The sequence below is a fragment of the Acomys minous genome, assembly GCF_964271855.1.
Source record: "Acomys minous genome assembly, chromosome: 14".
NCBI classification, from domain to species: Eukaryota; Metazoa; Chordata; class Mammalia; order Rodentia; family Muridae; genus Acomys; species Acomys minous.
Window position 1 is genome coordinate 73,202,065 of NC_140496.1, and position 72,089 is coordinate 73,274,153.

The window sequence follows — 72,089 nt, forward strand, 5'->3', positions numbered from 1 at the left end:
AGTGACTTTTCACAATTAGTGAAAACGAAGTCATGGATTTGAAGAAGAGTGGGAGGGGCGTTTGGTAGGGTTTGAAGAGGAAAAGGGGAAGGAAGAAATAAAATTATACGGAAATCTCAAAAGCATACAACAATAACATTGTACAGGGAGAAAAAAAAGAGTAGTGATTCAGAAAGAGGTATACTATGTTTGGGAAAGAGACTTACACATACCCCTGCTTTGAGTCACATACTTTAAAGCTACATTTCATTGTGGTTAACATTCTTACTCAATTTCTTCAAAATAACAACACTACCTTCTCCAGGAGAAGGACTGAATGTTTGTGTACCAAGAAAAGTGGTGAGGGCTATAAGGTAATAGCATACACAATTTCTTTCTTTCTTTTTATTGATTTAATCACTTTACTTCCTGATCCTAGCCGCTCCTCCTCCCTCCTTTCCTCCTGGTCCCACCCTCTCTCCCTCTTCTGCCCATCTCAGTCCCCTAGTCCTCAGAAGGCGGGAGCCCTCCTCCCTTACCAACTGAGGCCAGACTCTTCCTCCATGGCCTAGGAAGGCCGTCTTGCTCGGGAGAAATGATTGAAGAGCAGGCAACAGAATTCATATTGGAGAAAGTTCCTGGTCCCTTTACTAGGTGACCTACATGGAGCCTGAGCTGCCTATAGGCTACATCTGAGCAGGAGGCCTGGGACCTCTCCACGCCTGGTCCTTGGTTGGTGGATCGGTCTCTGCAGGCCCCTCAGGCCCAGATTTTTTGGCTAGCTTGGTTGACTTGTGAATCTCCTGTCCTCTCTGGGCCCTTCTATCTTAAAACTCTTCCAAAAGAAACCCTGCGCTTTGCCTGAAATTTGGCTGTGAGTCTCAGGATCTGCTTTGACCTCCACTGGATGGAGCATTTCAGAGGACATCTATGGTAGGCTCCTTTCCTGTTCCCTCTCTTCAACTGCTTCCAGTGTCAATTCTATTTGCCCTTCTGAATGATAATTAAGCATCCTCCCTAGGGTCCTCCTTGTTACTTAGCTTCTTTCGGCCTGCAAATTTCATGATGTTCTTATTTTTAACAGTTGAATAGTATTCCATTGTGTAAATGTACCACAGTTTCTTTATCCATAGTCCAGTTTCTGCATATTAAAAATAAAGCTGCTATGAACATAGTTGAGCAAATGTTCTTGTTGTATGGCGGAGCATCCTTTGGGCATATACCCAGAAGTGGTATAGCTGGGTCTTAAGGTAGAGCTGTTCCCAAGTTTTTGAGAAAGCACCAGACTGATTTCTGAAGTGGTTGTGCAGGATTGCACTCTGACCAACAATAATGGAGTGTTCACTTATCTCCACATCCTCACCAGCAAGTGCTGTCATGTGAGTTTTTGACCTTAGCCACCGGAAGGGTGTAAGATGGAATCTCAGAGTCGTTTTGATTTACATTTCCCTGATGATGAAGGGCGTTGAACATCTCTTTAAGTGCTTTTTGGCCATTTGATATTTCTCACTTGAGAACTCTCTGTTTAGCTCTGTACCCCATTGTTAAATAATACTGTTTGGCTTGGTGGTATTTAGTTTCTTGTGTTCTTTAAATATTCTGCATATTGACCCTTTGTTGAATGTAGGGTTGGTGAAGATCTTTTCCCTGCCTATAGGCTGCCATTTTGTTCTTTTGAAAGTGTTCTTTACTTTACAGAAGCTTTTCAGTTTTAGGCCATTGAGTCACTGTGTGACTCACAGCTGTTGTCAAAGTACATAGACAGAATTTAAGATATTTCTCTCTCAGGCCTCTCTTTATTTTTAGGGTTATAGTTCTGTGGGTATCTGGGTTTCTTTATCTTGTAAGCTAATATTATTGCCATTTTAGTCTATCCTTTCTTATAAAAATAATTTAAAACAATAACCATCTTCTGTTAGCTTTCCCCATTTCCCATGACTTTATATGTAAATGGAACTTTTAAAAATATTCTACATTAATGCCAGTGTTATCCTACGGAACTCATCGCCTGCTTACATCATCTGTCCATGCTGTTATATGTTGTTTGAAAGATATATGTATGATTCACATGTTTGTATTGTACTCTGAAATGTTATGTCACAATCATGCATAGGCTAAATAAATATGCCTATTTCCCACGGGGGGGGGGGGAAGAGTTTGGGAAGGGAGAGGAGTTACACACAGGGTCTATGGGTGTGAAGAACTAGATATTTTCCTATTCGGTTTCAAATGAAGACACTGAAATAAGAAGCCATCAGCACATATGAACACCTGCTATGTAGTGGATGGTGGAGTGTGACTGTTACAATCAGGGATCTATGTCACTGTGCACTGCGTGACTCACAGGTGCAGCGGTGGGCAGATGGATGTTCCTATGATGAAGAAAAGCAAGAGAGGCGCACATGATATGCGAGTCACACATGACATGCTCTGAGTATTTGCAGGCTAGAATAACTTGCCAATGATTTGACATTATGGGTGGTTTTTTTTTCTCTCAAGACACCACCTTTAAATGATTGCTATGATTCATAAAGCACTGAAAAGTTTAGAGATGAACTATGATGAAATGCCAAAGAAAACTTGAAAAATTCAAATTGATTTCTGCTAGCTATTTTTAATATATTTTAGAGTCTCTGTAATATGAACAGCTATTTTAGGGAAAATACAGTATTACTTAGTTTGGTGTACATTTTAGAATATAGACCAAGGGCAACATTGCATAGGCTAAAGAAAGAAGGGATGTTTTGACATGCACACCATACCCCAGAACTTGGGCTGTAGAGGTGGAAGGGTCAGAGATTCAAGGCCAACTACAACCACAGGGAATTTGAAACAGCCAAAGGCCACATGAGACCCTGTCTCAATAGTATCCTCCCTTCACCAAGAAAAGTGGCTACATAATTTACAAGCAAAACATAAGTTAACTATATATTTCTATAAGAGAAGTGATTTCTGATAGTATCGGTTTACATATGTTGTTGTTATGTTTTTGTGGGGAATTGGGGTTGTTTCTAGAATTCTATCAAGTAATGTAATTAGTTATAAAGATTAATTAATTAGTTAATTAATTCACTTTACATCCCAATTGTAGCTCCTTTCCTCTTCTCCTCTCAGTCTCACCCTCCCTTTCCTTTACCCCTCCCCTACTCCTAAGAAAAGGGGACCCCCCCCCACCAACTCACTCCAGCACATCAAGTGCATCCTCTTCCCTTGTGGCCTAGGATGGCAGCCCCAGAGTGGCAGGGAGTGATCAAAAAGCAGACAACAGAGTTCATGTCAGAGACAGTCCCTGCTCCACTTGGTAGGGGACCCATATGGAGCTGGAGCTGCCTGTAGGTAACATCTGTGTAGGAGGCCTATGTCCAGTCCATGCATGGTCCACAAAGATTAATATTTCTTAATTGAATAAGTAAAAATACAAAGAAATCACATTACTAACCACACAGTTTCACTTATTTTCCTATATCATATTATACAGACCTTTTTATAGATTTAATACTTTAAATTATTATACTTAATGCTTATTATTTAATCATAATTATGATTAATTTTTAAATAAACAAAAGCAACTCTTGCTTTAGCTATATTCTGTAAGAGTGTGTTTTATATGTGTGCATTTCCTAAGTGTCTAAACTATTTTGTCTATATTATCATATCTATATCATAAATATCCAAACAATGTCTGTAGTGTTTTCATATGGAGGTTAAAATCAAAACTTTTGATTTCTTCTGAGTTCTGAAACAGGAAGACTTACCTTACATCTTTCTCTTTGGATTAGAAATGGACATTTTCTTTCTGTGTTTTTCACATTCCCCTGTATAAATCTGTGTCCAAAATTTCCACCATTATATTGCATTAGGGTTCACTCAAACCCTTGTAAATTTACTACGTTTGCAAAGACTCTGCCTCCATGTACTGTCATCTTCTGAAAGTCAGGGGATAGGTCTTCAGCACGTGAACTTTGAAGACAGAATTCTCATTTTGTAAGAGCTGTTAACAAAACAGCAAACTACACAGGGTACAGTCAGGCTGCTGTGGTTAAAACAAATGTTTGGGTTAAAGCAGCAAGATTGGTAACACATAGGGGCTTGAAGCTGGGTATGAATTAGTCAAACAAAGGAAGAGGAGGGACGGAACTCTGAACAAAACACAGCAGGTCTTGTCAATCTCCAGCCTGCTCAGGGCGGGGTTACTGCAACCCACGAGCATGTGCGAGGCTCTGTTGCCCATTCCCCTGGTAAATCATCCCCATGTATTATATCCCAAGTGAATCTTGAGACTAACACACCGAATGGGCTTTTAAATTTTTCTTATCCATTCTTTCTCTACCCCTTCATGAACTCTGAGATGTGAAATGGTATCTTATTTATGGTTACAAACTATCGGTAGAATAGTTGGTTGAAAATTGATGATTGCAAGACTAAAAGAGAAGGCTCGGCAACATGCCCGATGAGGTGCTCCTTTGCCATGTGATGGCAGTAGACTTTTCTGAATGTTTCCCGTAGAAATGCAGAATTCAGTTGGGATGGGAGCTGGAGACTGTCTTGGGGCATCTATAAAGAGCATTGTGTGAGGCGAACGCCTATCGTATAGCCTCACTTGGAATAAACAGAGCACGTGGCTGAGGGGTGGAGAATGTGGAATTCCAGCACACAGAGAGGCGGGCCCATGGCAATGAGAAACAACAAGGCTCAACATGCTCTAGCACCAGGCTTCAGGATGTCCTGTGTACCCACTGAAGCAGCAGGTGTTGGCCTTTCAAAAGGTGTCGTGAGAGTTCAAAAGAAGAGCGAGTTTCCCCGTGCCTTCCAGATTCAACAGGATGTCAGGATGGACACGTGTGTGAATTCATAGAGACGGTGAGAGCATGCACACAGCCAGGCTTAAGCTAGATGGGGTCCCAGGCCTGAGAGTGGGAAGTAGACACAGACTCCCAGCCCTAACAAAGAAGCTATCTGCAGTTAGTACCTACTGTTAAAGAAAAAGAATTATTTTCTCCAGTGGAGTCTCATTGGATACACCAACCACACCTCAGGTCAGGCCCCATAGTCAGGAGTAGTTCACCCAACAAACTCACTCATATATTGTTTCATTTTGCGGTTTTGGCCATTTTTTTTGTTGTTGTTTTATCAGTCTTTTGCTTATTTTGAATTTTGTTTCTGTGAGTATTTTTGTTTATGTTTCTTGGTTTTTGTTTATGGGGGCGGTTTAAACATAGAGTTAGGTTGGTGGAATCCAGGGATAAGGAAGACATGATCAAAATATGATTTAAAAAACTAATAAAATAAAATTAAAATTAAGAAAGCCAAAGAACATCACTAGGTAACCCATACCTTCTTACTTTAGCCTCCACAAAAAGAGACCTGAGACTGCAGCTTAGGGCCCCGCAGTCCTCTCACTCATGTGAATTGCAGTATACATTTATTGTTATCTGACTGTGTTGTTTGCCCTGTTCCCACAGCCTCTCTCCAAGGATGATAATTCTGTAGCAAAAGTGACCGAAAACAAGCAATTTTTATATCTACCACCTTGACATTCTCTTAGAGATAATGGGCTCAAAGCCTAGTGGGAAGGAAGTTGATTCTTGTCCTGTACAAGTATGCGAGGTTCGATTTGGACCTTGTATACGCATTTAGAAGAATTTAATATTGGCAACCCTATAACTTGTTCACAGGTCAGAAGGTGCTTAATTTGTAGGAAAATGGGTAGCAGCCGGGTGTGGTGGTGCACACCTTTAATCCCAGCACTCAGAGAGGCAAAGGCAGAAAGGTCACTATGAATTGGAGGCCAACCTGGTATACAAAGTAAGTCCAGGACATCCAAGGCTACACAGAGAAACCATGTCTCAGAAAACAAAAAACAAAAAAGAAAGAGAGAGAGAGAGAGGGAATGAGACCCACTTGTTAGAAGTGTCCTCTCCGAGGGACTGTGGTTCTAACACACACAGTTTGGTGGCTTCCTCAATAAAATAGCTGAAGGCTTTGCAAGATCAGAAAATGGCACTTCTTATCCCCGTGATGAGATACTGAAGTCCTTAACACTAGGAACTTACTTATACTATGAGCCTGGTAAAAAGGCGGTAGTGTATATTAGTTAATTATTTAGCCAAACTTGTTCTGGGGTGAAAGAAGGCACCACTGGGATGTAGCTGAGAGTAAATAGGATTTAGTCAGGGAAAGGATGGTCATAGGAACTTTTTTCAGCAGCTATGGTGGGTGTGGGATGTTGCCATGACTATGAGGGAAAAACAAATTTGAGCATAGAAATCAGACCCAAGAAGTCTGTGTGTAATCTGAGATAATTATAGATGTTTAAGCAGAGATACAATTCAACAAGGCAGTCATATTTTTGAGCCCAGGCATCTAGGAGAGGAGAGAACTAAAGATTTGAGAATCATAAATGATTAAGATAGGCAGGAGAGATGGCTCAGACTTTTAGAGCACTCGATTCTATTTCAGAGGACCCAAGTTAGATTCCCAGTGCCCATGTGGCATCTCATGGCTCTCTGTAACTTCAGTTCCCACACCTTGTTCTGATCTCCACACTCACCAGGAATACACACGTTGCACATCCATACATGTAGGCAAATGCTCATACAATTAAAAATAAATGAATCTATATTAAAAAGAATCATATAAGGATGGGATTTGGGAGAGGATTCAGTCAAAAAAGTGTTTACTTTACAAGCATGAGAACATGAGTTCACACACACACACACACACACACACACACACACACACACACACACACACATTTAAGTGCAGAGAGCTTTTGCTGGTAATTCAAAGATTCAAAGACTGGGGGGTGGGGAGGTGGAGACAGTAGGATCTGCGGGGCTTACAGGGAAGATAATCTAACTACATCAGTGGCTTCCAAGTTTAGCAAGGAACTCTCTTTTTAAAAATAAGGTGGGCAGGCTGGTGGAGGAGCATGCCTTTAATCTCAGCACTTGGGAGGCAGAGGCTGGTAGATCTCTGTGAGTTTGAGCCTAGCCTGGTCTACAAAGAGACTCCAGATAGCCAGGACTCTGTTACACAGAGAAACACTGTCTCAAAGCAAACAAAAATAAACAAAAGTAAGGTGGACAGTGGACATCAACCTTGGTCTGCTATACACATCATACATGCATGCACACCTGTGCACACACATGTACCATGCACACACATCTATGCCTAATAATCCATATTAGTATAAACACTAACACTTATGTTGTGTGTAGTAAAAGCCATGAAGCATTGAAAATGTTTCACCCACAGTTTTTCATTCCAGTCTCATAACTACCTTGAGTGTAGGTATTCTGAGACAAGCTAGATGATCCAATATTTAAGAAATATTAAAGTCTAGTGTGGTTTCATAGGAGAGTAAGTGAGCTGCACCCAACAGACATCCAAACTATAGAGAAATCAGTAGTTTATGCACTTGGCTGTCCAATTTTGAGGTTAAAGGATAATCTTAGCTTCTTGATTTCAACAGGGCTTCTGAGCTTTGGGTTTGGCATTTTCCACAGTAGAGTGAGAAGGTTCTGTTTACTTCCATTCATCTCCTCGGTGGAGCTGACTGTGGAGGTGGGAACATCTGAACAAACACCTGGAGCTGAATCATAAACACTGTGAGAAGACAGCTTGTTCCAAGAACTCTGATTTATACTATGTAAACACTTTTAAAATACACTTCAGATGAGGAAAAGAGAGAGAGAGAAAACACAAATAGTGCAAATTTAGCTTCAAAGTTTAGAGGTAGATTTAACCTTTATTTTAATCTCTCTCTCTCTCTCTCTCTCTCTCTCTCTCTCTCTCTCTCTCTCTCTCTCTCTCTCTCTCTCTCTGTGTGTGTGTGTGTGTGTGTGTGTGTGTGTGTCCATGGAGACCAAAAGATGGTGTCAAATTCTCTGGAGCTAGAGTTACAGGTGGGTGTGAGCCACTTGAGGTGGGTGTTGGGAACCGAACTAAAATCCCGTGAGAGTGCAGCAAGTGCTTTTAGCCCCTGAACCATCTTTCTTGTCTAATGTCTCTTTCTGTGTTTCAAACTATCTTTCCTTTATAGATAAAATTATATCATTTACTAACTTTAATGATTTCTTTATTCACAGTATTCAACCCAATTGCTCTTCTACTGGTTGAACATCTGTGGTAATCGAAACTGAGGACTTTTCAATTCAGTGTGTAATAAAAATTAAATGCTTCACTCATCAAAATGTTTGATGATATAAATTATATAATCAAGCAAAAACGCTGCTTATTTCCAATAGAGATTTTTGAGCATTCTCAAAAAAGAGGTGGTGGATAAATTCTTTTTCAGAAGAAATCTGTTGGTGCTTGTGTTCAAAGATTCAGTTGGAACAAAGAAAGGAGGAAAGTCATTGCCCAATGTGATGGAGTGATGTAATGACCAGAGAGGGACTAAAGAGTGATCAAAAGACCATGGCTCTGTGCACAGTGTTCGCCAACACCTGACACTTGTGTAGATAAATAAGTTTCTCTCCACACACTCTGTTTTTCTCATGTGTGAAACAGGGGTGATTGTAGAGGGTTGTTTTCAGAAATAGTGGTTTCCCAGGTCTTAGCACCCAAGATCGAGATGTAGCTTTTAAGAATAAAGAGGACTTAAACAGCACCTGGGACCATCCCTATTATTTACTTGCTTTGGGAAGACATAAAACTTTAGTTGAGGCCAGGCTTCTTGGCTAGAAAACACATCCATTAGCCTCCTTTGCAGCAAGGTGATATAGCTCAGGCCCATAGGGTAGGTTATGAATCCTAAATGCTAATATGTAGCAGTTTGAAGTCAAAGTGGCCTTTCTTTTATTTCATTCTGCTGGAAATTTACAGCAATTAGAGTGACCTTAAAAGTCACATGTTAGAGGCTGGCATGATAACATGTGCCTATAATCCCAGGATTCGGGGAGAGAGAGACAAATGGACTTCTGTGAGTTCAAGGCCAGCCTGGTCTACAAAGGGTGTCCAGGACAGACAAGGCCACACAGAGAAACTCTTGAATAAAACTAAACAAAACAAAACAAAAACAAAACAAAACGTTACAAGTTAGTGGGTGCAAGTCTTTAATCCCAGCGCTCAAGGAGGCAGACAGGCAGATTTCAAGTTAGTCCAGGACAGCCAAGGCTACACAGAGAACTCTTGTCTCAAAAACCAAAAAAGAAAAAGAAAAAGAAAAAATACAGAAAAGAAAAAGAATCCAAAACTGAAAACAAAAATGGTCATATGTTACAGATTGCAAATCCCTTTTTCTAAATATGGGCGTTTAAATATCAAAATTACTTATTTCATGTAGTAGAAGCGTATAATATCTGACTGTTGTTCTTTCTGCTTGGCATAATTTCCTGGATATGTCTATAGTTTTAAAGTAAGCTGCAATAGCTGTTGTTGAGGCAACAGCAGTGATGTTGTTTCTTGGTATCCATGAAAATGATTGCTACTGATCAGTCGCATAAACTTAGTGGCATTTCTAGATAACTGCCATTTTGTGTGCACATAGCATAGTGCTTGAAGACCATTGGATTAGCACGTAGATCTTGGTTGTAGTTTAAAAACTTGTTAACAATTTCTAATGAAATATAGATTAGTAGGAGTCAGAGAGTGGGCACTAATGGCTTGAATGAAATTAGAGTTAATTGCCGAGCACATGTTAAGAAAGGCTGCAACGTTTCTGCCCACAATGTCGTGAAAGGCAATCGTTGAGAAGGATACAATGGCTACTTTTAGACATTAAGTCTACTTGACTTTCATATTTCATTTCTTATGTTATAGTATTGGAATGTGGAAAGTATGCCTAAGTATAAAAGACCTACCATAATAGGCAAAAGATAAGAATTATTTTTTAAAAGGTCTATTTTTAATTTATGGTATGAATGCATGTGTTTGCCATATGTGTGAAGGTGCTCACAGAGGCCAGATTAGAGAGTCCAGTTATAGGTAGTTGAGAGCCATTTGATGTGAGTGCTGGAAACCGAACTCAGGTTCCGTAGAAAAGAAAGGAATGTTGTTATCCACTGAAAACATCTCTAGGCTTTGGAAATAAAATTTCCAAACAAGGAAACGTAGCTTGACAAAATTTCCTTCATGCAATACTCTTTCTTCTCATCAACTATGAGTTTAACCAACTCATATTTATACTTTTTATTAGCCTTTTCCCCCAAAGTTATTATCAATTCATGTTCTGTCTGAAATAAAAACCCAAATATTCCAATTTTGATGAAGAAATCTAATCTTTATTTCTATGATGTTAGCACAATATACTCACACGATAGCTTTGATCTGTACTTAACAAAATACATTTATAGCACTTTACAAACTTTATCAGTTTGGAAAACATTGCATAACATTTTATTAAACACAATACTTTATATATATTATATATTCATAATTTTATTTACTTTAAAAAGATAATTAACTCTCTTTATCAATACTTGGTTTTGTCAATAAAGCACAGCCTAACAAAAGAAGAAGTGCTCTCATTAGCAAGTAAAATAAATAGAACACTGAGGAGATAATACCACCTGTTAGTCTGATTTGTCTAAATTAAGGTACCAGTGGAATGTAAACAAATTTTTTGTAATTATTTATTTTTTACAAAAGATGTGTTATCAAATATACATGCAGAGGTCTGAATTCTAGTGTCTATCGTTATATTTCCTTAACAATGTGGTACAATTTGTTAAGTCATTAAAAACTGTAGCCTTTGGCACTTTGAGTAGAAAAAGAATATATCAATAGTATGTAAAGAACAAAAATTCAATGACTAGAGAAGTACTTTAAAATCTTTTCGTTAAGAAATAGGAAAGATTAGGAAATAACGTACTGCACCTCAAATACTGCAGCTTGGTTTTTCTTCAGAGTACTAAAACCAGTCCACCCTGCCCTCTAGGAACTGGCCAGGCCAGCAGGGACATCGTGACAGTGGTGACATAAGGAGTGGGGAAGGCAACATTGAACTCCCACCTCCTTCTCTGAGAAGGAAATTGCCAGAAGGATTATGGTTGAGTCTGTATTTTATTGCCAGAGTTTTCAATTCTGCTGGTTTCAGCTAAATTCCTAACGCCTTAGGAGGTTGAGTTTTCTAAAAAAAAAAAAAAAAAACCCTGCCCTTTGAATGTGGAAGCTGATAATGGGTGATATGATTCCTTGCTGGACAGCTGTTGTTCTCATTGAAAACTGCGCTGAGCTCAGATCAACTACCTCTGCTGTTTACTTTTTTTCTCCCTCTTGGCAATCACCAAGTGTGCATTATAATTCTCAAGACATGGCATAAAAATGGTTTAATACCAAATTTCAAGAACTAAATATTTCTCCACACTTTAAATATCTAACTTGGAAAAAAAAACACTTCAAAATATTTTGTTGTTGTCTTCTTGCTATCAATACTATGGTTTCCTTTGACTTAGGCTCAGGGTGTTAGATTCAAGACAGGCAGCCAAAACTGCCATACTCTGAGCACAAAAGCTGCACCTACTCTGATATTCTGAAGATATGCTTTTTCAATTTATACGGTGAGACACTTCTATTTATCAATCAGCCGTTTCCTAGACTCTTACTGTTAGTCGCTCAGTTAAAAGAATGTCAGGGAAGAGAGTGAAGCTCACCCCATCGTGGTTCCAGTTTATTGATCATCAAGATAATGCAAAAATGAAGCGCCCTGGAACAAAATGAAGGCTTGGGATTACTTACTGATGTGGTAACCTATGCCATAGGGTTGGAGACCTCTTGAACTTGACCAGTATGTCTGGCAATGGAACGCCCAGTTCAACTGTTGGCTCAGGTTTATGACTTCACAGCAGTGTATTTTGCACAAGGACCGCGAACAGTCACTTTTGCTTTCTTAAAATAGAAGAACATATGTATAACCTCAAAAACTTAATAAACTAAGGAGAAGCGATAAAAATGGAAAATATAACCACAGTAATTTCAACATGTTCTCTAAAACAATGCTTTAAGTATGCAAATGCACTTACTAAAAATAGCAGAAACCAGCATTACCAACACTTAAATAAAAAGCTGAAAAAAATGAATCAGGGAACTACTTATCCCCTTTCACTGAAAACATTCCTACAAACTTTCAGATGTTTAAAAAAGCATTTTTTTAAAAAAAGAAATGCTCAGAACTCTTTCCAACTTTTTTTTTTTGTTTTTGACTGTGAGAGAGCCACTACCGGGAAGCTACAGATGGCCTATTCTAACACAAAGTAGCCAGCATCTTCTGAAAAAGGTAGCATTTCTCTGATGAGGGGGTTGCACACCACTATTTCACAGCTAAATAGAGTTCGAGAGTTTACATGGTATATGTACTATTATAGTCAGCACCGCCCAGTCTGCGATTCTGGTGCAGAGTCTGCAAAAATGAATAATATATAATACTGCATGGCCTCTGCTGTCGGAGACACCTGTGTGTATTGGGTTCCCACAGCGAATTATAATGAGAAAAAAAAAATCTCCAAAGTTGGCACATTCATAAAGTTAATACTATACATTGAAGGAGACCACGTTGTCTTAGTAGTGCCCGCTGCAAAGCCTCAGTGACAGCTCTTAAGGAACTAACTGTTCGGATGATGAGATTAGCTTGGATCTTGCTTTGTGCTTTTTCTTTCCCTTGGTGTAAAACAGCCACAACTTCTGTGGTAGTTCAGTGAGAGTTCCAGGCTGATAGTGAACAATCTATTTGGGCAAGGCGTTCCAAGTCCTCCAGGGGAAATAAAAAGCCAAACAAAACAAAACAAAATAAAACAAACCAGGTAGAATAAATGTGTAGTCTTGGGGTGGGGTGGGGGTGGGGCAAGTGTCACCGAAATGATGACAAGAAGGGCCATTGCTCAATCCTTATAAGCCCGCGTGGGAGAGGTTCCTTTGTAGAAGATGTTTCTGGTGTTTTCAGGGCTGTTGCTTCTTTCGGGGATCAAGATAATGTTACCCTTTCTGCGCAGGGTAGAGTCGCGTGAGGAGGACACAGACAGCGTCTCTGAGCCTATCTCGCTGCCCTCCACCGGGGTCACTCGGATGGTGGTGATGCCGTGGTGGTGGTGCTCGTTGCTGTCGATGTTGCTTCTCTTGCGATCTCCAGAACCAAAGCTGTCTTTGAGGGACTCGCAGCTTTCTGAGTCCCTGTTGAGGTCGTTGAGCTCATAGGTTTGGCGCAGGCTGCCTTTCTCTGGAGCCTTCCACTTCCAGGAGCCACTGCCTTCACCTTCCGTTGATGGGATCTGGATGATGGGCCTGTTGTTCTCGGGGTGGGCTTCCACTCGCACGATGCCCCCAGGCTCGTGATCTGTCAGGGTTTTGTAGCGGATGGAACCTGTGCAGGTGACTGTGCTACCCTCAGCATTCTTGGGGCTGCTCTGCAGCACGCCCTGTTGCTTGGACATGGCGATGACTTGCATGATGCGCGGCTGGTTGTTGCTCCTGTTACAGGCCACTGTCTTCTCTGCTGCTTTCAGCCACTTGGCCCGTGCAGAGCTGCTCTTGGGCGAAGTGCTTATGTTTTCCTGGGTCTCCTCAGGGATGTGCACCAGTTGGGAGGAGCCAGGGCGGGACTGGATGGACACACGTGGGCCTCCAGGAATGCTATTGTTGCAGCCGGGAACTGTGCCAGGCTGGATCTTGAGGTACTGATTGCCAGGGACGTGGTGGTCTCCATTTACTCCGACCCTTGCGGGCTCCGAGCTGGACCTCATTTCTATGGACCTGGGTGGTGACTGCCCTTCGGGCTCAGTGTCCATAACTTGCAGGGACATCTTGCGACTCTCATTCTTGCTCTTCCACTGGGTAAGAAGCTGCTTGGACCGGGCAGAATCCATAGAGGCATGGATGCTCGCGTTTCTTCTTACCGGGTCTTCCACAGAGGGGGTATTGGCTCTGGGCAGCGTGTTGCTGAAGGTCACCATGCTCTCCTTCCCCATGGGGCTCCTAGGAGTGATGATTTCTACATCAGCGTTGGCCCTCTTGAGATTTGTTAAGGAGCTTGCATCCCTGTGGTTTCGGTTGAGGATGCCCTCCGTGTGAGCAATTCCATCACTGCTGCTTCCATTTTTAGCTGATAAAACCCTGCTGGGGTCTTGATTGAGGTCTGTCAGTGACCTGAGGGCGTCTCTGTGCTGAAGCATACTGTCTTCACTAGGCAGAAAATTCCCCACAGCATACAGGCCCTGGTGTTTGAGGGGAAACAACAGGCATCACACACTAGAAGGCGCTATTAATCACGCTTGCCTGAGACTGCCCAAGGGAGCACACAACTGAGGTAGGCACTGAGCATAAGCCATAGACCAATAAAACAATGAAAAGTACAATTTCTCAAGGGGGTAGCTTGTAACTGTCTAGATCACTGAACTAATTGCTCAGAAATCGGGACGATTCTTTTCAGTCAGAGCAGATGTTGTTGTCACACTCTCTGAGTGTTTTGAAAAGAAAAGATAGACAATGAGAGAAATAAGAACATTTTTCTGTGTTTCGAAGCTATTTGTTTTCTGGACCCAGGCGCTTCTTTTTGAGTGACAAGCCAAGAAGCTCCAATGCCTTGTGTTCCCTTCCGTTTTCAATCATACCTTCTGATGGCAAACAGAGGATTTGCAGGGAAACAGAACAATGGCTCATTTATACAAACACCAACGAGTTTGGAAACCAGGGCAGGGACATATACATTGTTGCAAATCACACTGACTTTAGCCTCGCCTCTCTCCTTTAAACTTGACCTTCAAGGGGGAAAATTGGAATAAACTGCTGTTTCATACCAAATGTTTGCCAAACTTTATTTAATGTTGTGTTCATATTTAGTTCATTAGTTTTATTTTATTTTTTTAAGATTCGGAAAAGGTTAAATTTCAGTTTAAAAACTGTTATCCTGATTACAGGAGACCTAACACCTGCTGGATTTTCAGAGATAAGATTATGAAACAAGTGTCTGCCTGGGAGATAATATCAATTGAAGGTGGCTGGGTCCACTTTTTAAGTCTAAGCAATGCAGTTTCCTGGTTTTAGTGTTTTATAGAATGCTTCACATTGAGGAGAAGCATATGCTTAGGGGGGATAATGTTCTAAATAGAATAAAACCTTCCATTACTCCCTGTCCCTCCCTCCCTTCCTTCCTTCTTCCCTTCCCCCTTTTCTCTCTGTTTTGAGAAAGGAACTCACTATGGCAACCTGGTTGACTTACAATTTGTTATGTAGATCAAGCTGGCCCCAAACTTGCTCCTGCTTCTGCTCTCAAGTGCTAGGATTTCAGGCATCATATTTAGATTGATTTTTTTAGAAAGTTTTTTTTTTCAAGTAGATTAGTCTGACCTTAAAATTGCAGTTTCCCTGCTTCAATCTCTTAAGATTACAGAAGTGAACATCACTCTGGCTTTTCTAAATATTAGTTAGTGTCTTCTTTGAAATACTATATACCTATGATCTTGCCACCAAGTCTTCCTAAGTCTCTATTAATAATTGCACTACTTTTGTATGTTTAGGGAAATCTGCCATTTAACATCAAGTTCTGACACTATTGTATAGTATTCAGTGCTCAAAATGGTAATACAGTTATTTAATCCTTATTTTTAAAGGAATATGAAGCAAGTTAATTAATCAATTAAGCTTTGGGTTTGTTGAGCAGCTCATGTGGATGTCAGGGCACCATGGTCTCACAGGAGTGCAAAGGAAATGCACAGACTGAGGAGTGGAAATCTCTTTCCCTTCCATTTGTAGCACCCTCATTGCCAGCCATCACTCCCATAGCCACCCTAGCATATGACGTTAATGTGATCATTTCCTTCTCTGATGAAGGAAGTGTGTAACAGTAAAACTTAAAGTTTAACCATTAGATCTGCTTGTTTATAAAGAAGAAATCATTGCACACTTCAGAAATGCTTCTTTTTAATTTTTTGTGTATGTGTGTGTGCAATTTCATTCTTTTTTTATTTCTTCACTTCTTTTTTTCTTTTTTTTCTCCTTTATTAATTTATTCTTGTTACATCTCAATGGTTATCCCATCCCTTGTATCCTCCCATTCTTCCCTCCCTCCCATTTTCCCCTTATTCCCCTCTCCTATGACTGTTCCTGAGGGGGATTACCTCCCCCTCTATATGTTCATAGGGTATCAAGTCTCTTCTTGGTAACCTGCTGTCCTTCCTCTGAGTGCCACCAGGTCTCCCCCTTCAGGGGACATGGTCAAAGGTGAGGCACCATGTCCCACGAAAGCCTTCACTTACCAGGAAACTGAGACAGAGGGGAGGACATTCTAGTGGGACTCTAGATGAGAGAAGCATGGGAGAATGGCAAAGTAGAAGGATCCAGAGGGTCCTAGAAGCCTACAAGTAGAACATTATGATAGGCAGATTTGGGTCCAGGGGTCCCGCTCAAACTAAGGCACCAGCCAAGGACAATACAGGCGGTAAACCTTAAACCCCTACCCAGATCTAGCCAATGGACAGAACACTCTCCACAGTAGAGTGGAGAGTGGGATATTACTTTCTCACATACTCTGGTGCCTCACTTTTGGCAATTTCATTCTTACAAGCACCAAGATCACATGACTGAGAACTGTGGCTATGAACAACTGACTTTTATTTATTTCTGTCAGCCCCTCTTAGTTTCCTTTTCGTGTCTGGTTCCTGTCTCTCATCTGCATATTGCTTATCCTTGGCTCTTTTTCACTCTGTGACCTGGCAATTTTACATGCCTTGAAAAACTCACAATGGCACTTCTATAAGTAATTTCACTGCCTTCCAAAGTACTCATGGCTCTTCTGTCCTTCAGACATTACTATTTCAGTACCTTTGATTCATCATGAACTGCTACATGCCTTTCCAGCAGCATATGAACTTGATTATTTACTTTGTCTACTAATGTTTTCACCCTCAATCCAGTTCTCCAAACTACAAATTTCGCTGTCATTTCTCATTCTGATACTTCTGTTTCTGTCCAACTGCTCTTTCACATGTTTATCTCTTTGCATGATAATTTCTTCCCTTTGAATGCGCTTTCTACTCTCTTACTCTTAAACTATTTAAAAAAAAAAACACATCGTTTCTAGGATCTTGATGCTCCTTTGGCAGCTTCCTATTTGCAAGGACCCACCTTCCATCACTAAACATGTTGTAATCCTGTATGCCAATGCTTGTCTGAGGGATGCATCTCATCTCCCTTTGTTTTCTGGTTCATGACAATGGGTAGATAATGAATAAATAAGCTGAATGAAAGAACGCATGCATGACTGAGGTCACTAGGTGCTAAAGACTTCCTTATAATGCAAATACTTATCTTGAAGATATTTAGCGTGTGTGAGAGATTTTTTTAAAAACTTCACTGTTAGGTGGAAAGTGGCTCCATCCAGGAAAGTGCTGCATTTGTGTTGTTGGGAAAATTATAGCAACTTTCACTAACCCTCCACTCCCCTGCTTTTGCTTATGCCTGCTTTCCTTATGTGTACAATTGCAATATGCATGGCATCTCTCTCTCTCTCTCTCTCTCTCTCTCTCTCTCTCTCTCTCTCTCTGGGCTCTCTTTAAAAATGAAGTACAATAATTCTCAAATCAATTTTGGCTCGTAAGAAGAACTCATTAAATCGTTTTATTGGAAGTAGAGTGTAATTTGGCTCAGAATGAAGATGCACCCTAAGATTATCTCATGAATATAAAATACATTATGAATAACTTATTGTACACAATATTCTATGCAAGCCTTTCCATCTTAAACTGTACTTCACCAAATAATAGTAATGTTATTTACCAAATACAGCGCGATTCCTCCTCCTATTAAAAAGCCACAATAGACATCGACTGGGTGGTTCTTATATTGAGTTATCCGTGTTAGCCCGCAGATGATTCCACAGATGATAAATGTGAAGACCAAGAGAGGCTTCAGGAGCTTAGAGGAATCGGTTAGCGTGGAATTGAAGTACATCTTTAAAATGAAAGAAGTGGGTTAAGTATGCCAGAAAGGCCATGATATTGGAAAAGTCTAAGCAAACAACAAGGTCAACACAAAAGTCTGACTGATACACTGGGATAACGCTCACCCATTCCCCTGGTCATGGCTAAGTTTTCAGCCTGCCAAGGAGGGAAATGCATGATGACATTCACAAAATAGTCAGCAAAACTACGGGAAAGTTAGAAAAACATTGAAGCAATGTAGACTCGGCCAGAGAATCCTAGTCTTCCTCTTCTGTATCCCAGATTCAGTTCATTTGTCTCACAATATACTACTCAGAAGACTATAGTGTCAATCAAACACAAGGTTCTTTCTTGTCTAACACTCATCTAATTGACAACAACCTAGAACTCACCATTGTCACATAAATATGAAAAGCTGTGTTCCTTTTTTATATATTTAATAAAAATCTTTTCATTTTCGTTTTTGTTGTATTTATGTATTTCATAAATATCCTCCTTCTAAGTATTGCATTGAAATGGTCCAAGGTTAAACAAGTATGAATACTCTCTATAGGAAAAATCCTTTGATTATACATTTTTTTTACAGTAGCATCTGATAATTGCTTTAGATGCTATGGTATTAAATGGAGGCAGAACTAAATTATAATCTAATTAGTCACCTGGCAAAAACACTCAGCTTTTCTTATAGGTCATAACTTAACAACGAGGAACCCATACTTACAGACACATACACAGCAGCAAAGGCAGCGAGGGTTGCATGTTGGGACGGAAACGACTTTCTGCCGAAGGAAGACAGCCAGGTTATGCATTTTAGTTTAAATGTGCTGCCAGCAATCTCTAAAGAACTCTGGGTAAGATGTTCAACTCAAAGCCTCAAAGCAATTAGCAACGACCTTAATTTATGTTTAGTTTACTGAGAAAAGTGGAGTGTTTTCCCACCCTCAGGAGGACTGCTGGTCACCATTAGCATTAAATAGTGTTAGTGATGTACTTTTTAGTGAAAACTAAAATGAAACCACGTAGAAAATAAGTATCAGGTTAGCAAAGGAACAAGTGAGGTGAACTCTGAACTGGCTTGGGAAACATAACTACTCTTTGGTTACAATTATATCATTTCACTGTAAAAGTTAATAAAATGCAGGGCTTTGCTATTTTAAACTTTTTCTTTTATGTTCCAAGATAGTTTCATTACATTAAATAACAAAAGTATTTCCCAAACCAATAGATCTTAATGTATTTTTCATACTCTAAAATGTATTTTTAAAAAGCCCATTTTAAAACAAACTGTTTCTCTGCTTAGCCCACATACACATGACTGTTATCTCTAAAACAACAGAGAATTTTCTTAAGTTAAACAACTTAAGGATCAAGATTCATTTAGAGCACTGGTCAGGGTAACACATACAGGAAAGGACACACAGAAAAAGGATGAGAAGTTTCTTTCAATTGAGTAAAAACATGAAAATAAAGGAGATTTGAACTATTTCTTTTCTAATTATTTGATACTTGCTATTCATCACAAATAAGAAAATGTAGGAAATGAGAAACAATACGGAACACAGTTCTTCAGAGTAGATTCAAAATTACTGAATGGTCCATAGGAATTTGCTTCCTTGAGAAGTCACTAAATAATCCAAATTTTCATATTTAGTGCTCTGTGTCTCTTTACTCATTTCTTTTGAGCTTCTCAGAAATTCTTTCCTGTCTTATAAGTTTATTTTATTTTGATGATTGAAAAAGTTTAATGTATTAGTAGTTTCTTGGGTTTACATGTTCTTAACTTTCTGAAATGTAAAGTCAGAAGCTGTTTAACATTTCTGTGTTCATTCAAGGAAAAGAGATGTTACTGCAGGTGTTACTCCTTTGTAAAACCGAGAAAAGCAAAATTTACATTTAATTAATTATTTAAATTTAAATTTCAAATAAAGCATAAAGAAGAGATATAACACAGAGTTTTGGTATTTGACATGAGTCCAATACACATATCATCTGTTGGCTATAATGGATCATTAATACCATAAACCTACTGTGGTAGAACACATAATATGAATTCAGTGAAAGATGGGCTCATAGCAAGAATATGAAACTGAAATTGGAGACTTCAAGAGAAGGACTTGGAACAAGTCACTAGCAGATCTCTGTGCTATAGTCACTGGAGAGCTTGTTGCAGTGAAAATATGAGGAGATTAAAAATCACCGTGACTGAAAACAGCATGCCTAGATGGGTACAATGACAGCATAGTACAAATATTTTTCAACCTGCCACTGTTGATAACGGTAAGGTCCGATCCTGAACAAATATCTTCCACGATGTAGGAATTTTCTTTGCAGGATACATTGAGAGAGGTGTAGTTTGGCTTGCACACAGTCAGAAAGTATGGCGCCTGATAGCCTGTGGACAGCTGTATGACATCTGTAATCAGGGCCGTGGAGCACAGTCCAAACACATGGACACCTAGAAGCAAAACGGAGAACACCGTTACCACGTCGATGGCCAAAGATGAGTTTCTATGAGTGCTAACATCTTTATTGCACACCGATATGTTGACCTTATAAAATGCTATCATTTCTCCAAGATAATTTTGAGAGAAAATATAGAAATTTTCTAAACTTCTAAGTTGTTACTTAAAGGCCACACAGTGTACTGAGAATTCCCCAAGCAGTGAGTATACTAACGCCACTCTTGGTAATTGGGGTGAATCCTTTATATACGAATATTCATTTTCAATTAAGTGAGTCTGTGTGTAGGTCTGTGCACCTGTGAGTGCAGGTGCCCGCAAAGTACAGAGGAAAAGTGTCAGATGTTGAGAGCTGGAGTTGCAGGCAGTTGTGAATGGCTAAAAACAACCTGGGTTCTGTTGCAAGAGCGGTGCGTGTCTTTAACTGGTGAGGTGTGTCTCCAGGGTTCAAGGTCAACCCAACGTGATTTTCCATGGGCCACGTGTCATCTACCTGGGGCAAGTTGAGGGATGCTTAGAGAGGGATAGAATATGAGAAATGCAGTAGAATTAAAAATTCTTTTAGAGTCATATCTTTCTGTGTGGTGATCAGCCGAACTTAGTCAGGCCATCTGTCTGTGATCATGGCCTTTGAACTGTTCATCAGAGCCTGGTGGAATTGCAACTAAGACAGTGACTATCCCTTCCCCAGATCCATCAGGAGCTAAATGGTTCAGTAAGGTGGAAAAGAACTGCTAGGGAAGGGGAGGAGTTGACAAGGATGGGAGGAGATAGAAGTGAATCAGGCAGTGAGAGTAGTCAGTAAGCACTAAATATATGTATAGAGCTGCCAAAGGGCAAATAAGATGAAACTAATTTAAGTTTGTAATAAGATGTACACAGCAAATTTAAAAAATAATGTAAAAGTTCTGAGCATGTCTGTGTGGTCAGGACTCTTTTCTCACCGTGGTCTATAACTCTAGGTACAGTTACCAAACCCTACAGAATTCACATTCTCTGTAAAGCACAGTCCTGCTAAGAATGCTAATTATGTGAGAAGGAGGAAGGCAGGGCTTTGTCTTAATAACCAGCAGCAGTTGCAGCCTGTGTAACTGTGGAAACTGACTTATTTGGTGATGATGTTCTTCTATCTCCTGCTAAAAGTCCAAGTTTATCTTCTGGGACCAATCTTATATTATGAAGCCTCAAGCTCCATGCCTGTTTGAACTTACTTGCTTGGCTCACCGTGCCAGTAGTTCCTTCTAAGGTACAGATGCTCTGGAACTTGCCCGCTCCTCCCAGGCTGTCCTGGGTCCCTGCACTTATTCTGACTCACTTGCTGGATTGCTGATTCATGAGTCGCTCCCAGCAGTCATTCTGAGAGGTGCACATTCATCACTCCCAGACCAGGAGTCCTGGAGTGCGAACATTACCTGCCGTTTTTCTTCTCTGGTAATTGACTTCTAATCATCACAGTCCCGGTTCCTTTTCCAGCGACACCGGGGGTGTATGACACAGAACGCTTATCTCTGCATTCCAGTTCCTAGAAGCGTGAATAAGGACTATTCCTTTTGTAAATTTATGTGTAGGTATGAGAGGATGCACAATAGTGTGAGGAGGACGCCCATGGAGAGCAGGGGAGGTGTCAGGTCCCCTGGAGCTGGGGTTACAGGCAGGTGAAAACTACCTGCCCTGGGTGCTCAGAACTGAACTCCAGTCCTGCGGAGGAGCAGCAAGCATTAGTAGGCACTGAGGCATCTCTCCAGCTCCCCTAGGATTCAGCCTTAAGACTGTGTACCATAGGTCACTGTGTGTTGAACACAGAGAGCAGGCAGTATGGCCCGAGATTTGCATGGGCTAGATAAGACAGAATAAAAAGGGAAAAGGCCTTTTTATCTTTGAAAAATGAGACTCCCCAGACCCAAGGAGGATGACGTTGCTGACATTTCAGAGTAAACACTTCTATGTCCACAGCAGTATATTCTATTATGGAAACATGTCTCTAAGTTCAGCTTTGGGTCTTGGAGTTCCGTTCCTTTGCCTCAAATGATGCTAAAGGAACGGATGATTTCTTTTTTTTTTTTTTTTAAACCATATCACTATAATGGGAAGAAGACAACTTCAAAGAGCAGAATTTGGTGAATGATTCAGAACCAGTATTTTTTTTTATCATGGGAGAGATCTAATTTAAGCATTTATGAGATATTACATGTATTACATGAAACTACCAATTTCCTTATGCTGACATGCTATAGCATATAAGATAAAAATAATATAAGGAAGCAATATACTATATTAATATAATTAATAGAATATAATAATAAATGTAATATAAAAATATTGGTAAATAAATAAACTTGTTAATAAATAAATATAATGTCAAAATATAATGAATATAATGTAAAAACATTTAGGTTGGAGTGTGATATTGTAGAAGACAGCTTACATCAGGGGGAAAAGTTTGTAGCTTAAACTGCATTAAAATGGTCCCATGCTAATTGTGATTTAGGAATTGGTATGATTCAGATATTGGTTAGTTTGGCCTGTAATATTCTTATATACTTCATTAAAAAATGTAAGGTGAAGTGGGGGACGAACCAAAAACTCTAACCAACAGAAAGTAACCATGGTGTAGCAGCCTATGGTGACATGTCCATGCACCGTGATTTCTGGGTAAAACCACTAAAATAATAATAATCACCCACTAAAAACAGACTCATTTAATGTGAATAATTTCTGAAGCACTACAAATTAATGATGGTCTACTGACAATTATTCTCCATTTAAAATAAAAAACAAAATACAGCATGGTGCCACAGACCTGTAATTCTAACACTTGGGAGGCAGAGGTAGGAGGCCTCTCCTCTTTCTTTCTGTCTTTACTCTTTCCTTCTGCCTTTGGAAAAATTAAAAAACTTAAAACTTACACTTTGTGAAACTATTTTAAAGTAAATTATGCTTTGAGCCAGAGTTTGGCAAAATGCCCTGAAATGTGTGATGTGCTAGCACACAAAACCAGGGTCGTGACTCTAAATAACACATTCTAGAAAGAGAGCCTAGATTATGGTTTGTTTTTTTTTAAGTTTCCTGTATAATGTAAAGCTCATCACATACTGAACATACACATCTAAATTACAGCTTTAAGGGCTTAATATCTGTAATTAGACACAGCAATTCTGTGCAGAAAAGCATTTCCTTTCTTTCTGGCTCCTCACACCCACCGACAAATCTGACGGCTCTTCTGAGGAAGGAGTTGAAGTTGCATCCCCCGGCATTGATGTTGGGCTCCAACCCAGCTCCGTTTCTTCTTTTCGAGAGGCAGCAGTACAGTATCCCTTCGCCCACCATGATCTGCAAAGTCCACATGGTGTCAGCACAAGCACCGCCGCGTCTGCACACTCACACTTATAAACTGTGCGCCATCCCCCTCACACACCGCGTATTCAACAAAGAGAAGGTGGTATTTTTTTTCTCAACACTTCAGAAGCACAAGCAATTTATTTTGGGTATTTAACCAAGCAGTGAAAAAATGAGCAATGGGGCACTGTGAAGAGGTCTGGCTGCATCTTGTCTACTCCTGTGCATTGGTCCAAGGTGTGAAAAGTCTCGGAATTTCAATTTGATTGCAACAATCAGCCTTTTAGCTTTCTGCCCATCACATAAAGGGATTCAATCCATTACACAGTGACTGATACTGCCTTGACTTTGAGATGCTTGACATCAATCCCAAGATGCCTTAGAGAAATCAAGTAAGTATAGAGTTAGCGTCAGGAATGTTTGGCAAGGATATTTGGTCAGTTAAACAATTTTTAATTCAGCAGGAGGAAAAATGCACAGATAGGTCGGGGTAAAAAGTACTATTGAGTATAGTCTTTGCATAATCATTTCTGTAGTGACAGAACTATGTCTTCTATTGGCTAATATGGTAGCCACCACTCACACATAGCTGCCAGGAACTGGAAATGTATGCACCACAAATGAATCAAATGTTTAATGTTACCAGTACTACATTAAAACTTTAAAACTAAATATATTTAGACTTGAAAAAGGCACATGTCTTAGTTATCCTCATCTTAAGCATCATGCCTGAAAATATGGGCTTTATGTTTATTATTTTTGCTGTCCTAACTATTCTGGAAATCTGAGTTGCTACTTGTAATACAAACAACATTTGAATTTATGACTTTTATTTATCAAAAAGATTTCAAACATTTGAGAGTATTGTCACTAATACATTTCTGTGAAAGTTAGTGATTTCCATGAATGTGTAGAGTTGAGGAAAGTAGGGGTTCAAGAGATGAACAGTCTCTCAGATACAGTAGATCATGTCACTGAACTGGTTATGGATGTACTTAGGGTCAGACAGTGTTTGTGGGTAGATGTTTCTGGGTAAGCTTCTAAGTTCTCATTAAAATCTTATTATTTGTCTTACAAAGTGCTTAAAAGTATAGCTCCCTTAGTAATGTTTACTTGTATAGCTAATGTGGTCTGCATATCACTATAATGCCTCTTAATTTGTATATAAAGTTCTTTAAGGAATTCTGAAAATAAGCCAACCACAAATATCACCTGGTACGATAACTTTTAAAGTCAATCAGCATAGAAATGATAAATGGTAATTTATCTCATATTATTTAATAGTAAATTAACTATGTATACTTTCAGAGTAATATTTTCCAACATTACTACTTCAAAGGAGACATGAGACTACACTAGGTTCTCCATTCTGCGTAGTTAGCCCCTCTCCTTACACCAGTCTGCTCTAAAATATAAACCAAATGAAGCCATATCTGGTCTTCCTACTTTCCAGGAAGATCCCAGTTTTGTAATAAGTTTATTCAGCTACAAATATGAAAAGAAAATCAACATCTTTGACGGTCAGAGATTAGAGTATGTCAACTTTCACTTTCAGGAGAAGGGAAGGAGGTAGAAGTTAAGGAGACAGTTAAGGAAGGAGGTAGCTAAGGGAGGAGGTAGCATCTAAGGTTGTAGTAAGAATATAGACAGAATTATGGTCTTCTAATGATTGGGCTTGCCACAGAATCCATGCCAACAAAAGCACTTGTTTAGGGGGAAGGCTTTAAAAAGCACAAAGAAAAATGAAATCAGAACAAAACTAGAAGAATTATATATATATATATTTGGAGAGAGAAGAGTGACAAATCTTTCACATGTGAGCATTGCCAAAGCTCATCTCAACGCTGAGTTGTTTGCTCCAGGTTTATGAAACCACTGAAGAAGGAAAAAAAAATCACTAATGTCTTAAAAGCCTCCAAGGGATATGTAACATCCCCAATCATAATGCGTTCCTGATTTGCTTCTCTTTGTTTAAGAAGCATTAAGAGTGGAGGCCATACAGTTATACCTTGTGGAAGGAGGTGGTACTGGGCTTCCCAGGTCCGCTGAGTGAGAGGGGATTTCTCAGGTCTTCAAGCCCCAAAGCCCTAGGAAGCATCACTAGCTTGTGCATTCAGAGTATTGTGCCAGGGAGTCAGGAGAAGTAGGAACGCTTGGACAAGGCTAAGGTCACTGTCCCCAGCACATGCAACAATGTCAGGAGAGGGATCATCATGTGATAAGAAGGTAGCAATTAGACATTTTTCAAGGGACTCAGTAAGATAGCTTAGTAAATAAACATGTTTGCATCTATAAAAAGTGAGCTATTCAAGCGATCACATATAAAGTCTTTTTTCCTAGAGTCATACACACCCATGTAGTATCTATGAATTTTATTCCAGATGTATCACTTAAATAAGTTTACAGCATTCTAACAGAAATCTTTTCTGATGTGATAGGTTTAAAACAAATATTTTTTTTCCTGCTATAGTGTAACAACTAAGCAAAATGATGGGAAGGCACTACTATATGAAGCAGTATCATGCAGTAAAAAGCTTTCTCTGCATCCAACTACATAATTAATAATTCTACATCCCCCTCAAATTCACCGGAGTTCAGTAATTAACAAAGTGAATAAATTAGGGTTTAATTACTTTATCCAAATATTTTATTAAATATATTTATAATATCAATAACATATTATTATTTACCATAGGGGTGGTACTTTGAATACAGACTCAGGTTTGCATGAAAGGATGGCATTTAGAAGGCCTATAAAGGAGCTTTTTAAAAGTACTGATGTACTGAAACTCAAAGAGCCAGTGCATCACAGAATTTCATAAATGCTCCACTTATGTGTGCCTTTCAATGTGATTACAGGTGTTCAACATTCATGAGTGCAGTCAAAGGACTAGAGATGAGCAAAGGTGCCTTCTGGTGTGAGTAAACAGTGCCAGCGTGGCAGCCCTAGAGGCATGGCTTTTGTCCTTCAGGTTAGTCACGTGGGGCCGAAGAAGTGGCAACAGGCTTGGGTAAGCTTATTTATTAATAAATTTACATAAAACGTGTTAATCTATGGTGTGTGTAAACACATTAAAACCACCATTTTAAAAATTAAGTACTAAGGAGATAAAATTGCCAACCAACAAGCAGGCAAATGAACCAATAATTTCCATAAAAGAAACATGTGACCAATAAATATTTTTAAAAGTGCTCAGTATTCCCAGCTTTCATAAACATGAAAATTAAAATTATCTTACAATATTACCTTTCCTTAGTCAGAGTGGCTATCATCAATAAATGTGACAAGAAAGGTTGGAAGGGATGTGGAAGGGAAGACTTATTCACTCTTGATGGGGGCAAAAAGTAATACAGCCATTGTGGAAATCAGTTGGGAGATTTCTCAAAAAATTAAAAGTAGGCCTAACTTCTGACTCCAATATATCCTGGGGATATACCCAGAGAACGCCATAGCCCATCCTAGATATATTTGCACCCCAGTGTTTATTGATGCTTTATTCACTATAGAAATGAATCAGAATCAACTTAGTTGTCCACCAACAGATGAATGGATAGTGAAAATTTATGTGTAGATAAAATGGAATGCTATTCAGGTCTAAAGAAAAATGCAGTCACAAAATTTGCAGGCAAATAAATGAACTTAGAGTGCACAATGTTAACAATGTTATACAAACAAACAAACAAACAAACAAAAAAACACCTGCTTGCTCTCCCCAGCATGAGGAATCTAGGCAGTAATACACGCATATAGTCAACAAGTGTGCATATGGATACAATATATCACGTAGAATAAAGAACAAAGAAAGCTAAGGGCATGAGGATGGGCTGCAGAGGGCAATGAACCTGCGTTCCTTGTGAAACAGGATATATAAACTACTTGTTTTCCGTTCTAACCCTGTCATAGACTTTCCATTTTTGGTTGTAGATAAGTCCATAAAAGCATTAGTAAAAATATAAAAACAAAACACGAAGTGCCACAGCTTTTATTCCTAATGGTTATTCTAAGGGTAAAGAGGTTTACTGAGGTGTTTTTATATATACGTTTTATTTCTTAAGGTGTTATTTTTTACTCTTTTTTATTTTATTAATTTATTCATATTACATCTCAATTGTTATCCCATCCCTTGTATCCTCCCATTCCTCCCTCCCTCCCATTTTCCCTTTACTTCCGTCTCTTATGTATATATATATATTTTTTTTTTAAATGTAAATGCCTAGTGTGAATTTGAAGGATCTCATTCTGTATGGCTATCTGTCCACTGTGTGCATGAGAGAGAGAGAGAGAGAGAGAGAGAGAGAGAGAGAGAGAGAGAGAGAATGTAGTAAGTATGTGTGCATGATGTGTGCCTGGATGGTGAATTTTATACTCTTTACAGTTGGTAAGCCTCATTGCTCATCATCAGCATAAAGTGTTGAGTTAGTAAAAATGAACCTATAAATGTTATTAAAATTATTTTTGAAGAGAGAATCTATTGGGTATATTATTAATTTTCAACTTTCTAGAATTTAAATAACAAACAAATCACAAAAATTATCTATTAGAAGTGTATCAGTAATATAATAGTACCCATTAAAAAAACTGTATATTTACAAACCCTTTTTATACTGATGTGCAAACATAAATGGATAATTTTGGAAATCATGTAATTTTTTAAAACTTTAAATGCCAACAATTTCAAGAAATCAATTACAATATATATATATATATATATATATATATATATATATATATATATATATTATATATCCCAGACAAGATCTTCCCAGAGACACGAGGATTATATTTCAACTTTTTCTCTTCTCTTCTCTTCTTTTCTTTATCTGTTTGTTTGTTTGTTTTTCACCTTAGTAAAACTTTATTCACACACTCCAGAGCCCTAGGCCTGGCTCAGCCAGAAGGTACATTCTTAGCAGTGGCAAAAACCCCAAATAGAACGCGTTTGTCAAGACCAACCATTTTAATTTAAATTAAAGCATTTCTGGAAGACAAATGCAATTGATAGAAAGTATAAAAACCTTTACTGTACAAATTTTACATCACATTCAAAGTAAACGAATAAACACCACAGAAGATGTTAGGTGTACAGCTTTTGTTTTTTTTTTTTTTTAAAGCAGGCTTACTACACAAAGTGGATCATCCTATGTTCTCTGAGACTGAACAATGCAATTTGAGTGTCAGTTCTTACCGTAATTGCAGGTCCAGCAAAAGCCAAGCTAAGTAACATGAGGAATGGAATTGCCTCTTGGGTTGGCTCAATGTACGGCATGCTAAGACTCCTGTCATAGCAACTGAATCCAGAGTGCACCGGTTTGAAGACATCTGTGAGTTCCAGGAAGTAGAGGCTAACCACCGATGATGCCAATATAGGCAACTGAGGGTGAAAGACACAGGAGACAATCTATTTTTGTAAATAGGACAAATAGAAACAGTACATTGAAGCCTGAAACTGGTGGAATTTCCCCCTTCTTTCGTGGCCCTTCTGAGGGCCACAATAAAATACTTTCATAAAGTGCTGTGGATTTGACATTCACAGTATGTCTCCTGTTCCTCTACCTTGCCAGGCTGCTCTCAGTCTGTCACCCTTTACCTGCTGTGTTCACCTTTCTCTTCACTTAACAATCCTCTCATCCACTCCCTGTACCCAGCACCGTTACAAGGAGACTCCTGGAAATGCTCCAATTCATTTCAGTTCCCACCTTGAGCATCCTGTTGGTTGTCTTTCTCACCTGAACCAAATCCAAATGTCTAATATGAATAAAATCCAAGTGCTATGCTGTGGAATGGCACTTTCTCCACTATCCAGCTTTTGTTTCTGTTTCACTCTCCTATTGCTACCCTCTACCATGCCTCAACTTGCTGCTGACCACATGCAGATGGTTTTTCATGCTTGCCCTGTGGGAGTTATATTTACTCCGGTCCAAGACCCCTTCCTTTAATGGCCTTTCCCAAGCTCATTTCATGAAGGGCATTTCTCCATCACTAGTGGTATGGTCCTGTACTCTCTAGACATGGTGGCCTTTGATCCATCAACAACTTTATCATCTATCTTGATTTTTCTCAGTAGCACTTATGATTCAAAAGTACTTCACAAGTTAACAATATATGAGCAAATTAACAATTACCTTATTTAGTTTTTAATCTATAAATCATTACTGAAATAAACACTGGAATCTGCCAACATTATTTATTGCTGAGTCTCTGGAGCATAAAACTACTAATAGTGCATTTTAATACCTACTACATCATTTAGTAATTTTTAATGGCCAATAAAAACTTATCAATAAACGACTAACTGAATAAATGTGTAAACTTTAAAGTAGATTGGTGTTTTCAGATTTAGTAAATTTAAGAAGATGTATGTTTTTCTGGCATGGTGGCACACACCTGTAATCCCAGCAGTCTGGGAGGAAAAGGCAGGCAGATCTCTGTGACTTCAAGGCCAGCCTGGTCTATACAGGGAGTCCAGGATGGCCAAGGCTACACAGGGAAACACTGTCTCCAAAAAAAAATGCATGCTAACCATTGAAATAAGAATATCAGATTGCAATGGCTAATTATTATTATAAGAATACCTCATGGAATGATTGAGAAATGTACTGAGCCTTATTCATTGTTTGTCTGAGATTTTAATTTCACTGGCCATCGGGGTGGCTACCCTTAAATTAATTACAATGTAGTTTCTAAAGCAGTGTGTTTTGTATAATTTGTGAATTTATGCTTTCATCCACCCTCCAATGATTCAGGCTCTCACTACACTGGGCGTTAGGTGTCACACAGAATACATGGAATATGCTTGATTATCAAGGGGTGGGTGGGGCCTAGCGAGGGACCTATTCTCAGTAAGAAAGTGTGATTTTTTTTTTCCTCAATAGAAGAGCTGTCAAAGTCTAACAATACAAACTTGTGTATCATTCACAAAAGGTTCAGTTTGTTGTTGGGAGATGGCTTTGCCAGTAAACTGCTTATCATGCATATGTGAGGATATGTGCTGGACCCCAGCATCCATGCAGTGAGCTGGCCACAGCACACCCTTAACCTGAGCTTGGGAGGTGGAGAGGCAAGAATTCCTAAAGCGCACTGACCAGACAGTCTAGCAGAATCCTTGAAGTCCATTTTCAGTGAGAAGACTCATCTCAAAAATAGACAGAGAGTGATTGAAGAAGACACACATGCCTCCTCAAAGAACACCCTCACAGGACTCCCGACTCCCTTTCTTTCGTTTAAGGTTTTATTGTTTGTGGAGTTCAGAATATTTATATAGACAAAGCATAATGATTTTTATGAGAATATTATTAACAAGTAATGACTTCTGATTATTTGTTTAAAAATGAATGTGCAAGACGGAATCACACTTTCTATTTCTAATAAGTCCTTTTTTTTTTTTTGGAAAAATTAGTGATGAATGGTGATTAATCTGGTTTCATCTTTCTGGTTTCCAAGTGGGTTGTCTCACAGAACAAGCATCGCTCTGAATATTTATGGTTTTCTTATCCATTATTATTTGATGGCTCTAAGTAGCCGGTATTTTCCTCATACTCTTCCCTAATCTGGTGTACAGGAATAGTAATTTTCCATCTTGATCAATAAAACAGCTCTTCCTGGTATGTGTGCATGTGACTGAAATGTCCATTTCAATCTACATTAATATTTTATTTTTAATTTAGCAAGTATATCACTACTACATGCCAGATAATTTTCTGTTTTGGAAATTAATTTATTGATTTTTAAACTCATTTCATTTAAATATTATCAAGACAGCAGATAGGGAATTCCTGTCCTCATTTTTTTTTGCGAGTGATAAGCAGTCATAACAGTAAGTGGCACAGTTATATTCTGAACCAAGCTCATTCCAGAATCTTATGTATTAAACACTGTTCTATCATCCTTTTCAAAAATTAAATAGAAATAAGTAGTTAATATGATGAAATGTGACTAGCATCAATGTAAAGGATTACTGATAGGTTTGTAGTTATTCTGCATTTATTACTCATTAGTTAAAATGTACATTAGTCTAAACAGACTTTATCTTAAATGTGTGGTTTCTATAAAATTGGAAAGATCTTTTCTATTTGTTTGGATGCTAATTATTCCACTTTTAACCAGATTTCTCCATACACTTTGTTTTTTTTTCCTGGAAATTTTCTTGTATTTTCTGTATGTATTTTTCACATTTGTGATCTCCAGTGTCCATCCTGTTAATATTTGATGATCATAATGACTTCCAAATAGATGCACACACATGGACACAGACACACAATAAGTTAACATATGAATTTAAATAATTTCTTTTAGAAATGTTTAGGCTTTTTAAAAAAAATGTCCTTCCCACATTAGTCAAATTTTGTAGCTGTATAAAAGCTGTCTGTGTTTCAGTAGAGGCCTGTTTCAATACCTTTACTTGTTTTCAAAATTAGGAATAATTTTCTACTCCTTTGATGTTAGTGTCTTCATTTTTTTCTTAAAATGTCATTTAGTTTCTGTCTTTTTCATCTTTTTTCCTGTCTTTTAGCACCCAAGTGCAATGCACTAAATCATAATGTTTTTTCCTGTCATACTTGTCATCAGAAGTATCTTTTCATCTTTAAGGTGCTTAGAAACAGAAGTTTCTTTTGAATTCAAGAAAATTAACACGTGAGATGTGCTGATTTGGGCATCCGTATATTGAATTTTATATGCATATAATAGGACATGAACTTTGACAGTACTTAAAATGAGATCTTGAAGACAAAATTGTCTATATAGGCAAGTATAGATATTTTTGTTCCTTAATTGTTATATAGCTAAGAAATAAGTGTGAGCCAACCAGCTTTATGCAGCAGTACAGAGGAGGGAAATTACCTGAAGTATAGAAAAGCTGTTTTCAAAAAGAACAGATTGATTCTTATAATTATCATGTACTAAGGAACTTGTCAGTGAAAATGATAGAGCAATTTAAAATAAAATAAAACGTTAACTGTTGGAGCACAAAGCTAAGAAAAAGAAAGGTATTTTAAGAGATCACATTTGCTGCATAATGCTGATTTTTCTTATGTCAGGTTTAAAAAAAAAAAGCCAAATCTACAGATGCATCAGTTTTGGTGACATATTTATGCAATCTACCATGACATCTTATCTGGGACAAGTAGTGTACTTGCTTTTAACATGCTGTTAATAAGGACTCGCTTCTTCCCACTGGGGAGTGTTCACTTTGCTCTCCACCTGATGGAACATGTGCTGGTTTCTGTCTTGGGCCTATTTTATAGCCTAGCCGTGGTGGATTCAGAGTCCTAGAAGATGTTCTTACGGCAGTGGCACCATCTTCATAAAAGGTCACGCGACAAAAACAGCACTGGTGGATAATTTGATTCCTGTTTTCTTTCATAAATATCTGTGGAGAGCTTGCATGCGCGCACAAGTCATTGCTCAGGTTTTGATTAGCCAGAGATCTTAATCTAAGGCATATTTGTTCTCATTAAGGAAGGTGAGCAAAAATTAAGAAAGAGTCTTGGAAAAAAAATGATCTTTTCTAAAGAAGAAAGTAGTAGTAGTTAAGCTCCTGGATTTTCTATAGCTTAGGCAAGACCTAACTTAGATGCCGTCTAATTGTATGCAACTGGAAAAAGTTACCCTATGATGATTTCAGAGAGGTAGACGTGGCAAAGAATTGGAGTTAAGAGCAAGAGCTGCGATTTTTATACAAGGTAAAACTGGAAACATTTGGAGAGATGAAACAGGCCTATAATAGAATTCAAAATCTCTCTTACCGAGGTCACTCTGGGTATGGGATTGAGGATAGACAGCAGGCGTTCTAAAGTAGAAGCAGAGTGAAAGTTTGGATGCCCTTCAAAACTTGGCAAAATGGGTACTTGTATGTAACAGATATAAGACACTTGTTTAAGTGTACGGCTTGAACTACATAGGAAGGGAACTCTTACATTCACTTGACTTGAATTCTAGTGGGTGCAGAGTAGACCTAGCTGTCCAGCCAAGATAGGAGATGGCTGTTATGTGACACAGAACTAGAGCTGTTTTACAGCTGCTCAAAGTGAGACGTTTCTTGGATCTTTAAGCAAACTGTAATGTGGTACTTGGATGGTAAAAATTATGAGGAAGGAGGAAGCTCCAGTCATGGTAATGGGATTGTTTAAATGTAAGAAGCATTCTCACTTTTGAAGAACTACATTTGCACAAAAAATTCAATTTTATCTTGGTTTTGCTATGAGTAATGCCACAAGAAGGAGAAGAATATAATTATTTTATTTATTTATTTTTATATTTTTGTTTTTTGAGTCAGGGTTTCTCTGTGTAGCATTGACTATCCTGGAACTGCTTTGTAGACCTAACTGACCTCAAACTCACATAGATTTGCCTGTCTCTGCCTCTCTGAGTGCTGGAATTACAAGCATGCTCCACCATGCCCTGTTTATACACATTTTTCAAACGCAAATTTTTAGATAATAATAAATTTAAAATGGGAGATTTTAAAGCCATTTTGACAGTTATTCCAAAACTAAAAAAAAAAAAAAATTGAGAAACTGAGGGCTGGGGCAATGGTTTAGTCTATAAAATGTTTGCTGCACATATGAAGGACTGAATTTGCTCTCTACCACCCATGTGACAAATAATCCAGGTGGCCTTCACTGTAATCCCAGTGCTGGGGCGGAGAGAGGGGCTAGGACAATCTGCTGCCTTCAGATGGACTGTCTACCTCCTGGCTCACTGAGAGACCCTGCCTCAAAAAGTGAGGCGGAGAAGCCAGGGATATTGTTCATCAGATAAAGCACTTACTGAGCAAGCATGAGGATCACAGCTGAAAACCTCTGTAATCTCATACAAGTACATAAAACCCACAAGAAAGATGATTGCAGTAGGCACATCTATAATCCCGGAGATCTGATAGACATGAAAGGCAGAAACAGGAGAATCCCAGACGTGCTCAAGCCGGCTAGCCAAGGGACACTAACGCAGTAGAGAATGAGGAGCAAGCTTAAAGCAAATATCTGGCTCCCACATATATGCACAAATATGTTCATACACACATGAACACAAGCACAAAATATGATATTTCACAGAGTGATATGTATATTGAAGTGGAATTCAAACCAAAAAAATATTAATAGGTCAAAATGGTCTTATTGAGGACTGACCATCCGAAAGGTTGCTGCAAAGGTTGCCAAGACACTGTGATAAGGACATTTTCACCTCCTTGTTATACAATATTTAATGACATCCTTTAGCACTTTTTTTGGTGTGTAGACAATACAAACACCATATCCTTAAAATATTGAAAATAATAGTATCAACAGTATAGTATGAAGCTTTATGGTTTCTAAAAACAGCTTTACTTTAATTGTAGTATATTCAATGAGTAATAGTGAACCTTAAAAACAGGGTATAAGAGCAAACCAACATTTTTTCTGTCAATAAAGGAACAGGTTAGAATGATTATTTACTATCCTAAGGTCCAGAAATCTGAACTAGTTTTCTCATATAAAACAGGATCAAATTAAAACAGGACAACGAGAGCACAGGAAACCGGTGCTGCCCTCAGAGCCTGGAGAAGCCAGCTTCTGCCTTCATTAACTCTTTAGCTTTCTGGATTTGGGCAATCCTAAACCTGTTGGGTCTTCATTTGCTGCCGGTGAAGTAAGGGGTTTCTTTCATAGCTATCTGTCTCTAAAATCTCCCACATGAAACATGATTGAGGAAATAAGTCCTCCTATTTCTTTAAGTCATCAACATTCTACATAAAATCATTAAAATTTCCTGTCTATACGGCTTTTTCACGGTCTATTTCTTTTTCCACTCCTCCTACCAGGACTAACAGGCTGATTTTCACAGAATTCACATCTGACCATGTAGGGAACAGCACCTTGGTAACAAGGAAGCATGGGAGGACTTTTTTTTTTTACAATGACATTCTGTGTATGACATTTTTCTTTTATAAATATGGACCTATGTGTACATGCCATACATTCTGAAAACACATGTCTCAGGTCCCTATAATGTGTACAGCTTAAAAGTGACATCTTGTAAATCTTTGCATTATGGCATTTTTTCACTCTTTTTCAAAAACAAATACTGTTTCACATATTGTTCTCTCTGAGATTTTTCTGCCCTCTGCTCAGAACTGAGGCCCCTACTTCCTACGTTCCATACAAATCTTCATTAAAAGACATGCTCATTTGACTTTGATTATAGATTACTACTCTTATCCTAAGATTAGGAATCTGAATGTCAGATCTTTACATAAATCAGTGTTTTGGATTTGTTCATCAAATGCTTGGAAGCAGTAACTGAAAGAGACCAGGAGGTTACTATCAAAGGAAGTAGAATACAATTTATTTACAATATTTAGTTTGTGGCCAGATTTTAGGTCCTTGGTAGATTTTAGATACCACTGTACTTCGACTTAAATCAGAATTTATTGAACATAGTCATTCTTAAAGAGAGAGATATGGATAGTGATGATTAGATATGGATAGAGATGTTTCCTTTGACTCTGCCCCAGATAAATTAAGCAGTGTGCTTGATGCCTTCATGGCAAGGCCAGTAACTGAATCCTTCTCTGTTAAATTCCTGGAATCCCGTGCCCTCATTACATCTTACTGCTGTTCTGTCACATGTCGCCATCTGGCACTAGTCTAATGCTTTTCAGGAAAAGATAGCCCCAGGAGTCAATGACCATGCCAGCTCAAAGGACAGAAGGTTAGAGGGGGCCATGTGCACAATGGGCTTGTGCAGCATCAAGAATGAAGGAGCCTGCGAATTTCCAAAGTACAGTCCTACTAATACAGTAGTCCTGGGTCTTAGAGGTTCTCTGTGTAGTTTCTCCAAACAGATCCTTGTTTTTATTTGTATTGGCAATATCTTGAAAACTTTAAATACTTAGCATGGGGGCTGATTTAGGCGCCACTTAGTGAATTGTTTTTAATATATCAGAAATTAGGCATACCGAAGGCTCTGAAATGTTTCTGGCTTTTAGAGCTTCTCCTGAGTTCCTACCTCAGAAACACTGTGATGTCCTGAGGATTTCTGGGTCACAGCTGTCATCACTCATTATTTGGAATAGAAATTGCCCATTTGTCAATCTGCCCTATTCAAACAACAGGTTTTTTTTTTAAAGAGCAGAGAAACTCTCCTTTTTACTTCTTTATTCCTGATATATTGATGATCCTCAATATAGACTAAGTTAATGCCTCTGTGGATGATATTAAGGGAGATGGCATAAGCTTAGGTTGTTCCCGTGGTATAAAGTATTCACGGGGGGCGGAGGGAGGGAGAGAGTAAGAGAGAGGGGGGGGATAAGGGGAGAGAGAGAAGGATAGAGAGGTAGGGACAGAGGGAGGGAGAGAGAGAGGGAGAGGGAAAGAGAGGGAGAGAGAGAAGGGATAGGAGGAGAGAGAGAGGAGAGGGAGAGAGAGAGGGAGAGAGAGAGAGAGGGAGAGAGAGAGAGGGAGAGAGAGAGAGGAGAGGGAGAGAGGGAGAGAGGGAAAGAGGGAGAGAGAATACTCATGTAGAGTAGTTGAGAAAATCCCACACTTGAAATCCTGTTTATATCAATCATACCCCCAACAGAAATACTTCATATTTTGAATTTCTAATGGTGTTGTTAGTGTTTTGTTTGCACTCTAACAATTTCCCAAGTGTTCAAGGACACAAGAAACTTCAGTCGGCTCCTCCCAATAGCAGTACTGGTTAATAGGAGATAGCTACCATACCTAATATACATGTTAGTCCACTGGAGAAAAATCTGTACCCTGTCTTTATGCCAGAATATAAATTATATTTCTGTAACTTGAAGAATACTAATTACCACCACTCATTGATTTAGTAGTAAGGGTTCATATAATACTTAGTGGCTGCTTTATTACCTGAATATTGATCTAGCATGAGGCTTGGGGGCTGGGTTCTGCAAGCATCTGCCTTAACACCAGGCACTGAAGATTGGCTTCTTATACATGATTAGACATTGAAGTATGTGCATTGCCTTGGAAATAATTTTATTCTTGAAACCAAATTAGAGATGAAGGCCCGAGGCTGGGGACCAGTATTTTATGTGTTGAAAGTAATTGCTTTGTAAATCCTTTCTTATGGGCTTAATTTCTCTTTCCCTGTAACATACAGATGACTTTCAAAAATATGGTACTAATAGCAATTTAATGCTGCCGATGTTTGACAGGTGCTATTTAAAGGTCTTTGCATGTTGAGTTCAGGCACTCTCCAAGTTTCATTCATCATTTTACAGATGTCTTATGGGTAACGAACAGAGTGTAGATCAATTACATGATTTCTGTGAAGTAACACAGCTTGGTAGCTGGATGCCAACTCAAGGCACCTGGCTCCTGAGTTCATGTTTGCAATTGCTGTATCTATATTATCCTTTCTTAGAGACATCTACCAAGCTGGACACAATGACACATGTCTTATCTTTAATACCAGCATTCAGGGAAGCAGAGGCAGCAGATCTCTGTGAGTTCAAGATTCAGCCTGGTCTACAAGAGAATCTAGGACATTCAAGGCTACACAGAGAAAAACCAAATAAAAAACAAAAAAGAAAAGGAAAGAAAGAAAAAAAAGAAAAAGAAAAACTTCTACCAGCGATCTACCCTTTCCCCAAATCAGTAAGGAGCTTTAAAATTAAATATGGAACCATCTTTCTTTATATACCATCTGCTGGGTGGTGTTCAGCAAATGTTTCTTGATATCTTTTAAAGAAAAGTAAGGTGAACAAGTACTGAGTGGTGTTTTCTCTTCCAATTATTGATTTCATTTCAAAAGAGAAAAAATACAGACATTTACCAGATATTTTGGTTTTCTCTGTATCTTAAACAGATAGTCCATAGGATTTTCCCACTAAATGATAAAATAAGCTTAACTATAGTTGTAAGATGAGGGCTCCTGTAGACCACAGGCAGTGATGCTAATCTCCAGTCTTCTAATCATCAAGAGGAGAGGGCAATGTTCCTGCTGTAGCACCCTCTGTAATTTACAGGTAATAATGTCTCCACAAACTAAATCTGACAGTTACTAAAAACCTATGGGCTGGAGATGTAGCTCAGTAGTGGAGCTTTTGCACAAATATATGCAACACCTTGTGTTTGATCTCACTATTATGAAAAGTGAAATGAAAAGCAAATGTTTCTACTATTAGCTTATTTTATTTCATACACTCAAAAATTTACTAAAAGTTTCCCTCCTTGTAGGAAACCATCCAGTAATGCTTAGATACTGCTTCCATCTAACTAACCAAGAGGCACGTCATTAACAGTCAGTAAATAACATATTTATGGGTAAATAGGTGATCATGAAATTATAAAATAAATCAACCCCAGAACATCATTTTAACATCTCTTATTTAACAGAGTGTAATTGGCTCTGTTGGGCTGCCATGTGTGGGAAACCAGTGTCAGAAGCCAGAACCTCTGAGGTGGCTGATCATCTGTAACCAGGGTCTAAGAACAGGCTTTTGGTGCCACATTAAGTTTTTGACAGTCTGTTCTCACATGTTTCTATTGTTTCTATTTTCAACAATATTTGTCTGTTAAGTATACTGATGTTTTCTTACTTTTACCGATGTTGCATTGGTTTTAATCACTCATTTCTTTTTCTCCTTAATGTGCAACTTTAAAATAGTCAGAAACAATTTTGTTACAAAAAGCAACTAGCCTTTCTCCTATGTTGATTGACATTATTTCTGATTTCAAAACAACTGAGCAAACAGTAGTGCACCTCAGTGTCAGTTGTTTCTGGGTCTAATTACTTACAGAGGAAAAAAAACCCTCAACATTTATTGTGTTATAATTAGCATTTTCTCCTTGGCATTCAACATTTCAAAACCCACTTGACCAGAAAGAAGTTGTGCCATTGCATAGTTATCTCAGTTCTACCCTACTCTAGAAGGTTCCTTAGAGAGTTGAGATGCTCATGGCCCTCACAGTTTAGGCACAAACTTTATATTTCCTTATGGCAAGATGATAGAACAGCACTGGTTTTGTGCATGTGTGTGATGCATGTATACATATGCCTGTGTGTGGGTGAACACGAGTATAGATGTGTTTGCATATGGAAGCCAGAAGTTGCTGTTGAGAATCATGTTCCATTGCTCTCCTGCACCTTACTTATTGAAACAGTCTCTCCCAGAGCTCAGTGATATGGCAGGTCTTGCTAGCCAGTTTGCTCTGGAGAATTCCCTGTAGGTTGCTCACCATTCCCATCTGACATTTGTTTGGCAGATAAGGATCCAATCCTGGTCTTTCTGGGAAAGAGTTTCAACTTCTGAGTCATTTCTCCATCCCCTTGGGATTTAAGCAAGTCCCTCAATTTCCCTGTGTCAGTCTATGTAATTGAGAGTTCACTAGTAAATGAGAGTTACTATCTGCTCTTAACCTGCGGTTGGGAATTAGATGAGACGGCAGCATATAATTAAACATTATATTCACAAATAGTGGGAAATTCAGCTATTTTACAAATATTGTTTTAAATCACATTCTCGTTTCTCCCGGTATTTCCTTTCCTCTCTGCGCAAGGAAGGCTCTATTCACATCAAGTGCAGAAATTGTGAAATCATATGTGAGCAGTTTGACATTGGGATGGGAAAATATACTTTTTAGTATGTTCATCTTTGGGTGCAACCATGCTCCATCAAGATAAATAAATAAAAGGACGACAGATCTGGGCAGATCCAGTTCTCACTGCTGTAAAGTGCTGTTTAGTGTGATGTCATGGCAGGCACTGAGAAACAGGCATGGACAGCAGGCACATACACACGCTCAGTTAGAATGACCTGCAATGAGCTATTCTGCAGACCAGAATATTCTCCTTCAAAGAATGGGGACAGAGTAGAGGAAGAGGCAGAAAGGTTTTAAGAACCAGCAATTAAGGGAAGCAGGGGGGACTACTGAGAAACTGTGTCTTCTAGACATTACAAGGCCACCCATGAGTTCCCAGTTCATTTGAAACAAGTTTACAGCATGAAATACAACCACTGTGCCTCAGATGCATGTCACATTAGACCCCCTGCATGCCTAAAGAGGTGTCCAAGGTGCTTTCAAGGTTAGAGCTACAAGAAGGTCACATGCACTGGCTCCTGTTTTCTTAAGATCTGTCCCCTAACCTTGCTTCACTTAGCTTCACTTTGTCTCTATTTACTGAGAGCCATTTACCTAGCTGTAACAATTTGTGAACCTATTGTAGCCATCCCTCCTCCAGAAACTCTGAGTCCCCTGTCTCCCTTTCCATCCTGCATGCAGCTCCTCATTATGTTTAGCAGGCACCCAGTGGATTCCATTTGTTCTGGCTAAAAGGAAACATTTTTGCTAGTGCACAATCATCATAGTTTCAAAACATCCATGCCAGAAGGAAATCACTTATCACCAAACAGAAAAGTAGTACCAGCAAAGTCAAATTCAGTAGTTAAATGGACAGAAAAAAAAAATAATCTGTTTTTCAGAGCTGACAAAATCTGAACCAGACTTATATTAGCACAGGACCTCTAATACTATGAAGCTAGCCAAGTCGAAGGGAGGAGTGTCTCTTTATTTTACTTTGGTCACTACACCTGGCATTATTACGTGGTGCAATCACACTGTGAGCAAAATTGGCCTGTGTTCAAACCATTGGCTTCGTCCATTAATTGTAATGTCTCTGGTAAAGGTATTTATCTCTTTGAGCTACAACTTTCTGGCTTAAAAACAAAGATAATAATGCCTTGTTTGAGGCTAGGCATAAGCCCAACACTTGAGAGGTGAAGGCCAGAGGGTTCAAGTTTGAGGCAAGCTTGGGCTACAAACTGAGATCCTGTCACTCAAAACAAACAAAAACAAAAAAGCAAAACAAAACAACAACAAAACCCATCAACAACAACAACAACACCCAAAACAATCAAACAAACAAGAACAAACTTACCTCCCTGGTGTGATATTCCTGAGGACTAGTAGTATAGCCAGAGCTTCTGCCACATAAAGAACACTTGAAATTCACTATTCTTCATTCTTATTATGACTAAGATCATTGTCACCGCCATCGTCAACAACACTACCATTACAACTCTCCTCGAAACTGACAGAAGTGAATTAATATTTTCCTGACATACAAATGAAGGAATGATTTGCTCTTGGAGAAAAAAACTAGAGGTCATGTCTTGGAAGAGAGAAGTCACTAACAGAAGGTCATGTACTTAATACTTGATGGTGCCCACGTGCCCTCATTTAACTCTGTCTCTAGGACTTAGAAATCTATTTTCTGTTCTCTTTCTCTTTTGCATCAATTTGTGGATTGTAACTAACTGGGGAGGGGCGATTTGCCAGCTCATCTCACTTGGCAGTGCTTAGAGTAGTTTTTGAGAAGACTAACTCTATCTGATCCAGAAAAGGAGGGAAAATTCACAGCTACTATTTTGGTTCATGGAAACATAGAAATGCTGTGATGTTATTTTTCTTGCTGATATTAATGTTAATATAAAAGAAAATAAATGATATTCCATAGAAAGATCAAATAAACCATATGACCTTGAGAAAGATGATGTGGAACACAGAAATGTTGTGGATTTGCTGGTTAAAGTTAAAACATAAATTTCTTTTAAAAACTTTCTCAAAAGAAATAATTTCATTTATCTTTAGGTTAAAACACCATGGTTATAGAATGTTTCTAATTCTCTTTTATGTGCAAGTGCAGAAACATGATTTTCTCACACCATCAATGTTCCTATGTGCCTGTGTGCTGTGTTCTGAGCATGTGTATGTATTTACATAAAACAAAATATTTCAGTCCTGGCTTTATGGATAGCCCCTTAAAATATATGAATATACATTAAACATTTCTTCTACTTCCACAGGTTATCTCATGGATTGAAAAGTATGTTACAAAATTGGACAATATTTAAGTAAAAATAAATCTGTCACCCATTTATTTTACTTTCATAACTTCCATTTTGGGGACTTTACGAATGACTTATTATGTGTTTACATACATATGGAATTATCTTTGAGAAGTATGACTGATGAGAAAAAAATTATGAGGTTGCCCACAGGAGGGTTGTTATAGTGCTTAAAATAAAGGGAATCCACCCAGACTACCAGCCTCATTGAATGTAATACGGGCTGATTAAACCTGGAAACCCTTCAGCTACTGCTAGCTCTGCTCCCAGCTGCGATTACCAACACAGGTGAGACAGCTATCACTTGGAGAGCTCAATTGCTCTATTTTTGGTTGAATCTAATACTGCCTTGGGGATGTGCTTGTTTGAGGTGCTGCCATAGCTGACCTTTCTTGGCTCATGTTAACAGTGAAAAACTGAATGACCCAACTAATTTATAAAGTAGCGTGTCATTCTAAAAGTCATCTTGCTTTGCCAACTATTGCCATGGACCTCTTTAGCAGCTAAACCAAAGATTAAGGAAAACAAAACAAAACAACAAAACAAACTCTAAACATTCAAACATTCTGTCCATTAACTCACTGTTGAGTGTGTGATGGTAAATCAGGACAGGACTGCTTGAACTTTGAAGCTGAGCATTGTGACTTGTGTCCACAGGATTTTAAAGGTGCTTTGGCAGAGCAAGTTGGCTCCTTGCTCCTTGCCTAGCCTGGGGACAGACACTAGCTGCTGGTCAGTTAGAAAGGTCTCCCTCCAGACAGACCCTTCTCATCTTTGACAATGTGCTCACCTCTTACCATATCTTCTTGTTTTGTTGTTGCTTGTTTATTTGCTTGTTTTCTTTCCAAGTCAGGGTGCCAAAAATGTTTCTCAGAACTAACCTCAAACTCCTGGACTCCAGTGATCACCCCATCCCAGTGCCCCAGGCACCATCTTCTTGTTTTTAATGGAGAGAGAGCAGAGGGAGTAACTTTGTCTGTCTGAGTTGGTACCTACTCTGCCTCAACCTTTGCTTTGCAAACTTGACTGTGTTATTTAATGTCTATCTATTTATTTTTTTAAAATATAGATAACCTCTTTTATTGGAAATTGACATTTATTTATTTGTTGTGTATATTTGAATGTATGTGTGTATGTGTGGTGGTGCACAGTATGATATAGAGGTCAGAGGGTAACACGTGGGAGTGAGTCTACCCTCTCCTTCTAACACTTCTACCATGCTGGTGCCGTGCGTTTGTGAACTCAGGTCATCAGGCTTGAGCCATCTCATGGACTCAGTGGCTTCTTTCTAAAACAGAACCACTGAAGAATGAGCAAGAAGGTGCATGTTCTTCTAAAGGCCTTATAAATAAAGGTCGTATCTCCTACACTCCACCGTCCCTACCTATGACCAATGTTACAGACTGATTCCAGGGAACCTGAGAAACCCGAACCCCTTCTAGAAAGTTGGGAAGACATGGCTTCTTGGGGGAACAGTGTGAACTAATGGAGTAGGTCTTGACCAACCTAGCAGTGGAAGAATCCACTTCAGGTCAAGGGCAACTGTCAAAGAGGAAATGAAGCAACACAATGTAACCACCTTAACATGGGCATGATGCTTTAACCACAGATTGTATGCTATAGCTAAGAAATAGGCATCTTACTTTCTACTATGGATGAATGAATGTATTAATATTAAGGCTACACGATTTTTAACACATAAATGTGCAATGAGAGAGCTAATATGGTCAAAATTACCCACTGTATGGCACAGGTGATATTTGAACCAGGTCAATCTATCTTTAAGGTCCATTTTGTTACCAGTCAACCAAATGTTGCTATTTTTCTGCCAGAATTGAATCTAGGTTGATTTTAAGTCTCTCTGTCCAAGTGAAAATTTACCAATAAAGTTCCTTTGTGTCCCATAGATATTGTGAATAGCAATCTAAAATGGCTCAAATGTCTTCAAGAAAGACAGCTTTGTTACCACTATCACAAGACCTCAATATTTCTTCCCTGAATACTGGTCCTCTCACATTCTCCATGTTACTTTAATTATAATATATATGCTGATATGTGATGGGAGGAGATTTACTTGTATTTTGCTAATGTATCTTAATCCCTAGGATCTTGGGAAACTATGTCCCAAAGCCAAGTGCCATTCTTCTAGTGCCTTTTATTGGCTTATTAATTCAAGCTCTGTTTATTCATCTTGCAAAAGAGACTCATCCTGCAAAGGTTCATCCCACTAGCTTCAAAATGAGTCATTCCTAAGGAGCTGGGTAATGCTTCCTGCCAACTCCTAAATAGCTAGAAGACCAATGCTTTCTCTCATCTTCTGCAGTCTCTTTAGAGGTTCATCATGCGTTTAAGTTTCAGGGAGGTAATTTGCAATCCAAATTTCTAGGACTCTATTAGAAGTCTATTACCCCCCAAATATAGTGCTATAGACGCTCATTTAAACTCCAGGAAGTAGGCCCAGTGGTGCATGCCTGTCAACATAGTATGTGGAAGATAAGCAGGAGGGTCAGGGACTCAAGGCCAGCCTTACTGACAGTCAGTTTGAAGCAAGCTTGGGCCCAGTGGCACCCCATTTCAAAACCCAAACAAAGAAAACACAAAACAAGGAAATGAAAACAAAAACAAATCTTATAATAAACTCAGTGATCGTCTTCAAGTGGTTTTTTTTTTCTGTAACTTGTCCTGAAATGATTTCATAGAGGGTGTCAGCATGGGTCAAAGTGAAAGCAATGGTTTCTACTCCTGGAAAATGCATAGCATTGGTAAGATGCTTGTTCCATCCCTATGAATTGTAAAACACCTTTATGTTTAATGCCCTAGGTTAAAGGCCCTGTGTTCCATGAAATGTTCCTCAAGAGTCTGCACTTCAATTTTTTAAGAAAAGGATTAAATTCTTTTGGATTGTACTCTTATTCAGGAAATGTTCCTGGAAGCCATGCAGCTATGTTTCTGGTGTTGTCAGCTTCCAGCTGAACTTAGGTGTGTTTATCCTAGAGATAGAAAAAAAAACCTCATTAATTTCTCTCCAATAAATATTATAGATTTATATGTGATCAAAAGTGGTTTATCAAGGGGTGGGTGGGTGGGGGCTCCCCTTTTTCCAAGGAATGGGGGAGGGGTGGTGAAGAGGGAGGGAGGGTGGAATTGGGAAGAGAGAAGGGAGGGGACTACAACCTGGATATAAAGTGAATAAGTCTTAAACATTATTTTAAAAAGAAGCAGTTTTCATCGAGAGAGAGAGAGAGAGAGAGAGAGAGAGAGAGAGAGAGAGAGAGAGAGAGAAATACCACTAAATGGATTAGCAGTGCCACAAGTGGTCTAGCCACTGATCTGGAAGGCAGGTAGCCCAGTTTTCTACTCCTTTATGCTGTTCATGGAATCTTCTGGGCCCACATTTTCAATCACCTAAGTAATAGCCTCAAGTTGCCTTGTAAAAAGAAGGAAAATAAACTAAACAATGATTTTAAGCAAACAGGATTTCCTCTCTCTCCCTCTGTGGTGTGTGTGTGTGTGTGTGTGTGTGTGTGTGTGTGTGTGTGTGTGTGTGTTTTCTATAGGTGTTAGATAAAAGGGTCACAGGTCATTTCTCTGAAACTTATGCAGGTCACATACACCTCTTTTAAAACTTAAATCATTTAAAAATATATGTCACTTAAAAGAAACTTCCAGATATATGGTAATCTCTAAGGACAGACTTGACACAATATTCCTCCAAGTTTTAAGACAGTCGCTCTTCCCCAATCCAGATAAGCCTCTCAGTCATCAAATACAGAATCTGCTATCTGTACTTGGAAGTGAGAACCTCCATGTTTGGCTGAAAAGACAACGAAGAAAGGCTATTTATAATGCAGGAATAGTTTCAATATTCTATATTCAACCTGAGATGTTGCATGAAACACAGTTTTACCCTTAAAATTGTTAGATTTTTTCCTAAACTTATGCAATACAGCCCCTCTCCCCTTGTACTTTAACAAACCCCTTCCTTAAAAAAAAATGTCTTCCGAATGCAATGGATCACAGTACATGAAATCCTGTACCTGTCAATCTTTACACTCCTCCCATAAACTGTTCCTCCCTCAAATGCTGCATTAGGTAAGTCAGAGAGATTCATTATGAGTGTAACCCATGTAAATTGCTTAACTGTAATACTGCACAGGTCAAAATAAAAGCATAGATACAAATAATGTGTACCCAGATGATGTCATGCATTAAAATATATATAGTCATACGTTTATATATGGATCTACACTGAGCTATATACATATATATGAATTTATGTATGTATCCGTGCACACACCCACACACACCATGGCAAAAGGCCAGCAGCTTGATGATTGACATGTAGAAATGACCTAATTTTAGAAGCAGATGGAGTACCATAGCAACTGGAGTAAGAGAAGGGTTTGGGAGGGTTAATAGAAGCCACCAATAATCCTAACACCACATCTCTGCTCCTATAGTCTAGGCAAAGCTGTATGTATTTCAATTCCAACCCAAAGCTCACAGAGTTCTAGGTACAGTCAGCAAATTGAAAAACACAAATTCCAAAATACAGGCATCATGGCCCCTCTGGGGCACTAATGCACACTGTGCACCGTGGCACTACAGGGAGGAAAACTAGACTCCTACTCTCACAGGTATCTCTTCCCGGAAGGCCACCCAACAAGCCACCCCTGATGATAACCAGCCTGTTCTGGCAGTTGTCCACAGGAAGGCTCAGGGGAGCTCTAGAGAAAAACCTGTGGGGGTGAAGGGAGAGGGTCCAGCATTTGGGAATGACAGCGGCTCACGCCCTGATACTCCCTGTGGTGTGGTCACCAATCCTACCTAGGACCCAAATTCGCTGTCCGAAAAGATCTGCATTATGCCAGGGCGCTGGGCCAACTCACCTCAACGAAATAAAAACAGGGCAGGAGGGTGACGCTGTCCTTGATCACTTTGCCCTTTGGCCTCTCCTTCGCCGACATCCCGGCCGCTTGCCGGGCTCCGTGTCCTTCCCCGGGAGAGGTGTGCACCGCGCGGCCGAGGCGAGCAGCCTGCTCCAGCCGCAAGCGCCCGGCGCCTCTGATGTCACATTCCCCGCGGGCACCGCTGGAGCCAGCGCGCTGCATGCAGCGCCCCCGCCTTCTCCCCGCCCCTCTTTGCAGTAACCCCGCGGTTCCCTGAGCCGCAGGTCTCCTTTCTCAGTCAGTACTGCTTTAGCCTGGGTTGCCCTTGCAAGGGATAGCCAGCTTCCTCTTCCAAGCTGTTGCTGCGATGGCTTCCTCTCCTTGCCACCCTCCCTGGGCTCTCCACCGCCCAGGCTCCTCTGCTGGCTGTGGGAGCTTGACGTCAAAAATAGGAAAAAGTGGGGGAAGCACTTCTCGTTTCTGCAGAAGCTAGGCTGAGGAGCCAAGGCATCTGGTCTCAGATGGTCCCCTACCTGGGGTTCTTCTTGGTTTCCTGGAGAGCAGAAGCCTGCGCAGCACCCCTGTCCACAGCAAGAAAAGAGATCTCCACTTGTGCTGAGTTAAAAGTCGGACATCGTACTGACAAGTAGGCCAGGGGAGGGAATTCGCTGCAGGCTGGCAGCTTCTCAAGCATGACAGCCCTGCCTGTGGATCTCCAGGGAGGTAACTCCCAGGGAAGCGCTAAGAAAAGCTCCAGTCAGCTGGGGAACAAAGTAAGGGTTTCCTGCATCTGAAGAGACAGTTTGAATGAGGCACCATCGCTGGCCCGAAAGCCCAGGAAATGTTCTAACCTCACTCTTTTTTCCCTAGTGCAACGTGGGAGTCACGGCCATAACTACGGAGGCATGGCTGCAAACACTGAAGGCTAAGCGAAGCCCTCTACCAAGTTGGCATGGTCCATGGTTGCGCTCAACTTTGTGATTCTTTTGGCAACCACTAGTATCAAGTGTTACAGAAGAAACACTCAGCGAACACAAAGCAACGCATGCTGATGATCACCTATTCCTGTGATTATCGGTTCTAGGTCATTTCTTGCACCTCCAAAGTCTCCCAATCAAGCACATGACTATGACTCCCCAGCTTACTTTTCAGTTGGCTTTTTCCATTGCTGCTCCAGCGGAGTTTTGACAACCCAGGGGCTAGATTGCCAACATTCATCTTTCATTCTTCATGCAGGGCCTTGCCCGTACTCATTCTGCCAAGACTAGGTTTCAGAGATCTGCCGTGGAGCTATCATTTCTGTCCCCGATGCACCATACTCACTTAGTATCTATCCCCAGGTAAACCAGATGTCTGTCTGAACGGCTAACTATGACAGAATAAAAACCCAACGCGTCATCTTGGGGCTACAGCTATAAGTCTCCCCACCTCACATCCTAGTTCTTTCTTCTTAGTGGGTCATGGTTCCGTCCACTGCTCAGGACTCCAGGTTGCCTTCTCTTAACCTCTCGAAGGCCACATAGTCAGCTGACTTTATCTCACTCAGAAAAACAGAAGCTATAGAAAAAGACTATATTATCTTTAAAAAAGAAATACTTGCCCCCCCAGCCACTGCCATGTCTTACTTTGATTAGCAGAAAAAACCAACCAAACAAACAAACAACAATAACAACAACAAACAGTCCCTACAATCTCCAAGCCATTCCTCATATTGTAGCAAAGAAAGACCTCTGAAAAACAATTACTCATTTCATTTCTCTGGTTAACCCTTCTAGAAGCTTCCCAGCATGTGCAAAAAAATCCCCACACTCTTTATTTTATCTGGCACTTGATCCTGGCATTCACTTTGTTGGGCCTTCACTGAGTGTTCTGGGCCTGATGATAAGGGGGTCCACTTCAGCTTCTCACTGCCCGAGGACATTTGTACTTCTCTACCTATATGTTCACGAGGGCAAGTCGGTCACCGCTGCACAGGTAACCACTCGTGCACTCCGTGTGTCCGCTCAAAACGTAGGCACTTGGCAAAATTTTCTATGGCATATTACAAAATAACAAGTCTTCTCTTCTCCTCCTCCTCCTCTTCCTTCTTTTAAAGTGTTCTTTCCCTTATATGAGCTCTTGTCTGTATACATATCTACATACCAGAAAAGTCATTGAACCCCATTGTAGATGGTTGTAAGCCGCTATAAGGTGGCTGGCAACTAAACTCAGCACACCTCCCAAGAAGAGCAGAGCAGCTGGTGCTCTTTAACTGCAAGCCACATCTCCAGCCTCTCCTTTATTCTTTTATATTCTTTGATTTTATTTTTAGAACTTATCAGTATTTGAATACTTGATCTTCTATCTCACCCTTCTGAAGTTTTTATTTTTAGATGGGGGGGGGCGGGGGAAAACTGAGTTGCTGAGTTAAAATGTCCCTCCCTACAGCTCATGGGGAGTCCATTTTCGTCACCCGACACTTTGTCCTGTTAGCACCTACCCTGCCTCCCAAAAGTACATGGTGAGTTCTGTTGACTTTCTCTTTTAGAAAAAGGCAATAAATTCTCACATAATCATTTCAAGTGCTTCAGGTGGGTTGATGCCTTGGAAATGATATGGTGGCTTAAGTAAATGAAATAAACGTGATGACCTTGCAGGGAAATGCCACGCAAACACGCCCAGGAGAATATTTGTTAAGAAAGGGAACGTGGTTCGCACTTCACTAGGAACACCTAAAACCAATGTAGAAACTTAACTTTTTTCTTTGTTAGCTGAGAAAACTGACAGACTGAATAATGACGTCAAGCGGATTTGGGACACCTTCCCAAGGTTATTGGTGCTTGAATATGTCTTGAAATGTCAGAGTGCTGCTTCACCAGTGGGTGCCTTTCTTCAACGGAACAAGATTTCCATTGAAAACAGTCAAGTTCTCGAAGCATATTAAATTGCTTCTTCTGTGCTATTTAGATCTCCAACTAGCATACTTCAGGCAGCTTTCAACATCCATGCTCTATCTTGTTCCATATGTACCAGGTGTCCTGGTAGCCTCAATGTTGTAAATGGTTTTATATATTTTTTTCTACAAAGTTTCATATAGCTGGTCCTAATTTTTGTTTTAGTTTGCAGTTAAACGTTATATTAATTTACTACTGCAAGAGTCAATGTGTTGAGAAACACAAGCACATAAATTGTCTACTGTTTCCTTCGTTGCTATATTATGCAAACATTTCCCATATACCTTACTGGAGAGAAGCAAACAGAAGCTATTAAAGTATTAAATGGCCCCATCAGCCAGTCTAAACATCCCATCATTCTTGGAGTTTGCCTCTCATGCTTCGTCTCCAGATCTTTTGGCTTTCCAATAAATCATTGTCCGTGTGACCACTCTCTTCACACTTCCATGGGCATCAGTTACAGCTTGGTTTCTGGTGTAATGACAGTACCAGCTGGCATGCCAGCATGGATGGGAGGAATTTTGCAAGAGTCTACCCCTAGATAAAGTACTATAGTAGATCAGTGGCTGCTGAGAGAGGGTGGGTACAAATATGTCTTACATGTAGGTATATATAACTATATGTGGTATATATTATATATTGTATATATGTGATATATTATATATGTAATATAACATATAGATTACTTTATGATTGAAACTATGGAGTTCATGTGTGTATGTGTGTGTAACAATAATAAGGAAATCATGAGTTTGAAAGGAAATGGGGACACAGGAGGAGTTGGAATGGAAAAGAGAGGAGTAAAATTGATGCAAAATTTATTTTTTTGTGTATGAAATTACCAAAAAATACAAAATTAAATAAAAGACCTTCTTTTTCCCCTCAGAAGTCCAGCTTCAAGCTCTTCCACCATCTTGTGAAGCTGCTCTTCCAGAACCCCTGTCTCAGCCATCTGCTTGTGTCTCATTCTGCAGACGTGTGTCCTCCCTTCTCTTAAACTTCTCTGAGCCATATATACACTAGATTTATGTGCCATTCTCTCAGAAATGTACTCAAAAGTCACATATATGATTCCACTCCCTCTCTGCCATCTCTCAGTGACTTCTCTCTCCAAACACCATTTTTTCTCTCAACTATGTAATCTGGAACTTGATTATGAACTATTCTTTTATTTCTATTTAAAAGGAATAATTAAAAAATTATCAGTGCCATTTTTCTTCTGCACGACTCCTCTTTTCCACTTCTCTCACCATTTTAATTTGTCATCATCTCCACGATTTTCTAAGAGCATCCTATTTGATTCCCCTGACTTCAACATTTTCCTTTTCTGATCGAGCCTGTAATTTTTCACCAGGAAAAATTTTCCTAAGGTCCAGTATTGACTGGGCTGCACCTTCATGCAAAATGTTCAAGAAGGAGTTGAGGAAAAAACCCAGTGGGTAAACTGCTTGCTGTATAGGTCTGAGGAACTGACTTCTGATCATCAGACCCAACATAAAAGCTTGGTGTGGTAGCATGCAAGCATGCATCTGTCACCCCATCCCCTGGGGAAGCAGAAACAGGCAGTAGCTCCATGGCTAGCCAGTCTACGAGACTACCCCATCAAGGAGCTTCAGGTCCACTGAAGAGAGACCCTGTTTCAAAAAATAGGGTGAAGAATGAGAGAGTAATATACTCATCATTGACCTTTGGCCTCCATATCCATGTGCATACATAAGTATGCACACCTTCATACAAAGGGGTATAAAATCACATCACACACACACACACTCTCATACACACACAAACACAAACAGAACACTGAAACACACTTGTGTGAAGGTGTGTGGTGTTTGTCCGCTGGAAACAGACTTGTGAGATGACACGTGGTGTTTGTCCACTAGAAGAGGAGCTGCCTCTTGTGGGACCATGGTCTTTGCCAGCTGAAAAACATCCTAGGACAGACTCTGAGAGGCTTGGCTTTCTGGTTTTGACATTGCTCCCCATTGCTCTGCTGTGAGGCACTCCTAGAGAATAGGTACTGGGTTCCCGCTGCTGCTCCAGGTTCTGGCTGCTGAGGTTGCAGTCCCCTTTGCTTAATTGCTGCTTTGCTGTTTAGTGGGGCTGCTGGAATCTTGAAGATGAAGAGTGGAACTGCTCCAAGGAACTGAGTCTAAGAAGGTCTACATCTCCTCTTCCCATTGACCTCTTTTCTCTGTCTGTCTAGGGTAGCCGGGCTGGAAAGGAGGTATAAGCATTAAAGAATCTCAAATAAAGTCAGTCTGGAAAGTTCAAAGCCCCACAGGTGGTGCCCAGTGTGAGGCGCAAATCCATGAGCCTGAGATCAAGAGTCTCTAGAAGAGGAACTGCTTTTTGCAGGCCGTGGTCTTTGTCAGCTGATAAACACTGTATACCCTCACACTAGTCTGATCCACAACCAACACTTGGGATCAAAACAAAAACATGTTTACGTCTACCACACAATACAGTGAATCACAGTGCAATATAACACAACACAATATAATACAGTACAGTACAATGCCTCATGACTTTAGATTGCCTAGGAAAGTAGTCTTAAAGTCAGAAGCTTAGTATGTAAGATCATTCATAGCCTAATCCTCACCAACCTTTGCAGTTTATCATCTATTCTCTGTTTGCAAGCAGTAACTGAAGTGGTGATGAATAAGCCTTATTATTTTGAATTAAAATCTTTCTTTCTTTCTTTCTTTCTTTCTTTCTTTCTTTCTTCTGTTCTAACATTCAAATACATACTTCCCTATATACTTTCTTTGTTCTTTCATGCCTCTGGGATATTTAGGACTTTATACATCTTCAGTAGCTCCTGTTCCATTTTGCCTTGTTTTGTTTCTTACATATGTGAATAAATGCTTCATTCATTTTTTCTTTTTGAGCCATTGGCATAGTACTTGGTATATGCCATCATTTTATCAAATCTTCATTGAGTGTGTACATTACACAATTTCTATCCTCCAGTAGGGTGTCAAAACTTTTTGGCATTGTTACAAGATATTGTTCTCTACAAATGTATTGGGCTGCATTTATAGCTATTTTAGATGCCACAGGTTTGTCATGCCTGAGTTGTCACGGTGACTAGTCAACACAGGGACAACATAATAATTCTGAAGGAACAGTTATCGATTAATTTAAGGATTTCATAATATTTTAGTCTCTCAGAATAAATGCTATCCCCCAATTCTTTATGAGAATTTCCATCTCTCACAAGAAGTGCAGAAAGAGCCTGGCATCTGCAACTTAGAAATTATCTTAATTAGCTCAGAGTGGCTCCTGTCCTCTCCACCTTTCAGTAATTATCCATGGGTAGGTAATCAGAGGTTGGATTATAATTAGTCCTATGTAAAAGTTCTGACCATCTCTTTGGTGATACTGAGAAATATGCTGTATTAAAGTATATCTGTAACCCTTTCACTTCCCAGTTCCTAGCCATCACATCTTCTCTTAAATGTTGTTTTGCAAATTTATCCTAAATTCTACCGAGGACATATTTGCTCTATGAAAATTTCCAGGGTTGTCTTCACACAATAGAAGTCTAAAATAATTTATATACTGTACTTTTCATTTATCTCCTTTAATCTCTGTATATCCATGTGTGCACGAAGCCTTTTCAAACATCTTTCCATCTGTAGGTTACTTAGCTGTGTAACTCTTTTGTAAGCTGTAACTATTATTTTATTTTCACATGAATTATAATTTATGTGCTTATTTTACCTAACTGTCATGGAGATAGACATTATGTGTCATAACCAGTTCTAAGAAAAGGGAAGGAAGGGATCCAGTTGTTTTTAAAAAAAGAATTAATGAAATATACTTATGGTCATGAAATGGCCATGGGAAGCAGAGGTTCTTAAGTATTGCTGACATCCATCCATTTTTCTTTATGAAGCATGTGCTAGAAAGACCTGTGGGGCACCAAAGGGCATCCAGGGCAGTGTGGCCAAAGAGCAGAAGGTCATGTGAAAGCACCTGAAGCAAGATTATTCATTCTTAACATCAGGGTATCACTTAACTTCACAGCAAAATGGAATTATGGCTTAATAATACAATATATAAAATACCTAAAACTGTACTCCTCCATTACTTATCTGCAGTTACTCCACTGATATGCATTTATTAATAGTTGAAATGAAACCATTTTCATACACAGCTCTCTGTGATGGACCCAAATTACACAAATGTGACTTAATGGATACTGTCACTTCAGATAAGTTAGGATTTCCAGTGTGTTTCTGCAAAAGAGGAGACTGATTCATTGACACAAAGCTGCACAGAACTTGTGTAATTAATTTGTAATTGAGTAAACTTCTGGTTGTAAACTCTTTTTGAATCAAGAGGACTTGCACCCAAATATCTACTGATATGAGGTCCCAGAAAGTAGGAACATTTTTGAGTTCACAGAGCTAATAAAGGACTGAACACTGAAATAAATGAGACTTCTAATAGGAGTTCCGATATCTAATTGTTCAGAAATGGCTATAAAACCTATGGAAGTCTATCAGAATAGCTTCTCAAAAGCGTCATAAATAAATAGCTTCAGGAGGGAAGAGCATTCTTCTAGTTTTGGTGACAAGGCTGAATAGGTGTAACAACTAAGTTGCCTCTTGGTTGTATTTCCTTTACCAAAAGAAGAAAACATGTAACAGAAAAAAAAAAAAAAAAAAAAAAAAAAAAAAAAAAAGAAAGGTTATCGGTCTGGAAGAATGAATAAGAAGTATGTGATATGGCATAGTTTTAGCTCCTGAATTAAATTACCATATTTATAAACAGAGATCCAACACAATTACCCCTGAGGCTCAGATGTGTGCATCAGTAAACTTGTCTCTCAATAACTTTTACGTTACATTTCTTTGAATTCCTGTCACTCATCACCAAGAAAGCCTCACCTGTATAAGGTATACTACACAAAACACACAAGTGTGGATAGTACTATAGAACTTGAAGGGATTGTTCTACAGGAGTAAGGTATGAGCCCTTAGCGGTTGGTGCCATCTGATTTCCAGCCACAACCCATCCTGTGATGAGCCAGAATGCAGACTGTAAATTAGACTATAAATTAGACCTTAATGCAAGTTACATGTTAATGCTTAATGTGGTGCCACTCACAATGCAGGCAGGAATGATGACAAGGATGTCGACCAAGCCCATGCCTGTGGTGGCTCTGGAGCTTCATTAATGGCAAGGACTTGCCCATGCACATATTTCAGTGCTGATAACTGGATCTGGAATGTTTTATTGGTGCATTGTGCATGTTGTGTGTTAGGCCTGCATTAGAAAGGTGCTTCTGGGATGTCCACATGTCAGGGCCCGGCAGTCTTAAGGAATCAAGATGTGAAATGTTGGCTCAATTTACAATTTGAAAAATAGAGATTGCAATTTAGGATGTCTAGTATTTCCAGACAGGCTTCTTCCATCTGAATTAAAAATGTACTTGGTTAATGGCATCTCTTAAGCAGGTCAGAAGAAAGATAAGCCTTCTTGGAGTGAATCAGTGAAAAAGTGGTATATGTGCAGTAATTGAGTCCCACCACTCTTAATAAAAGGCATATCGGTTGCATGTTTGTTGCTTTGATAAAAGCAACCAAAAGTAACTTAAGAAATAACGTTTATTTTGGCTTACAGTACCATAGGACTAGAGTGTAAAATGATGCTATATACTCCAGCACCAACTGTTCAGGGCTATTATTTCCAAAGTGGGCTGGACCCTGTCGCATCAATCACTAATCAAGAAGACAGATGCTCCACAGGCTTGTCTACAGACCAATCTGATGTGGGTATTTTCTCAGCTGAGAAACGTACTTCCCTTGCAGAGGACACATAGTTTGTGTCAAGTTGAGAAAAATCTAACCAGCAAAATGACCCCAACCCAAAAAGGTAGGATCTGAGAAGTCAGGAAAGAGCAGTTATGTAACTGTGGCACTAATGCATTCACACCATCCTGGGCTGGCCATGGCTATGTTGGTGCTAACAACAATGTCAATTAGCTATGACACAGATCACTAGCTCACAAGAATTAGAATATCCATTTTTATGTCCTTACTAATTCTGGACTTTAGCCTGAATTCACACTGTACCCATTTGTATTGAAGAATAGATTTGACATCAACTGAGGAAACTGAGGTAGGACATAGATCCCTTGGCTAGCTGGTGACCTTGCAGACTTTCTCTGAGGGCAACCTTCCAGGCCCAGGCTGATTGTTACGTGCAATGGCTTCCACTGATGGTGGCAAGTGTCTAAAAGGAAAGGGAAAGAAGAGAGAAAGGAAACACACACACTTACATTTGATGATGAAGTAAGACAGACTTCAGTAGGTAGGTTTCAACAAGCTTCTTCTTTCAAGTTGCTCTTATTTTACACATTTATGTACATACATACATACATACATACATACATACATACATACATACATACATAAATATATGCATACATAAACACCTTGGTGGATGGAACAAACTTCAAAGAGTGAGTTCCAACAACTTTATTATTTCTACCACAGATTATATATCCCAGCAAGATCTTTCAAACACTACAAAATTCACACTGTGGTTACATTGTATTTTCTTTAAGTGAATGGCTACAATGAGCATATGTAAGAAAAACATGTTCCTCAATACCTTCACATGATCAAATGTTTTATGTATTATGGATAAGAAACAAACATGAAAAACAAGTTATTTCCAAGAACCCATATACATTTGTAACTAAGCAACTTGTTACATACTAACAGAGAATAAGCAAGTGGCAGGCTGCAATTTACTGTTACAAAGAAAGAATCAATGATCTTAAAAAGTAATCTTATAAAGATCTTTTTAAAAAATCACAAATCTAAACTTCTATTTAAAAATAATCAGCTATTTTTACTTTAAATCCTAAAGGTGCTCATCTACTCATTAATAATTTCTATTAAATCATATCAGGAAGCTGAGGGCTATCAATTTTATTCTTTCTCAAGTCTCTGATGGGGTTGAAGACCAGATAGTTTAGTTTTATAATTAAGCTTAGTTGTTTGGGATTAAGATGTTTTTAGGTCTAGATAGATGTTTTAAGTTGATATAGATGAGACATGATAGATATTGATTTACATTCAGAATTTTAGATGCACCAAGATAGGAAAGATGTTTTCTTCAAGGCTGCCAAATCCAAATAACCGAAACACTAAGAATGTAATGTTTACATAATTCCTGATTGTTTCATTGTTCTTCTTGCTGTAGGTAGTTTATTGTATATGTGTGTAATAACATAAATATATATGTAAAATATTTAATAAAAAAGAAAAAATGAACACATATGTAAAAAACAAGAAAGAAAGACAGAAATTAGTCATCATGAATTTCAACTTCAGTGAGAGCATCAAGTCAGCTGGTCCTAATCTAGGGTATTGTCTTTGCTCACCAACCTCAAAAAGTCCCTAGCTTTGCTATTAAGAGTGTACTTTTTCTTAATTTCAAATTGTTCCCTTGTTTTTAATAGCTGAATAGTATTCCATAGTGTATATATACCACAGTTTCTTTATCCATTCTTCTATTGAGGGACACTTAGGCTGTTTCCATGTTCTGGCTATTATGAATAAGGCTGCTATGAACATGGTTGAGCAAATTTTCTTGTTGTGTGCTGGAGCATCTTCTGGGTATATTCCAAGGAGTGGAATAGCTGGGTCTTGAGGAAGCCCTATTCCCATTTTTCTGAGATAGCGAAATTTGTGGATAAATGGATTGAGCTAGAAATGATCATAATGAGTGAGTTAACCCAGAAGCAGAAAGACTCAAGTGGTATATACTCACTTATATCTGCATATTAGCCCAAAGGGCATGTCCCACGAAAGCCTTCACTTTCCAGGAAACTGAGACAGAGGGGAGGACATTCTAGTGGGACTCTAGATGAGAGAAGCATGGGAGAATGACAAAGTAGAAGGATCCAGAGGGTCCTAGAAGCCTACAAGTAGAACATTATGATAAGCAGATTTGGGCACAGGGGTCCCACTCAAACTAAGGCACCAGCCAAGGACAATACAGGCGGTAAACCTTAAACCCCTACCCAGATCTAGACAATGGACAGAACATTCTCCACAGTAGAGTGGAGAGTGGGATATTACTTTCTCACATACTCTGGTGCCTCACCTTTGACTATGTCTCCTGGAGGGGGAGACCTGGTGGCACTCAGAGGAAGGACAGCAGGCTACCAAGAAGAGACTTGATACCCTATGAGCATATACAGGGGGAGGTAATCCCCCTCAGGAACAGTCATAGGGGAGGGGAATAAGGGGAAAATGGGAGGGAGGGAAGAATGGGAGGATACAAGGGATGGGATAACCATTGAGATGTAACAAGAATAAATTAATAAAGGAGAAAAAAAAGTAAAAAAAATTGTTCCCTAAGATTTTCTGTATCAGAGCCAATAGCAGAAACATCTTTACTTAATCCTGCTAAACAATTTTTCCCAAATTGTTCCCAATTCCCAGATTGTTAGCAATCTACATCTCTAGGTTCTTTTCAAGGGTGGTGGATGAATCATTAACCTGCTCCAGCAGCAATGCCTGAAGGAGATCAAACATTGCTCTTACCTATGCCAGTGATACTGTCCAGTGGGAGGCTGGAAGCCACCTTATTGTTAATCACACAATTCCTTTATTAGGAAGATTATGAGGACTGCAAAGGTAACCAGCAGAGCTACGCTCCATAATAGCATCAGGTCCTCAGGACACGTACTTCTCAGGGTTCCGCCTCACCGAGACACACCCACCGTGTGTATGCTAACCGGTGGGCCACGTTCCATGAGTTCTAGAGATGTTTTGCTATTCCTCCTGCATGGCCCTCAACACATATGGTTGATCTCACTGTCTCCAGAATGAACCCTCACTTTCCCCTCAGACTCACTTTCTAACAAGTCTGTCGGGACTGAATTCTTCTACAACTTCTAAGTAAACCGCGATGTCTAGAGCTTGGCTCTTCTTGTCACACTGCATAGTTGTGAATTCTCTGAGCCCAGTGGATCTCTGACATTCCTTCAGACACATGGTAATAACATGAACACAAAGTACAGTCTAAGTTATTTTTAGCAAGGTTTAATTATTTATGGAAATACAAAATATTCTTTAATACTATGTGAAGTGGGTAGAGTGACATGTTTAATGTGGCATTTAAACTTCAGGCATCTATTTGCCTTTGCAAATATTATTCAGAGAGACTCTTTAAGCTTTAAAATGTCATAAAATGGCAAAAGCCACATTATACAAATATCTTTAATTTGCTCAATCTGTGATGAGTTCTTTGAAAGTTATGTAAAAATGGCATGCTAATCAGCATAAATTAACCAATATTTCAGGAAAAGCAGATGGTAACTTGGTCTTAACATCATTTGAACACTGAAACCAACTGCTGTAATGATCAAAGAGAAAGAGGATTTGATTTGGTAGAAATGAAAATGTTTTGCCTGTTGGCTCTTATAACAATGTAATTTTTAAAAAGGTATTTTGACATATACTCACATATATCCAAACATAAATATACAGCCATACATAAGGAACAGGTACCTACATTCCCGTTTGCATACATCTTTGAATATTTAGTGAAATTTGAGATAAAGTATTTTAAAGAATTTTTAAAACCTTAAAAATTTAAAAAGATTTATTCGTCTTATTTTGTGTATATGAGTAGTTTGTTTGCATGTATGTATGTGTGTCAGGTGTGTGTGCCTGATATGTAGGAGGTCAGAAATGGGTGGCTGGGCCTGGAGTTGCAGATGGCTGTAGGTCTCCAGGTGAGTGTTGGTGGCTTTTTAAGGCGTGGAAGAAAACGTTATTCAGGGTGGCCCATGCATTACTGTAATTCTAGCACTCAGCAGGCTAATGCCAAAGGGTCATGAGTGAGTTCAGGACAATCTGAATTAACTAGGAAGAGCCTGTCTCCCTTCCTCCCCCAAAACCTAACACACACACACACACACACACACACACACACACACACACACACACACGGGGGGGGGGGGGGGAGGGCAGGAGAGAGAGAAACCCTAAAATAAAAGCAACATACTACTATTCTTTTTTAAAGGACATCATGTATAAAGAACATAAAAAATGTGTTCTGTGGTTCACATATACAAGCACAGGCACACATGAATGCACACACAAGTGCACACACATAGGCATGGGCGCCATCGTCCTCATGACTTAATCCATAGTTTTCTTTATAGGGTCAGAGAAAAATGACAATTTTATTTACTTAATAATTTCATTATGTATTTATTTCATAAAATTTGAAAATACATGCTCTATAGTCTGCCTCCAATAATTTCGTCATTTGAAATCCTGCAGAAGTTCCTATTGTTTGCATTGGTTCCTGCCTCCAGCCTAGACAGAGCTAACTGCTCTTTCAGTATATTAGTGACCACAGTAGAAACACTGGTGCTTTTGAAACGCATGTAGAAGTTTATGTTTAAGATAGATTTTGTCCCATGAAAGCACAGTTCCTCATTTTACTGGGCAGCGCTGCTCATTTGAAATCGCCTCAGCTGAATTACAAGTTGAGATATCTTAGTCAGGCAATTAATTTAAAATAGGTCTGCAATGGCATGCAAGGACGTTCTATTTCTGGTTCAACTTTACCCTGGGGATGTTGTCTCCTGTAGCTTAGGTTGGGGGCAAAAGGGATGTAAGTCTCACTGGAGGCCTTGAGTCTGTCTTTGCTGCCCACAGGCTCTCATCAGATAGGTCTGAATTCTGGAATCAACTCTTGCCCCACAACTTCTGTAGTGCTTGCACTCAAGCGCCTCTCTGGCTTTTTATTTCTCTTTTAATTTTGCTCTAGTAATTAATCTTTAACTCTCTAGCAGCTTTTTAACAATTCTAGAAGCATACCTAGGACACATAAACATGCACACACAAACAATGTAAGTACATATTTTAGTCCTGATTTCTTACTTTGAGTTGGTTTAGTCACTAGCTTCTCTTTCTAAAAATGGGGCAAAGGCCTAACTATTTAGTGGAAATGGGGCCATGTTTTCAAGCTGGGTACTTGCCTTGTCCTACCAAAAGTCATAATACTGATATATTTTTTAAAGCACTTGACTATTTTCACTAAGTGTTTTTGTAGGTAACTTGTGAAATCACAAGAAATAAGTAAATAATTGTATGGAAAAAAGTTTAAAAGGGAGTTTTCTGCATAGTCCAAGACTGTCTGACAATTAATTTTGCAAGGTTCACTGTCCTGAAATATTTGATCCCTTGGACCAGTCTCTTGAGTGTTGGCATTACAGATACACTCTACTACACCTAGCCAGAAGTCTTTATTTTATTTTATTTTACTTTTTACCTTTTTTCTTATTCTTATTTGGTTAGTATATAAAGTAATGGATCTAAAGATCTCCTCCTTTTATTTTCTGACCCCCTTTCTAATATTGTGACCTACATTACACACACACACACACACACACACACACACACACACACACACACACACACATCCCTTTATGTTTATAAGCTTAATGCATATAAATTTAAATGTGGGTTCTGCATATAATAAAAATGATGCAGTGTTTGTTTTTCTGATTCTAGGTTATTTTGTTTCATATGACAATCTCCAGTTTCATCCACTTTCTTTCAAATTACATAATTACATCCCTTTATGGTATATAAAGCTCCATTGGTTCTACATAACACACTCCATTTATCCATTCTTATCCTGGCTGATGCTGATTGCATAACTTGGCCACTATAAGTACTAACTACAGTAGAAAAATGGATGGACGATATCAATATCAGTATACAACTCTCATCTCAAATCTCATAAGATATACTTTACTCTGGTTACCCAAAAGTATGCATTCTAACGTGGTAAGATATCAATGACAGTTTTATAAAAACCATAACCAGGAAAGTTGCAAATCAATTTACTTTTAGATACACAAGTAGGAACTCCAGATACGTAGATTATAGCAAAACAAGGAAGTCACAGCTGTAGGCCTCAGATGCATTAAAGCTTTTGGTTGGCACAAGCCAGGATTTTGTTAATACATTCCAAAGGGTTTTAAGGTTATTAACAATGACATTGACGCAGAATAGAGCTGCACAAGGAAGAGCTTTTTGGAGTAGTGTGCTAGAGATAGCTCAATATAGATTGAAATTTATGATCTAGTCCTGTAGTAGCCCAAGCCCTCCGTGATCACTGAAATCGTCCTAGTCAACCACAGCCTGGGAGAAGGTTCAATGTAAGAATGTACGGCGCTGCCCAGGAATGTTCACTCACAGCAAGTGTCTCTGGTATGCTAGTGTACATATACTGAGGAGTGATGGTATAGGATCAAGTGGTTCTATTTCCAACTTTTCTAGAGTTCCCATAATGGTTTCTATGGAGCCTGGCCCTGTTTACAGCCCTTCAGCACCGAGTAAAGGTTCTTCTTTCTTCACATCTGCCAACATCTCTTGTCAAGGGAAATATTTTATTTATTCAACATGTTTTCCTTGAGAATTTTTCAACATATTTACTCTGAATAGTATTTAAAGGTTGGTAGAAAAATCTATGTAGGGCTAAGATGCAGTGTGTACCCCCCCTTTAACCTTGCTAACAAATGCGAAGAACCTCTGCATGCTCATTTCAGACTTCAGGCCTCAAGAGGTCTGGATAATCAATGATATATTACTTATCACATTTCCAGAAATTATACTTATGATAATGCAATATGCAAAATGGAAAACCACAATTGTTTTTTTAATTAACATTGTGGAGAATGTTTTATTAATTGAGAAACACCCAATACCTTTACCGATGCTTTATTATCCCACATCAGTCAACTGGGTCCACTCATAAGAAGCTAGAAAAATATAAATTCCTCCTCCTCAGATTGGTTCCTGGCTCAAGCTACAGCCGTGTAGCAACAGGAAACAGAGGGCTTATTTGTGATAAGATCTTGGGTGTTTCTACCTATTTTCTATTCAGAGACTACAATCGTCAAAAAGCCACAGGGAGAGAATTGCAATGTAATGTTGCTTTGAATTCTGGAAATTATTTCCTCAAAGTGAAATACTATGAGCAGAAGCAAAAGAAATATGAAAAAACTAGATAAGAGCACCTGCTGAGCACTGCAGTTTCCCTGGACTACTTCACGTTACTATGGGAAGGAATCAAAGAATCTGAGACTAGAGGATCTGCAAAAGATGTGTGTTCTCTGTACACAGTGTGAGCAGCAGGGTAGCAGCAGCCCTACACTAGCTATCCACTACTTATTGTTCATCCAATAATTGTTGACTGTTTACTACACATGAAAACTACCTGGCCATGGGCTGTGAGCCATAAGCAAAAACAAAACCTAATTTTTGCCCTTCAAGGAACAGAAGGAATAAGTATAAAAGTCAAGACATTCTAGATATTGAAGATAATGGAAGAAAAATAAGTCTAAAGAGAAGCCAGAGTGTGGGGAACATGGAGAAGAGACTGTTATAATTAAGATGGACAAGGAAAGGGTACTTGGTAAGTTACATTTGAGACAAACGTTTACAGAAATGGAGCAGTTCTGTCTTTATCCTGAGAATGATGATGAGTGGGTTGGCTCTACCCAGCACACTCTTCCCCAAGCTACCTACATGGTGTCCTTTTCACCTCCTTAAGTTTTCAGGAAAAAAATCAGACTATACATGAGCACGCACACGCGCGCGCGCACACACACACACACACACACACACACACAGACACACACACAAAGACACACACACAAAGACACACACACAAACACACACACAGACACATACACACACACACACACACAAAGACACACACACACAAACACACACACACACACACACACACACACACACACACACACACACACACACCTCAAGAAGCACATAGCCCATTGCTACGATCTGGAGGTTTTGGCATTTGCCAAGCCAGCTCATGTACTGATAACTTAATCCCCAACATGACGGCGTTTAGAGATTTGCCATTTGAAAGGTGGTCTTGTCATGAGGTCAGAGCCTTCATGCATGAGACTGATGCCTTTACCAAAGAGGCCAAAGGGACTTGTGTCTTCTACCATGTGATAATGTAAGAAGAATATGTCATGAACGAGGAAATAATCCCTCAGTAGACACAAGACCTGACTGTATTTTCTCTTATACTTTCTTTCTGATATGTGTGTGTGTGTGTGTGTGTGTGTGTGTGTGTGTGTGTGTGTGTGCATGGTGTATGTGTGTATGAGATATATCAGTGTTCACCTGTGTGTATGGGTGCACTCACTTGTGTATGCACACAAGTAGACTAGAGGTTCATTTTGGATGATTCCCTCCATCATTTTCCATGTTGTTCTTATTATTATTGAGACAGAGAGTTTCATTGAATCTAGAATTTGTTGTTGTGGGGCTTTGAGTGAGAATGGCCCTCATAGGATCATTTATTTGAGTGTTTGGTGTCCAGTTGGTGGAACTGTTTTGGAAAAGGTTAGTAGGTTTTTACATTTACCAAGCCAATTCTTATACTGATAACTTAATCCCCAACATGATGGCATTAATATATATGGCCTTTGAAAGATGGATATTGGGTGAGGTGTGTCATTGGGGATGGTTGCTGAGGTTTCAAAAGCCCATGCCAGGCCCAATCTCTCTGTGTGCCTGGTACCTGTGGATCAGTTGTGAACTCTCAGCTACTACCCAAGCATCATGCCTGCCTTCTTCCAGGCTCCCTGCAATGACGATCATGAGTTGCTTCTCTGAGACTGTAAGCAAGCTCTGAATTAAATGTTCTCTTTTATATGTTGCCTTGGTCCTGGTGTCTCTTCACAGCAATAGACAAATAAATAAGACAGTATCCTGTATTCTTATGAGAATCAGGAAGTGAAGTGCCTCTCAACCATTGTGGGAGAGGCTAATGCTGAAAATCAAGAGGCGGTTGACACCCTGTCCAATATCATCCTGTAGCACTTTGCGTCTACCTTCACAACAGTCCCTATTTCATTGTTATGCAGTTGTTTATATGAATATTTCATTAGGTTGTAATCTACTTAGATTGAAGACATGTATAGAATGTTAGTCATGTCTTCCTCAGTCTAACATTACCACTGCTTACTAAGTGAATCCACACATTTTCACAAGACAAAAATTTTAAGCTTCTATTTTCAGAGTCTGTTATTCTTCTCTGTACTTCTAAGTCTGTCTAAGGTATGTTGGGAAACCATTTAGCATCAGTTACTGGAACAACTTCCCAACAGATTTCTCCTGTTTACAGGTTTTTCCACCTCATTACAACTATCTCCACTTGTTTAGGTACAGCATGTTCCTTACTTCTGGGCTAAGTAGCCATTCTTTTTTTTTTTTTTTCTTCCTTCCATTTATTTGTTTATTTGATCACTTTACAGACTCCTCCCAACCCCACTATCCTCCCCTCCCAGTCTCATCCCCATGGAGCATCCCTTCCTCCCACTCTGGCATCTCAAGTTACAGCAGGACCAAGTATATCCTCTCCCACTAAGGCTGGACAAGGCTGCCCAGCTAGGGGAAAGGGATCCAAAGACAGGCAACAGGGTCAGAGACAGCCCCTCCTCCCATTGTTAGGAGACCCACCTGATGACCAAGCTGCGCATCTGCTATAGATATGTAGGAGGGCTGAGTCCAGCCCATGTATGCTCTTTGGTTGGTGTTTCAGTGTCTGTCAGCCCCCGTGGGCCCAGGTTAATTTACTCTGTAGGTTGTCTTGTAGTATGTTTAACCCCTTCTGCCCCCTCCATCTTTCTTCCCACTCTTCCTCAAAACTCCACAGCCTCAGCTTGCTTTTTTGGGTATGGGTCTCTGCATTTGTTCCTATCAATTGCTGGGTGAAGCCTCTCAGAAGACAGTTATGCTAGGCTCCTGTCTGCAAGCACAGCAAAATACCACTAATAATGTCAGGGGAAATTCATTGAAACTGTAGATTGCTTTTGGTAAGATAGCCATTTTTACTATGTTAATCCTACCTATACGTAAGCATGGGAGATCTTTCTGTCTTCTAATATCTTCTTCAGTTTCTGTCTTCAAATACCTGAAGTACTTGTCATACAATTCTTTCACTTGCTTGGTTAGAATTGCACCAAGGGATTTTACATTATTTGTGGCTATTGTGAAGGGTATTGTTTCTCTAATTTCTTTTTCAGCCTAATTATCATTTGTATAAGGAAGAGCTACTGATTTTTTGAGTTGACTTTGTGTCTACTTACCTTGCTGAAGGTTTTTGTCAGCTGTTCCCTGGTAGAATTTTTGGGGTCACTTTTAGATACTATCATATCATATGCCAATAGTGATACTTTGACTTCTTCCTTTCCAATTTGTTTCCCCTTGATCTCCTTTAGTTAGTCGTCTTATTGCTTTAGCTAGAACTTCAAGTACTTTATTGAAAAGATACAGTGAGCGGCCTTGTCTTGTCTCTGATTTTAGTGGACTTGCTGTATATTTTCTTTGTTATGTTTAAGTATGCACTTTGTATCCCTTATCTCTCCAAGACATCAAGGCGAGGGTTGTCAAATTTTGTCAAAGGTATTTTCCACATCTAATGAGATGATCATGTGGTTTTTTCTTTCAGTTTGTTTATATGGTGGGTTACTTTGATAGATTTTCATATATTGAACCATCCCTGAATCCCTGGGATGAAGCCTACTCGATCATGGTGGATGGTGTCTTTGATATATTCTTGGATTTGGTTTATGAGTATTTTATTGAGTATTTTTGCATCAATGTTCATGAGGGAGATTAGTCTAAAAATTTCTTTCTTTGTTGACTCTTTTGTGGTTTAGGTATTAGGGTGACTGTCCTCATAGAATGATTTTGGCAGTGTGCCTTCTGTTTCTATCTTGTGGAATAGTTTGAGGAGTATTGGTACTAGCTCTTCTTTGAATGTCTAATAGATTTCTGTGCTAAAACCACCTGGCTGATAGCTTTTTTGTTTGGGAGAATTTTAATGACTCCTTCTATTTCCTTAGGGGTTCTAGATATATTTATATTGTTTATCTGATCTTGATTTAACATTGGTAGGTGGTATCTATCAAGAAAATCAAACATTTCATTTAGATTTTTCAATTTTGCAGAGTACATGTTTTTGGAATAAGACCTAATGATTCTTCGGATTTCCTCAGTGTCTGCTATTATGTCTGCCTTTTCATTTCTGGTTTTGATAATTTGGATATTGTCTCTGCCCTTTAGTTTGTTTGGTTAAGTGTTTGTCTATTTTGTTGACTTTCTCAAAGAACCAGCTCTTGATTTTTTTGATTCCTTCTATTGTGCTCCTTGTATCTATTTTATTGATTTCATCTATGAGTTTGATTATTTCCTGCCATCTACTCTTCTTGGGTATGTTTGCTTCTTTTTGTTCTAGAGCTTTCAGGTGTTCTTTTAAACTGTTAGTATGAGATCACTCCAATTTCTTTATGATGGCACTTAGTGCTATGGACTTTCCTCTTAGCACTGCTTTCATTGTGTTCCATAAGTTTGAGTATGTTGTGGTCTCATTTTAATTGAAATGAGTGTTTCAGTCTTTAAGTGTTTTATTTCCTTCCTGACCTAGAGATAATTGAGTAGAGAGTTGTTCAGTTTTCCTAAGATTGTAGGCTTTCTGTTGTTTCTGTTGTTGATGAGTTCCAGCTTTAATCCATGGTGGTCTGATAAAATACAAGGGGTTATTTCAATCTTCTTGTATCTGTTGATGCATGCTTTGTAACTGACTATGTGATCAGTTTTGGAGAAGATTCCATGAGGTGCTGAGAAGAAGCTATATTCTTTTGTGTTTGGATGGAATGTTCTATAGATACAAATATAGATATAGATACAGATATAGATATATGTTAAGTTCATTTGATTCACAACATTAATTATTTTAATTATTTCCCTGTTTAGTTTCCGTTTTAATGACTTGTCCCTTGGTGAGAGAGGCATGTTGAAATCTCTCACTATTTACACATGGGGTTTGATATGTTAGTTAAGCTTTATTAATGTTTCTTTTATGAATGTACATGCTGTTGTATTTGGGGCATAGATGTTCAGAATTAAGATGTCATTTTGGTGAATTTTTCCTTTGATGAGTAGGTAGCGTCCTTCCCCATCTCTTTTGATTAATTTCGGTTGATAGTCTATTTTACTAAGTATTAGAATGGCTACTGCAGCTTGCTTCTTGGGTCTGTTTGCTTAGAAAACCCTTTTTCAGGCCTTTATGCTGAGGTAATGACTTTCTGGGGCTGAGGTGTGTTTCTTGTATACCGCAGAATGATGGATCCTCTTTTCACATCTATTCTGTTAGCCTGATTATATTTTTTGGGGGGACAGAAATCGAGATCACTGATATCGATAGATATTAGTGACCAATGATTGTTAATTCCTGTTATTTTGATGTTGATTGTGTTAGTATGTGTGTGTTTCCCTTTTGTTTTTGCTGTGCAATTATTTATTTCCTGTGTTTTCTTTCTTGGATGTAGAACTCCTTGGGTTGGAGTTTTCCTTCTAACATTTACTGTAGGGCTAGCTTTGTGGACAGATGTTGCTTAAATTTGGCTTTGTCTTAAAATATCTTGTTTTAAGACAGCGTTCCAGCCATGACTCTACACCTGGCTGGACGCAAACAGTCTAATACCTTCCTGAATCCAAGGAAAAACTTTCCAAACTGCTTTCCAGAGCCTTCAAAAGTAGCTTTCCTATTTCCTGTCTTATCCCCTTCTTTTTTTCCCACCAAATTCCCCCTTCTTCCCTAGTCTTCATGTTTTTCTTCTAGTTCACTACAATTAATTAGGGTCTTACAAAAGAGCTGTGGTGGGAGATATTTACTTGAGCAAGGGCAAATTAACATTTATGTGCTTAGCCCTTAATCATACATACCTTAGTCTTCTCTAGTACTCAGAGAAGAGTTCTCCATGACTGTTTCCTTAGAACACTGAGGTTAAATTTGGGCTTCCAACCAATATTTGTGTTCTGAGAGTGTATGATTTTCTCCAAACCCAATGGATCAATTAAAAAACAAAAGATCACAAGTAAGTATGCATGTGCTGTATACATGTACATGTAAAATACAGATAAGAATTCAGGAATTTGATTTAGGAAAATCCATTTAGCTAAACTCATAGAGATTTAATGCATGGAAAGGGAATTGGGTTGAATTCAACATTAATCAGAAAAGAATGGGTTGGCAGAGAGAGGTATTTGGGAAGGATACAGCCCAAGGAAAAAGCTGGGAGGGCAGAGGCATACATTTGTTTGTAAGAGTTATGAGTATATATTTTGTCAAAATTAAAATCCATCAAATATAGACTTTTGCTAAAAGAAAAAAAAGTGTGGGTATGGCTAGTGCCTGGCATGTGGGTAATACAGATCTGACGGTCCTTTTATACAAATCATTACTTACTTGAAGACTTATCAATAGCACCCCAAAGTAAAACTGGAGATGTAATCTGGAGATAAGTTTAGGAAAAAAGAATAAAATGAATATCATAAAGCTAGATTCTTAGAGACTGTTCACTTAAATGATTGTGTTTATATTTTATGACTAGAATATGTTCTCACAGGTTTATAGGGTTGATGTTTACGGTTAAATATTTTCTTCTCTGAAGTAAACTTTAACAATTTACCCAAGGACAAGTAGATATAAGATCATGTCCTTTACAAACGAAAACTTCATGATAAAAAGGGCATGCATTAGCAAGCTGATCTGTTACTTTAAATTTCAGCAAATTATTTTCTTTACTGTCTTGAAAAGTTTTCATCTTACTTTTCTGACAATTACTTAACCCTTAATTTCTAGAGTCCACATCAAGTCCAATTCTTGGTAGGCAGTGGACACTAAGCCTACTCAAAGGAATCTGACAGGTGGGAGAGAGGAGATAAGTGCCCAGGTGAATCATTACCTTTTATTTGCAGGAAAAGGGTGTGCCAAGGTTAAATAGATGTACTGAGTTAGTGTGAGTCAGAGAAGTGATAACAGAAGACAGGACAGGAAGCCTAGTTCATCAAAGCTATGGATCAGTGACAAACCTAAAGTGTATACCTAAGCAGAAGTGAGGGGCAAGCCTTGATAGTCATGGCTGGCTTTTGAGTATTCCCATAAAAGGAGAGGGGAAGTCAGGCATCACTAAAAAGAAAGTAATTATTTTAAGTTAAGAAATGCTTGAAATTAGAAAGTAGCTTTCCTTAGAGCAATGAAATTAAACTCCACAGAAATAAAACATGGCCAGTAAATAGAAATGTGCTCATAGGGTATCAAGTCTCTTCTTGGTAGCTCAGTCACAGTCATAGGGGAGGGGAGTAAGGGGAAAATGGGAGGGAGGGAGGAATGAGAGGATACAAGGGATGGGATAACCATTGAGATATAATAAGAATAAATTAATAAAATAAAATTAAAAATTAAAAAAAAGAAAAAGAAATGTGTTACATTTGGAAGAGGCCTTATATAATGTTGGCTGTACTCATGATAGCAGTCTACCATGTACTCCACTTAAACTTGTCTGCATTGCTGGTTAAACCAGCTGTATGATCATGTTACCTGAATGTCAGAGCTTCAATGTTTGTTAGCAGCTAGACTTCTTCAATGTGAACATTTTCTCTTCTAAATGATATTTGTTTTGGCCTCCACAACTGTTTCTTATACAATATCAGCATTTTCCATGGGATCCTCCTGAATGTCAGTTTTCAAAATGACCATCTTCTACCACAGCACACTTGATATGAATACCACATCACATCTTCAAATAAATAGTCTACATTGGACAGTGGATAGATGTTAAATTCAGAATCTGAAGGAGCTCAGTTATACATTAGCTATGTTCCAAGATCTAGCTAATGGACACGACATTCTCCACAGTTGAGTGGAGAGTGGGGACTGACTTTCACATGAACTCTAGTGCCCCATATATGACCATGGATGGGGAGGTCTGGTGGCACTCAGAGGAAGGATAGCAGGCTACCAAGAAGAGACTTGATACCCTATGAATATATACAGGGGAAAGAAATTCCCCTCAGTCACAGTCATAGGGGAGGAGAGTAAGGGGAATATGGGAGGGAGGGAGGAATGGAAGGATACAAGGGATGGGATAACCATTGAGATGTAATAAGAATAAATTAATAAAATATATTAAAAAATAACTCCCTTTCAAACTTCTCTTTTCTAATCTGCCAACTTTGGTATATCTATATAGGACTAAGGACTGGATTGCCTAAAACATCTGTCTTGGTAATTGCTCTAATTATTAATAACTTGGTAGACTTTAGCAGTGTTACATTATTAGCTTGTATTGGCTTTATGTCTACTTTTAGCTCCAATATTTTTCTTATGAATTGCTTCCAAGCTATATTCTTTACATCCTGCACTTTTGTAATTGATTTTTTTTAATTTCTAAAGCCAGGAATTTACAAGTTTCCCAGCTCTATTTTGAGTTTGGCAGTGAAGCTCACATTTACACTCTAAAAGTGTATGGATATTGATTTATCATTTTATAAATTGGTTATTATTGGAAGTCTTTTTGAACTCCTCAAGTGTCTTTTAGATGCACATGTGTGGAAGTTCTTCCATGTGTCAAGTAGTAAAGTTGCATCTAAGATTCATGATGTTAAAAAGCAAAATTTAAAATAAAACTGCCTTTGTAAGTGTGCTTGTAAATGTGCTGCTAATTCAACAAATATTAATTAATTTATGCTGTGCCAAGAACTACATTAAAGGGCTTTAAAACACTATCTCATTTAATCTTTACTCCACCTTATCAGCCTGAAATTATTAATATGGATAATTTTAAATGGGGAGACTTCAGGACTAAACGTAAAATGCC

At 39.0% G+C, this 72,089-nt stretch overlaps 1 protein-coding gene across 1 annotated transcript; it reads right to left on the bottom strand.

Annotated features, from left to right (window-relative positions):
• Positions 1–10,183: 10,183 nt before the first annotated feature.
• Positions 10,184–48,038, bottom strand: PLPPR4 (phospholipid phosphatase related 4). The gene is made up of 7 exons (XM_084755393.1): positions 47,394–48,038; positions 28,834–29,019; positions 23,512–23,641; positions 20,112–20,307; positions 18,574–18,631; positions 17,689–17,862; positions 10,184–14,129 (listed from the first exon to the last, which is right to left on the bottom strand). Exons 1-7 carry the CDS (start codon positions 47,613–47,615, stop codon positions 12,801–12,803), a joined length of 2,295 nt encoding a protein of 764 aa, XP_084611519.1. The 5' UTR covers positions 47,616–48,038; the 3' UTR covers positions 10,184–12,800.
• Positions 48,039–72,089: the final 24,051 nt, after the last annotated feature.

Coding starts and splice junctions, on each gene's coding strand:
- PLPPR4 (XM_084755393.1), bottom strand. CDS start 47,615: ATGCAGCGCGCTGGCTCCAGCGGTGCCCGCGGGGAATGTGACATCAGA. Junction 23,642..28,833: donor TTGCTGGACCTGCAATTACG/GTAAGAACTGAC, acceptor TGGACTTTGCAG/ATCATGGTGGGCGAAGGGAT. Junction 14,130..17,688: donor GAGGAATCGCGCTGTATTTG/GTAAATAACATT, acceptor CTCAAACACCAG/GGCCTGTATGCTGTGGGGAA.